Below are 72089 nucleotides of genomic sequence, written 5' to 3'. Positions count from 1 at the left end.
ACATGATTAGCGTCCGGGTCCCCACAACAGGTGGTATCAGAGCGATAGATCCTTGAGACTGAGATAGGAGCTAGTGAGCGGAGTAGATTGAGGTTTTCTTTCCTGCTTTTGATTGCTAGCATGATTTACTGCTTTATAATGCATGTTTATCTGTTTATCTGACTTGATTTGAAAATATGTGTTATTAAGAATGGATCAGCACCGATTCTGGATCAGCAGTAAGATGATCGGAGGAGGACTGAAACATATTTGTGTATTGGGATTACTAATCCTTTTGATTATCAGATATGCCTCCGAGAAGAGTACCTGAACAGGGTAGTACTTCAAATCCTCCAATTGACGTTACAGCCACTCCAATGGAGACCTTGTTAAAGAGATTTCAGTCGTTCCATCCACCCACTCTGAAGGGTACGGAGAATTCAGTGGAATGCGAGAGTTGGTTAGATGATATCGAGATGTTGTTTGAGTCCTTGGACTATACTGATGAGAAAAGGGTGAAACTGATAGGGCACCAGTTACACGATGTGGCAAAGAACTGGTGGATCACAACGAAACGGGAATTGGAACAACGAGGTACGGCCATTACCTGGAATGTGTTTAAGGCTGAATTTTATCAACGGTTCTTTCCAGTTTCATATAGGAAGGACAAGGGAGCCGAGTTCGCCAACTTGAGACAGGGCCAACTAAATATCGAGGAATACGTGGCCAAGTTCTCTACTCTGCTCCGATTTGCTCCTCATGTGGCTGAACATGATGAGGCCGTTGCGGACCAGTTCATAAATGGCCTAAATCCTGAAATCTTTACCTTGGTGAATATCGGGAGGCCAAACAATTTCACCGATGCCTTGAACCGAGCCAAGGGAGCCGAAGCCGGTTTAATGAGACAGAGAGAGGCTTCGTTTGTGCTTTCAGCACCGAGATCACAGATGCCTCCACCAGCTCCCCGATTTGAGAGCGGCAGTGGTAGTGGGAAGAAAGACTTCTTGAAAGCTAAGGGGGAAGAAATTCAAGAAAGCTGGAAGTAGCTCAACCAGTTCGAGTGGCTCTAGACAGACTGGTCAGGGCCAGAGTTATACAGGACCATACTGTAGCACTTGTGGAGGGAAGCATTCCACCGAGCAGTGCCGAGGAGTGTTCGGCAACTGCCGCATTTGTAAGCAGCAGGGACACTTCGCCCGAGTGTGTCCCCAGAGAGGTGCCCAGGGATCCCAGGCCGCTGAGTCGTCTGGATCAGTGGCTCCAACAGGAAGACGATCTTCTTCCGTTCATTCCTTCCAGCCAGCACCGCCTACTCAGTCACAACCAAGGACAGGAGGGAGCCAGACAGCGAGCCAGCCTCCTAGACAGCAGGCCCGACTATTTGCTTTGACTGAGGAGCAGGCACAGGATGCACCTGATGATGTCGTGGCAGGTAACTGTTTTATTTCTAGTTATCCTGCATACGTATTGATTGATACTGGTGCATCACATACTTTTATTTCTGAAAGGTTTGCATTGAGTCATGCGTTACCTATTGAGTCATTGTCTGCGGTAGTGTCTGTCTCTTCTCCGTTAGGGACGGGTTTGATATCAGTGAAATCTGTTAGATCGTGTATACTGCAGTATGATGGGCATGAAATTGAGTTAGACTGTATTGTGCTTGGGATATCTGACTTTGATTGTATTATCGGTATCGATACGTTGACCAAGTACAGGGCTACAGTCGATTGTTTCCACAAGATTGTTAGATTTAGACCTGAAATGGCTGAGGAGTGAAAATTTTACGGTAAGGGTTCTCGAGCTAGAATTCCTTTGATATCTGCGATAAATATGACTCGATTATTGCAGAAAGGAGCGGATGGATTCCTGGTATATGCAGTGGATTTACTGAAGTCGAGCCCATCATTGGCGGACTTGCCAGTGGTGTGTGAGTTTGCTGATGTCTTTCTAGATGAGATTCCTGGATTGCCTCCGATTCGAGAGATAGACTTCAGCATTGAGTTGATGCCAGGAACAGTTCCGATTTCGAGGACTCCGTACTGGATGGCACCTATCGAGTTGATAGAATTGAAAGAACAGCTGGAGGATTTACTGGCCAAGGGATATATCAGACCGAGTATTTCTCCTTGGGGCGCTCCAGTACTGTTCGTGAGGAAGAAGGATGGGTCGATGAGACTTTGTATTGCCTACCGGCAACTGAACAAGGCAACGATAAAGAATAAATATCCATTGCCTCGTATTGATGATTTATTTGATCAGTTGCAGGGTTCTTCGGTGTATTCCAAGATCGATCTGAGATCTGGATATCATCAACTGAGAGTCAGGGATTCTGATATCTCAAAGACCGCATTCAGAACAAGGTATGGACACTATGAATTTATTGTCACGCCTTTTGGGTTAACGAATGCACCGGCGGTATTTATGGGATTAATGAACCGCGTCTTTCAGAAATATTTGGATAATTTTGTTATCATATTCATTGAAGATATATTGATTTATTCAAAGAATATGATTGAGCATGCTGATCATCTGAGGACTGTGTTAAGAATTTTGAGGGCGGAGAAACTGTATGCCAAATTGTCGAAATGCGAGTTCTGGTTGAAACAGGTAGTATTTCTGGGGCATATTATATCTGGAGACGGGATATCAGTTGATCCCAGTAAGGTTGAGGCAGTGATTTCGTGGCCGAGACCGACATCTGTACCAGAGATACGCAGTTTTATGGGTTTGGCAGGATATTATCGCCGATTTATTAAAGATTTTTCGAGTATTGCCAAACCGATTACACAGTTGACTCAGAAAAATGCTCCGTTTGTTTGGTCTGAGGAATGTGAGACCAGTTTTCTCGAACTGAAGAAGAGATTGACCAGTGCTCCTGTGTTGACAATTCCTTCAGGTACTGGTGGATTTGTTGTTTACTGTGATGCATCTCACCGAGGATTGGGTTGTGTTTTGATGCAGCAAGGGCATGTGATCGCCTATGCTTCAAGACAACTGAAGCCCCACGAATCTCGTTACCCAATTCATGATCTTGAATTGGCAGCAATAGTCTTTGCCTTGAAGATATGGCGACATTACCTCTACGGTGAGAAATTCGAAATCTATTCTGATCACAAAAGCTTGAAATATCTCTTTTCACCGTCAGAATTGAATATGAGACAGCGGAGATGGCTGGATTTATTGAAAGATTTTGATTGTGAAATCAAATACTACCCAGGGAAATCTAATGCAGCAGCTGATGCATTGAGTCGAAAGGTATGTTCTCTATCCTTATCGACTATGGGCGTTTCAAATTTAATAGAAGACTGCTGTTTGTCTGGATTAGTAATTGAGACAGATCGAAGACCTATGAGATTATATACTATGCAAGCTGAACCAGAGCTGATTTTGAAAATTAAAACAACTCAGAAATTTGATCAGAATATACAGAAGTCGATTGCTATGGTTAAAGCTGGACATGGATCGGAATATCAGGTTCAAAATGGTATTTTGTATGTGAATAATCGCCTTGTTGTGCCGAATGTTTCGGATTTAAGACAACGAATACTGTCAGAAGCGCACAACAGTCGTTTTAGCATTCATCCTGGTGGCAGGAAAATGTGTAATGATTTAAAGACACAATATTGGTGGAAACAAATGAAATCTGATGTTACTGAATTTGTAGCCAAGTGTCTAAATTGCCAACAGGTGAAAGCTGAAAGAAAGAAACTAGGAGGACTGTTACAGAGTTTGTCAATTCCTGAATGGAAATGGGATCACATTTCCATGGATTTTGTGACACAGTTGCCACGTTCCTCCCGAGGTTGTGATGCGATTTGGGTCGTGATTGATCCATTGACCAAATCAGCATGCTTTATTCCATACAAAATGACGTATAGATATGATCAGATGGCTGATATCTATGTCAAGGAAGTGGTCAGACTGCACGGAGTGCCGAAGTCGATTGTGTCAGACCGTGATCCTCGGTTTACTTCGCACTTCTGGCAGAGTTTGCAGCAAGCTCTCGGTACTAAGTTACATTTGAGTACCGCATATCATCCACAGACTGACGGACAGTCAGAGCGTACGATCCAGACATTGGAAGATATGCTGAGAGCTGTAGTGCTGGATTTTAGCACTAATTGGCAAGATGCATTGCCTCTTTGCGAATTTTTGTACAACAATAGCTATCAAACGAGTATTGAGATGGCACCATTCGAAGCGTTGTACGGAAAGAAATGTAGATCCCCATTATATTGGGATGATATCTCTGAAGTTCCTGAGACTGGACCTGACATGATCAGAGATATGACTGAAAAAGTGAAACTGATTCAGAAGAAAATGAAGGCAGCTCAGGACCGACAAGCCAAATATGCCAACCTTCGACGTAGACCGTTGGTATTTGAGGTAGGGGATCGAGTATTCCTAAAGATTTCTCCTTTTAGGGGTGTGGTCAGATTTGGCAAGAAAGGCAAATTGTCTCCACGATATGTTGGGCCGTATGAGATTCTCGAGAAGGTAGGAGACCGTGCCTATCGACTCGCTTTACCGCCTTCATTATCTGGAATACATGATGTCTTTCATGTATCTATGCTGCGGAAGTATCTCCCTGATGATTCTCACATTATTCTGCCAGACGAGGCCGAGCTTGATGAATCACTGAGTTATATCGAGAAATCGATTCTGATTATTGATCGTAAAGAAAAGCAACTCAGAACGAAAACTATCCCACTTCTGAAAGTGCAGTGGACTCGTCATGTTGTTGAAGAAGCCACTTGGGAGACTGAATCGGATATGAGACATGAATTCCCATACTTATTTCTCTGATGTGAGTTTACTATTTAGTTTCTATTATTTCTAATTTGATTACCTGTGATATGATTACTTGAGATTTCGAGGACGAAATCATGTCTCAGAGGGGGAGAATTGTAAGGCCCGAGATTATATCATTTTAATCCGATATTATTTAATTTACGAATTTTGGAATGATGAATTAAATTCCACAAATTTTGTGATTAATTAGGATTGAAATGGAATTAAAAAGAGTTTTGAGGACCAAATTGCAAATAGTGAAGATTTCAGGGGCTAAAGTGCAATTAGCACTTGAGTGACACTTGTCACACCATGCAATTGATATATAAATGGTTATTTTCCCTTGAAATCAGAAGCAAGAAACGAAAAGGGATTTCCAGGAAAGCTTCCAATTTCATTTGATCGTAGATTTATTATTTTGACAATTCCGTCCATTCGATTTTAAATCTTAACACGGTACCGAGCTCTTCTTGACACGAGCTTCAACTGGACGTAAGTTTTATTGATTTCTTGTATCATTTGAAAAGATGATGTTGTAGGAATTTGATATAATTCATATATGATATTCTTGACATGTTAGACATCGTAGAATCGAAGTCAAATCAGGAAACAGATTGATTATGGAATTGTTATGATTTTCTGATTATATTGATTGGGAATCGAATAGATTTGGATTATAGACTGATTACAAATTGTATCGGATATGGGTTATGATTTGTAATTAATATCTGGTGATATGGTATTGACGGGAATACTGAGATTGTGCCGTTATACCGCTGATTTGAATTAATTCAGATTAATCAGATTCAGAGTTGAATTGAGAATGAAATATTGATAGTATGATTCTTGATATATCGTTTCAGATTTACAGAGACAGTCTTGAGTTCAGAACTTCAATTGCTTTAGACCGAGACTACAAACGAAAGGTATAAGTCAATGTGGTACTGGGAGATCGACTTGAGTCGGTTTAGACTTGAGTTTCCCTAAATCACATACTTTATTTTATTGCATTTATATTAGCATTGATTTGATTGATGTACTTGTTCTCTTGATTTATAGATAGCGGGTATTAGACGAGTAATCTTGTGACATAAGTACCTGATAGTGGCGGGATCGCCACGGGCACATTGCACGATGTCACAAGATAGTGTATTGGCGATAGTGCCAAAGTCTGTCACCGGATGATTGGCTATCCATGTGGATAGAATTTGGGTTTCTTCTATTACTGTTGAGCGATGTCGTATCGGTGTGGATAGAATTGGAGCTTCTTCTATTACTGGTAATCGATATTATATCGGTGTGGATAGAATTAGAGTTCCTCCTATTACTGGTGATCGATACCATATCGGTGTGGATAGAATCAGACCTTTTTCTATTTCTGGTGATCGATACCTTATCGACGTGGACAGAACTGGAGTCTTTTCTATTACTGTTGGTCGATATAGGAATGCCAACTTCTGGAAACCGGGATCCCTAGACTAGGATTGAGTCTAGTCTAAATTGTGTAGCTACGAGTATTGTCGACAGTTTGATATTAGTTATGTTTCAGATTTTGATACATATTGCTGTTACCTGTTACATGCTTTATATTTGTTTATATGATTGCATGTTTCGTTGATTTATACTGGGATTATATTCTCACCGGAAATATCCGGCTGTTGTCTTGTCTGTATGTGTACATGACAACAGGTGGGACATGTTTAGGGTCACGGAGATAAAGAGAGAGATCGTGATTAGAGTGGCGGCTCTGGACTTGGATTAGAGATAGGGTTGGACACTTGATATTAGCTGTTAAACCTTAATTAAATAAATGTATGTGGTACAGAATTGGTACTTTTATATACCGAGATGTATATATGTTTTTATGTCACTACGTTCCGCATTATTTTAAAAAAAAAAAAATTTAGACCCTGTTTATTATAATTGAATAATTAGTCCCAATGATGATTAAGAACATGATTAGCGTCCTGGTCCCCACACATATTAACTGGCAAACGGTGTGGAAACACTTACAAAGTCAGTTGGAATGATCAACCTTATGCACCAGTATGTTTTATTGCTTCAAATCTTCTAAAAACTTGTAGAACCCGAAAAATCAGACTACGTATAAGCCATGCATAATTACTATTATTTAAATTAAAATGATTTTCATACATGCATTAGCCTTTAATTCATTTTAAAATTTGTTAAGTCATGATCATTTATTTTAAATTGAGAAGTTTAGTTTTATCTTTTCGGTTAAATACGCGAGGCCGGACTAGAGTTAGAGTATTGAGATAAAATTTAATAATAAGAAAATATTCCTAAATTTAATTTAAGCCAAGGAATAATTTATTTTAAGGTAATGTTTAAGGATTTATTTAATTAATTGGAGTTAAGTAGTAGATAAGTTCTTTTATGCCCAATAATTAATTTAAAAGCCTAAATTAAAATGTGTAACCAATGTGGATAAATTAATCTAGACCTATTTTATTTAAGAAATTGTAACTTAACATGATAGTAATTTATTTTAAGACTTAGCCATGCATGCAAGAAAATTGTTATCCTAACTTAATTTATTAATTCACTAAAATACATAATAAGTGTTTAAAAACATTAAGGAGTTAAAATTCAATAATTAAGCAATATTTTACCTCCATTTATTTAGAAAATTTCGGCCACCCCTTATAGGATTTAACCATGCTTGGCAACTCTCCATTCTTGATCCCTTCCTTATCCTTTCTTGGTATGATAATCCCTCACTTTTAAATCACCAATAATTATTAATTAAGCAATATTCTCGCCTTCATTTTGATGAGGAAAATCGGCATCACACCCACCAAATCACCTCTCAGATTCATCATTATAGCATATCATTTCCTTATCTCCCATAGCAACAAGGATAGAAAGATTGGATTGCCATTCAAACTCCCCATTTAATTGGGAACCTTCCCCTCCAATTCCCTTAGCACTCCTTCACCCCTCACCTTCGAGATTCCAGAGCGTAGCAGCTGCTGAAATCATGAGTTGCACAAGAAAAACAAGAGAGAAAAGTAAGAAAAGAAACTCAGTCTCCGGGCGCCGTGTTCGTCATATTGATTTTTTTCTTTCGAAAACAAATTTCCAGGCATTTTATATTGTTCTTTGCTCTTCAATCAGTCATATAAATATTTTAAAACATTACATGATCATTATTTTAAGGGCAAAACCGAAGTATGACAGCAACTACACAAAAATTCTGCACAGATTTTTCGGCCTTCTCTTGTGCTTCACGGGTTGTCTTGTTTTTGTGATTTCAGGGATTGGCTCGGTTCCAGGCGCACAAAGCTGCATCTAGGCACGTAATATGGTGTGTTAGGATCATGTTGGTCCATCAGTTCAAGCCCCATGCACGCTGGATGAAGATATTTGACAGCAACTCTCCATAGTGCAAGTTTCGAGTCTCGATTTGCATGGTTGGATGTCTAAGGTGAGGGTTCGAATCTTGGTTGGCCCAGGGCCTATATCCATGGTTAGAACTCTTCCTTGACATATCTAAGACATGACCAAGATGGCCTTTCAAGGCTTGGTTCACGGTCCCATCTATTTTTAAACAAAACATGCAAGTGTCCCTCGGTTTCATTTTTCTGTTTTCTTTCGTGTGAGTTGGTTTTGGCCCTTTGAGGTTAGGGTGGATCTTGGTTGGATTTTAGACCTTAGCCATGGTTCATACAATACCTCATGATGTCTAGATTGAGCCATGGTCAATCATATGGCCACTGGAGTGACACAAGACAGTAAGCGATCCACACCATTGCATCGTACAGAATTTTTGGTTGGTGTTCTCGGTTTCAAGTTTCGGTTGTCCTAGGTGTTTTCTTGGATTGTGGTTGGCCTAGGCCCTTAGCAATGGTGCAAGCCACGCCTTAGGGTGTTGGGAAGAGGCTCTAATCTGTTATTCAAGCCCCAATGATCATTAGTCTCGTAAACAAACACAGCAAGCGCAGCTGCTGCCATCGCGCATTTTACAGCAGCATGGCTTCGATTCAGAGGTTGTGTTTGATTTCTTGGTTGGCTTTTAGCCTATGGCCTTGGACTGTAAAATACCTCATTTAGTTAAGAAGGTCATGTTTTTGGCCGTTCCTTAATTGATTAAGTTTAGAGGTCGTACGAGAATTTAAGGTGCAATGTGCCAAAGTGACTCTCGAAAGAGCGTTTTACGATTTTGGCCTCCATTCACATTTTTCGTGTATTACAGCCCTAGGGTCATGTTTTCCAATATTTTTGGTGTATTTTAATCATGGCTAAACGATGGTTCAATGTTGGTTCGGGTTGGTACGAAGCCATGGTTGAATACTAAGTATGTTGGGCGTAATTGCCTCGTTTTTAGTTCGATTATGAAGTGTTGGTCAAGTTAAGATTATTTGCATGTTTCCCACGTTAGAATTAGGTCACAGCGAGCCTGGGAACGATCCAACTCATTCGGTAAAACAGGGTTATAATTATATTACGTGCATAAAATATAAAATATTTATTTTTTAGATATATGTGATATGTCCTGTGGCCACCTTACGCTTATGGGATTGCTTCACCCGGTGACTTACGACCTGTTTACGATTATGTATGGGTACGGATATCCAGTCCAAGGCCTGTGATGATCTCTATTGCCCAGTATACTGTGGTTTAGTCTGATCAGACGTGCATGTTATGTTATGTTATGGGCCACTTGCCTAGAAACATTATCTCTACCAAAAATTACGATATGATATGTTATGACAGAGCTCTATCAAACAAAGCTTTTACGTATGATTTTCAGTTTTGTACGTATTTATAATTACTCATGACATGATTTCCCCTTACGCTTTACGATACGATATTTTAACGTTACACGAAGTTTTATGATATTTTTACTTGTTATTCACGATATATACATGCTGAGTCTTTAGACTCACTAGACTTGATTGTTGTAAGTAATGATGAGGTCGAGACTGAGGGCGGGGACCAGTAAGCTAGCTTGGGTCAGCAGTAGTAGGAACCGGAGGACCTCATGCTTAAGTTTATTTATCTTTTTATGCTCAAAACTCATTTTCATCATGTTGAATTATTTTAAGCTATTGTTTTGAAAACGATAATTTCTTCCGGTGTTACTTTGAATATTAAATCTTTTTATCAGTTCATTTTATGAATGAGGAATGTTATTTATTTAAAGAGAAAAAAAATTTTAAATAATTTCGCAAATTTTCAAATACGAAATATGGGCCTCTACAGTTGGTATCAGAGCCTCTGTTCTTGTAAAGGGTTGTACTACTACTGATCTCGAGAACCTCACGGAGTCACGTCTTCGGTCTGTAAGTTTTACGTTTACGCACTTCGTTTAAAGCATGAAATATTTTTACAGCATGTTTTCATGAAATGTTTTATGTTAGGATTATGATTATGCAGTATTTATTGAAATTTAAAGAAATAATGGAATTATGCATGTTGGTTACGTATGGGTTATATGTATGGAACAGTATGCCTCCTAGACGTATGCCTGAGCGCTTGAGAGATGATGAGCATCGTCATGAGGACGGTGAGGATCATAGGCAGGAGAGAGATTTACCACCACCCCCTCCACCGGACATGAACGCCCAGATGTTAGCTGGAATGACTCAGTTCTTCGCACAGTTTGCGGGGAACAATGCTGGGGTAGCAAGGCAGACGGGGCCTGTAATGCCCGAGATTTTGATTCTGTTAATCTGACATTATTGATTTTGAACTGATGTGATTATAGATGGACCATTCCGAGACCATATTGAGTGAGGCATGTGATTTACGTATATTTTGTACAGAACTGTTGGCGCCCGAGCGGTAGAAAAGGGCCGCCCGAGCGCCAATGCATCACAAGAATGGATTTTGGACAGAGAGTCTAGCGCCCAAGCGGTAGTTTTTGACCGCCCGAGCGCCAGTGTTCAAAAGGATTATGTTCGGGCAGAAGATGCGGCGCCCGAGTGGTAGTTTATGACCGCCCGAGCGCCAGTGCATAATAAAACAAGAGCTTGGGCAGAACATTCCGCGCTTGGGCGGTGATTCCCGACCGCCCAAGCGCCGACCGAAGTTTAAGAAAAAGAGACACATATCTTGGCCATGCATTAGGATATATATATAGTATGTAATCCTTCAGAATTCTTTATAAACGAAGAAAGGAAATCGAGAATCCTTCAGAAAATCCTTACGCCTTTATATTTCATTCCGTCCGTCTTATTTGTAATCCGACTTCAGTACCGTGTTCCTATCAATGAGAACTTCAACTGGGGGTAAGTTTTCTTATGTTCTGATATGATTTGAAATTATGATATAGCCAGAATCAGATATGATTGATATATGCTGTTATTTACATAGTAGACATCGTATAATTGAAACCGGATCGAAGAACAGATACCGTATGTAATTTTTATGAATTTTCAGAGGTGATTTGATTGTGATTAGACCGATTCGATATCAGAATGGTGTTGTTATCGATTATGAGATGTTGGGATTGATATCTGATTAATACTGTATTGCTGGGTATATTGATATTATTCAGATTTGGATCAGATGAGTTGTTGATTGTATATACTGATATTGTATTGCGGGTATTTCGAGATTGTACAGTTATGCCGTTAAAACAGAATTTGATTGAGTTCTGATTATATCCAGTACTGATTTGAGTGAGGAGTATATTGATATCGTGTCTATTCGATATTGTCATTGCCAGATTGATATGGACAGATTTGAATTTGAGACTTCGACTTCGTCAGACCGAGAAGAGAAAGGTATAAATTAATATTGATTCAAGATTGCACAACTCGAGTTTGATTTGACTTGAGTTTCCCAAAATCACATACTTTGTCTTATTGCATTGATATTTGCAATTGATAAGTTTGATATGTCTAGGCTATGGATGTATATTTTAGTATGTGTTGTGATGAGTCAGTGGCAGGACATGCCAGGCGGATAGGCCTAGTCTTTGGCAGGATATGCCCAGACACCGGACGTTTGGTCATATTTATAGTGCGTAGGAGTGGAGCAACTTCTATAGCGAGATTCAATATGGACAGGACCAAAGTCCGTAATAAGAACGTACCGCCACCACGATCAGGAGAGTAGGTGGGAGATTGTTGCGTTCTTATTCAGATCGGGATCCCTAAATTAGGAATGAGTCGAGTCAGAGTCTCAGAGTCACAGAGCGTGATTTACCGCATGATATTGATTCATGTTTTCTGATTTTGATACATGTTTAGAGTGTGATTTACAATTTGATATTGATTTATGTTTCTGATTGTGATACATGTTATAGATATCTGCTTCATATTTTTATATTTGTTTATATGAAATGCATGTATACATGATTTATGCTAGGAATATAATTCTCACCGGAGTTATCCGGATGTTGTCTTGTTTGTATGTGTGCATGACAACAGGTGGGACTGGATCAAGGTCAAGACGAGAACGAGAGAGGACTAGTTTAGCATGGAGATTCGGACCCAGAAGTATATCTGTTTCATCACCGGACATTTAGTGAATGAAAAGTAGTTATTATGATATACTTTTGTACAGGACTTGTACTTAAATCTGGATACTGATTTTGTAAATGAAATAAGATTTATTTCATATGTTTCCGCTTCTGTATTTTAAAAAAAAATTTAGACCCTCTTTATTTAATTATTTTTAATTATTCCCAAAGATGATTAAGAAATGAATTAGCGTCCGGGTCCCCGCAGCAGGTGGTATCAAAGCAGTAGGTACCTTAGACTAAGATAGAAGAGCTAGTGAGCGTGGTAGAATGAGTTTTCTTTCCTTGCTTTTGATTGCTAGCATGATTTACTGAGTTAAAACTACATGTTTACTTGATCATTTGATTTGATTAATGACATGTATTATTTGAGAATGAATTAGAACCGATTCTTGATCAGCAGTAAGATGATCAGAGGAGGAATGAAACAGGTTTGTTGTATTTGGTTACTAATTCTTTTGGTAATCAGATATACCTCCTCGAAGAATTCCAAAATCAGGTGGTACTTCGGTTTATCAGATGGATGTGTCAGAAACCGGATGGAAATAATGTTGAAGAGGTTTCAGTCATTTCAACCGCCGATTTTGAAGGGTACTGAGACATTTGATAACTGTGAGAGTTGGCTGAATGATATTGAAGTGCTGTTTGATTCACTTGATTACCTAGATGAACGCCGAGTTAGATTGATTGGGCACCAGTTACACGAGATCGCAAAGAGTTGGTGGATCGCAACCAAAGAAGCATTAGAACAGCATGGTACCGTGATTACATGGAAAATCTTTAAAGCTGAGTTTCATAAAAGATTTCTCCCAGTATCGTACCGACAAGATAAGAGTACAGAGTTTGCCAACTTGAAACAGGGCCAGCTGAATATTGAAGAATATGTGGCAAAATTCTCTACTTTACTACGTTTTGCTCCTCAAGTGGCTGGGAATGATAAAGTTGTAGTTGATCAGTTCATCAGCGGACTGAATCCTGAAATAGGTGCATTGGTAAATGTGGAGAGACCCCATTATTTTGCTGACGCCTTGAACAGGGCAAAAGGAGCTGAGGCAAGTTTGATTCAACAGCGAGGAATGTCGTATGTTGCTCACCCACAAAACCAACAACCTCCAGCTCAATTCTTTTAATCACTGTCTAGATTTGATAGTGGCAGTAGTAGTGGGGGAAAGAAAGATTTCATGAAAGCTCGCAAGAAACAGTTTAAGAAGTTAGGAAGTGGTTCATCTAGCTCCAGTGGTTCTAGCCAAAGTTATACCGTGGTTTATTGCGGCACTTGTGGAGGGAGACATTCCACAGAGCAATGCCGAGGTGTGTTTGGTAGTTGCAATGTCTGTCGTCAGCCAAGACATTTTGCTAGAGTATGTCCACTGAGAGGTTCCCGAAGATCTCAGGGAGCATAACCATCTGGATCAGTGGCACCGCGTGATAGACAATCACCGGTTGTTCACTCCTTCCAACCACCGACGACTCCTCAATCACAACCAAGGCCAGGACATACCTAACGAGGTAGTGGCAGGTAATTGTTCCTGTATGGTTATTTTGCATATGTATTGATAGATACTAATGCATTCCATATGATTATCTTTGAATGAATTGCATTGATATATGCGTATTCTATTGAGTTATTATCTTGTAAGGCTTGAGATTATTAGTCTTCATTGATGTGAGACTCGGAAAATATGAGTATGCATGACATGCAACGGGAAGTATTAAGTGAGATGAGATGAGGAAATATTCAAAATAGGACAGAACAGATGGCGCACATGCGCGAAGAAATGCGCGCACATGCGCGACAATTCCAGAAGCATCGGCGCACATGCGCGAGATAAGGCGCGCATATGCGCGACACGTCCAGAAACATTGGCGCACATGCGCGAGATAGGGCGCGCATATGCGCGACACCTCCAGGGACTTTGGCGCACATGCGCGAGATGAAGCGCTCATATACGCAAGGAGTTGGGATTTTCATTGCCGAGACCCGTAGGTCTCGCGCATATGCGCGAGTGATGTCGCGCATATGCGCGAGACGTGTAATACAAAGAATGAGACACTTGCCTCAGCCATGCAATTTAATGTGTATGTGTCTTCTTTCCTTCCCATTTCAGCTGAGGAATACCGAGAAGCTCCAGAGAAACCCCTCAAAGCTTCAACCCTTTTAGCACTTTGATTTTACAAGATTCAATCATCCAAACGTTAATCTGATTTCGGTTTTGAGCTCCTCTCTTCAAAAGCTTCAAGAGGATGTAAGTTTCATTCATTTCCTGCATGATTTGAGATATTGATGTTGGGGAAATTTTGAATTTCACTAGATTACGTGTTCTTGAGATTATTGATATCGTAGAAACGCAACCGGATCAAAGAACGGACATTGTATGCTATCGTTACTGTTTCCAGCATGTTTAGTGTTAAATAATATAGATTTTGAGTACTATCATGTGTTTATGATGAAGATTATGAATTGTGGTTACTGATTATTGAAGTTTGGGTTGACCGGTATCGCGAGTTTACGCCGTTATGCCATCGAAATATACCGAGATTAAGTATTGATCCGTATGTGTATCCTTTGAGTTAGAAGTTGATATGGTGCATTATATATATGTCATTTCAGATTTGGTTTGACAGATTCGTCTTCGAGACTTCGACTACAACATCGATAAAGGTTCAACAAGAAAGGTATAATGCATGTTTTGTTTGGGGAAGACACAACTCAAATGAGATTCAGTTTGAGTTTCCCAACAAAATCACATACTAGAATTATTGTTTATCTTTTGATATGATTGTGATTTGTTTATAGATTTATATTCAAATCTCTTGATATGATGATGTCTTGTTTATAGATTTATATTCAAGCCTTTGAGATAGGAGAGTCATTGGCAGACTTGCCAAACTAGATGTTCGGTGGTATCGACGCTTCGGATTAGATTTACTCTGATTGTAGATATTCGATACAGACATGACCGAAGTCTAGGAATAAGACGTACAGTTACCCCGATTGGGAGGGTAGGTGACAGACAGTGACGTCTTATTCACACTGGGATCCCTAGAGTAGAGTCGATTCGAGTCAAGACATGATTTGAGTTGAATTGCATGTTTAGATAGATCGGTTTCATAGACTATGGAGCCAATTTTATTGCTTTCATGCATGATTTATGATTTCGTATCAGCATGTATACATGTGTTATACTGGGACTTGTTCTCACCAGAGTTTCCTGCTGTTGTTATGTCTGTATGTGTGCATAACAACAGGTGGGGCAGGATCTGGGTCACGTCAGAGATGAGATAAAGATAGCGTGGTGACTACGGGCGCAGAAGATCACTAGTGATGTTGTATTAGATTGTACTACTCGTAGTTTATGGTTTGTATTAAACACTAGTGATGTGTTTGTAGTAAAACATGACATGTATATTATATGTGTTGTAATTAAATAAAGAAAGATATTATGCTTAGTATTTACATTTGAATTAATGTTAAAAAGCGAAAAATTGACCCACATTTTGAATAAAGATCCAATTAATCCCGAAAAGAATTGAGTTAGAGCCCGGGTCCCCACATATCTGTTGTAGTATTGATCTCTTGTCTGTTGGGGAGAGTTCTGATATCAGTGAATTTTGTGAAACATCGTATACTACAGTAAGATGAGAATAAAATTGAGGTAACTTGTATTGTACTTGTTTTGTCTTATTCGGACCGCATTAGTGATATTGATATGCTGAACAAAGTACAGAGCTACCGTAGACTGTTTCCAGAAGATGGAAAGATTCGGACCTGAAATGGCCGAAGAATGAACATTGTACGGTAAGGATTCTAGATTTAGAATTCCTTTGATATTCGTATCATTTATGACTTGATGACTATTGAAAGGAACAAAAAAAAAAGGATTCCTTATGCATTCAGTTGATTTACTGAAATTGAGCTTATCCTCAGCTGATTTGCCAGTGATATGAGAGTTGCTACTATTTCCCAGCTGAGATTCCAAGTTTGCCTTCAGTCAGGAAGATTGAATTCAGCATTGAATGAATGCCAGGTATTGTTCTTATTTTTAGAACTTCGTACAGAATGGCACTGACTGAATTGAAAGAATTGAAAGATCAGTTAGAAGATTTCTGGCTGAGAGCTACATCTGATTGAGTGTTTCTCTTTGGGATGTTTCATCTATATTTGTGAGTTGAGAAACCGCATGTTCGGGAATATTATGATGAATTTTTGATTGTGTTATCTGTGATATTCTAAGATATTCGAAGCATATGATTGATTGAATCGAACAGTTGAAGATGGTATTGAATATTCTGAAACTGAGATGTTATATACAGAAACTGTCGAGAAGTGAATCGTGGCTAAGACAGATTGTATTCGGGGCATGTTATATCCGAAAATGGTATATCAGTTGATCTGAGCCCAGTTGAGAAGTAATCAGTTGGCCGAGACCGACATCAGTTTCAGAAATTCGTAGTTGCATGAGTTTAGCAGGCTATGATATATGACAGTTGTTTTGAATTTGATTGAAGATTGTGATTCTTATAGATCAGTATTTGAGACAGATTGTAGACTGTTGAGATTTAATATTACGCCGGTTGAACCCGAGCTAATTTTGAGAATTAAAGCAGCTCAGAAAGTTTATCAGAATGTACAGAATTTGATATCGATAGTTAGAGCAGGGTATCGATCAGAAAATCAGGTATGTGATACTGTATTGTATGTTAATAACCGATTTGTTGTGCCAGATGTTTTGGGTTTGAAACGATAGGTATTGTCAGAAGTGCACAATAATTGATTCAACATTTATTCTGATGATAGAAAGATGCATGATGATTGAAAAGACAGATTTTTGGGGGAAACAGATGAGATAAGATATAGCAGAATTTGTACTGAAATGTCTGAATTGACGACAGATAAAGACAGAAAGAAAGAAACCAGGAAATTGGTTATATAGCTTATCGATTCCTGAATGGAAATGGGATTACATTTCCAGGGATATCGTGATGAAGCTACCGCATTCCTCCCGAAATTGAGCATTGATGGAGTTAGGAGTGCCAGACTGACCAAGTCTGCAGGTTCTAGTTCGTACATGAAGACGTACAGATATGACTAGATTACTGAGATTTCGGCCAAATAAATGATCGGATTGCAAGAAGTGCCGAAATTTAATTATATCAGACCATGATTTCGGTTGACTTTGCACGTTTGGCAGAATGTACAGGAAGATTTGGGTACGAAGTTATATCTGAGTACCATATATCATCCACAGACTGATAAATAGTTGGAGTGGACTATTCAGACACTGGAAGATATGCTTAGAGCGGTAATGCTTGATTTAGCACTAGTTGACAGGATTCATTGTCACCCCGTGAGTTTCGTACAACAATAGCTATAAAAGGAGTATTAAGATGACACCTGTCGAAGCGTTGTACGGTAAGAAATGCATATTCTCTCTATATTAGGATGATATATCTGAAATTCCTGAGATTAGACCTGATATGATCAAAGATATGACAAAAAAAGTGAAGCTGATTCAGAAGAAAATGAAGGCAGCTCAAGATAGACAGGCCAACTATGCCAATGTTCGACGTAGGCCATTGGTATTTGAGGCAGGAGACCGAGTATTCTTGAAAATTTCACCTTTCAGAGGAGTTGTCAGATTTGGCAAGAAAGGGAAGTTGTCTCCACATTATAATGGGCCGTACGAGATTCTCCAGAAGATAGGAGATCGTATCTATCGACTCGTATTTTCGCCTTCTTTATCGGAGATACCTGATATTTTTATGTATTGTTACTGAGGAAATTTCTTTCTGATGCTTCACATATTATTCAATTAGACGAGGCCGAGCTTGACGAGTCACTGAGTTACTTCGAGAAAACGATCCAGATTCTCGATCGAAAAGAAAAGCAGCTCGGAACGAAGACTATTTTGTTATGAAAGATCAGTGGAGTCGTCATGGCATTGAAGAAGATACCGGGAGACTGAGTCTGATATGAGGCAGAGAATCCCAGAATTATTTTATTGATGTGAGTATTCTTATTTTGCTTCTATTCTCCATTCTTTATAGTATCTGATGGATATTTGATTTGATATCTGATTGAATTGCCTGTGATTTCGGGGACGAAATCAAATCTTAGGGGGGGAGAAATGTAATGCTCGAGATTTTGATTCTGTTAATATGAGATTATTGATTTTGAACTGATGTGATTTTAGATGGACCATTCCGAGACCAGATTGAGTGAGGCATGTGATTTACGTATATTTTGTACAGAACTGTTGGCGCCCGAGCGGTAGAAAAGGGCCGCCAGAGCGCCAATGCATCTCAAGAATGGATTTTGGACAGAGAGTTTGGCGCCCAAGCGGTAGTTTTTGACCGCTCGAGCGCCAGTGTTCAACAGGATTATGTTCGGGCAGAAGATGCGGCGCCCGGGCGGTAGTTTATGACCACCCGAGCGCCAGTGCATAATAAAACAAGAGCTTGGGCAGAACATTCCACGCCCAGGCAGGTGATTCTCGACCGCCCGAGCGCCGACCGAAGTTTAAGAAAAAGAGACACGTATCTTGGCCATGCATTAGGATATATATATAGTATGTAATCCTTCAGAATTCATTATAAACGAAGAAAGGAAATCGAGAATCCTTCAGAAAATCCTTACACCTTTATATTTCAATCCGTCCGTCTGATTTGTAATCCGACTTCAGTACCCTGTTCCTATCAACGAGAACTTCAACTGGGCGTAAGTTTTCTTATGTTCTGATATGATTTGAAATTATGATATTGCCAGAATTAGATATGATTGATATATGTTGTTATTGACATAGTAGATATCGTATAATTGAAACCGGATCTAAGAATAGATGCCGTATTTAATTGTTATGAATTTTCAGAGTTGATTTGATTGTGATTAGACCGATTCGATATCAGAATGGTGTTGTTATCGATTATGAGATGTTGGGATTGATATCTGATTAATACTGTATTGCTGGGTATGTTGATATTATTCAGATTTGGATCAGATGAGTTGTTGATTGTATATACTGATATTGTATTGCGGGTATTTCGAGATTGTACAGTTATGCCGTTAAAACAGAATTTGATTGAGTTCTGATTATATCTTGTACTGATTTGATTGAGGAGTATATTGATATCGTGTCTATTCGATGTTGTCATTGCCAGATTGATATGGACAGATTTGAATTTGAGACTTCGACTTCGTTAGACCGAGAAGAGAAATGTATAAATTAATGTTGATTCGGGATTGCACAACTCGAGTTTGATTTGACTTGAGTGTCCCAAAATCACATACTTTATATTATTGCATTGATATTTGCAACTGATAAGTTTGATATGTCTAGGCTATGGATGTATAGTCTAGTATGTGTTGTGATGAGTCAGTGGCAGGACATGCCAGTGCGGATAGGCCTAGTCTTTGGCAGGATATGCCAAGACACCGGACGTTTGGTCATATTGATAGTGCGTAGGAGTGGAGCAACTTGTATAGCGAGATTCAATATGGACAAGACCAAAGTCAGTAATAAGAACGTACCGCCACCAAGATCGGGAGAGTAGGTGGAAGATTGTTGCGTTCTTATTCAGATCGGGATCCCAAAATTAGGAATGAGTCGAGTCAGAGTCTCAGAGTCACAGAGCGTGATTTACCGCTTGATATTGATTCATGTTTTCTGATTTTGATACATGTTCAGAGTGTGATTTACAGTTTGATATTGATTCATGTTTCTGACTGTGATACATGAAATAGATATCTGCTTCATATTTTTATATCTGTTTATATGAAATGCATGTATACATGATTTATACTGGGAATATAATTCTCACCGGAGTTATCCGGCTGTTGTCTTGTTTGTATGTGTGCATGACAACAGGTGGGACTGGATCAGGGTCAAGACGAGAACATGAGAGGACTAGTTTAGCGTTGAGATTCGGACCCAGAAGTAGATCTGTTTCATCGACGGACAGGGCCTGAGGCTACCTATGAGCGGTTCATGAAGATGAGGCCAAAGGAATTCTCAGGGACGACCGATCCTATGATTGTCGAGGGCTGGATTAAGTCCCTCGAGGTTATCTTCGAGTTCATGGAGCTTGGAGATGAGGATAGGGTCCGTTGTGCGACCTATTTGTTTGGAGGAGACACCCTCTTGTGGTGGGAAGGAGCATCCGTAGCCTTGAATTTGGCAACTCTGAACTGGAGGCACTTTACAGAGGTATTCTACTCTAAATATTTTACTGACTAGGTGCGTTCCAGGTTGACCAGGGAGTTTATGACCCTGAGGCAGGGAGACATGACTGTTATGGAGTTTATCCGTAAATTTGAGAAGGGTTTCCATTTCGTACCACTGATTGCGAATGATGCTGGAGTCAAGTTTAGGCAGTTTATGGATGGTCTGCGGCCGATCTTGCGCCGTGATGTTAGGGTGGCTGGCCCTACTACTTATGATGTCGCCTTCTCCAGAGCTCTAGCTGCATAGCAGGATCTGAATGATATTGAGAGAGACCGCTAGGGCAAGCGACCAGTACAAGCGCCGCACCGTCCTCCCCATCAGCAGCATCAGAGTAAGAGGCCTTTCCACGGCCCATCCAAGAATAGAGGACAGCAGCAGCAGGGACGTGTAGTCCTAAGGGCCACGGATTATCCAGTCTGTGCTAAGTGCACACGCCGTCACGCTGGAGCTTGTATGTATGGCTCAGGGAAGTGCTACAAGTTTGGGAGTCCTGACCACCTAATGAAGAATTGCCCTTAGGGGAGTTTGCCTACCCAAGGCAGAGTTTTTGCCCTTCATGCAGCGGAGACGAACCCGGAGACTATGCTCTTGAACAGGTATCTTAAAGCTTTAAGTTTATATTTGAAAGTTATTGTTTTGAGGGTTTGGGTTAAGATTTTGAACATATAGTTGATGATAGGATTGCATGCTCTAATCAGTGTTACTTTCGGGAATTTAGGTTAGAAGAACTTGGACCTTCGCATGTGTATAAGTTTAGTTCTTGTAATTATTGGTTTAGCATGATGTTTCAACCTTTCAGGAAGAATTTTTATAGCTGGTTCAGCTACGAATGCCTTGATAGATCCAGGGGCTACTCATTCGTTCATTTCGGAGACCTTTAAAAATTTCCTCTAGATCAAGACCATTGGGCTAGATGTAGCGTATTCAGTAGTGTTGCCTTCTGGAGAGGAGCTGGCAGCTACGAATGTGATCCGAGACATAGACCTCGAGCTTCATGGTAATCTTGTTTATGCGGATCTTATCGTACTGCCGATGCCAGAGTTTGATATCATTCTGGGTATAGACTGGCTATTAAGGAACAGAGTTTTGATCGACTTTCAGAGGAGATCTGTTCTAGTCCGACCGCTTGGGAGAGAGCAGTTCTTATTCGAACCAGACAGGTACTTTCTTTACCGCGTATAATACTTTGTGTCCAGGCTAGGAAGCTTATGCGTAGAGGGTGTCGAGCATTTTTAGCGACTTTTGTATCTGTTCCCGAGACACCCAGTCAGTCAGCCTCCGATGTCCCAATTGTTAGGGACTTCCTAGACGTGTTTCCTGATGACGTCTCTAGTATGCCACCTGTGCGGGAAGTGGAGTTTTCTATTGATCTTATGCCAGGTACCGCACCGATCTCAAAAGCACCGTACCGATTAGCACTGACAGAGATGGCAGAACTCAAGAAGCAGATTCAGGAACTTCTTGACAAGGAGTTCATTCGCTCGAGTTTTTCACCATGGGGCGCGCCAGTCTTATTTGTGAAGAAGAATGATGGTTCGATGAGGCTCTGTATTGATTACCGGGAGTTGAATAGAGTTACAGAGAAAAACAAATACCCACTTCCGTGGATTGAAGATTTATTTGACCAGTTTCCGGGAGCCTCAGTATTCTCAAAGATTGATCTGCGTTCTGGTTACCACCAGTTGAGGGTGAAAGATGCCGATGTTCTCAAGACTGCTTTTAGGACTCGTTATGGCCACTTCGAGTTCCTTCTGATTCCATTCGGTTTGACGAATGCGTTAGCGATCTTCATGGATCTCATGAATCGCGTATTTCAGCCGTATCTTGATCAGTTCGTGATAGTATTCATAGACGACATTCTCGTCTACTCAAAGAATCATGAGGAGCACAGCAGACATCTGACCGCAGTTTTGCAGACCTTACAGAAGCACAAGTTATTCGCAAAGTTCAGTAAGTGCGAGTTCTGGTTAGAGAAGGTGGCGTTCTTAGGCCAGATTGTTTCTAGCAGCGGTATTGAGGTAGACCCAGCGAAAGTTGCAGCAGTCAGAGATTGGGTGTGCCACAGAATGCATCAGAGATCCGTAGTCTCCTTGGGCTAGCAGGATATTATCGGAAGTTTATTCAGGGATTCTCCTCTATCTCAGTTCCACTCACATCGTTGACAAAGAAGAATGCAAAATTTGTGTGGAGCGAGGAGTGTCAGAGGAGCTTCGATACTTTGAAGCAATCTCTTATCTCAACACCAGTACTGACCATGCCGTCAGGGCCCGGAGACTTTGTCTTGTATACCGATGCTTCGAAGCTCGGTTTAGGCGCAGTGTTGATGCAGCATGGGAAGGTAATAGCATATGTTTCTCGTCAGTTGAAAATCCATTAGAAAAATTACCCTACCCACGATCTAGATTTGTCAGCCGTAGTTTTTGCCTTGAAGATTTGGAGGCATTATTTGTACGGATAGAAGTGCCAAATATTTACCGACCATAAGAGCCTCAAGTACTTCTTTACGCAGAAAGAGCTGAATATGCGTCAGAGGCGTTGGTTGAGGCTAGTGAAGGACTATGACTGTGGTGACATTAGCTACCACCCGGGCAAAGCTAATGTAGTTGCGGATGCACTAAGCAGAAAAGTCGCAGTGATGGCTCATATGACGATTCTGAGACCCCTTGAGTTTGAGATGCAGATGTTTGATCTAGAGACATATCCTCGAGGTAGAGTTCCCCGTCTATCTACTTTGGCGATTCACTACTCTTCTAGACCGTATTCACAGTGGGCAGTCAACAGTTGAGCAGTTGGCAAAGTGGAAGCAGAGAAATGAGGCAAAGGGCAGTATCTTGTATACAGTTAGCGAAGGCATTGTGAGATATCGAGACAGAATGTGGGTTCCTAGCAGTGATTCTATTCGATCAGATATTTTATCCGAGGCCCCCATGTCGCCGTACTCTATTCATCCTGGGAGTACGAAGATATACAAAGATCTGCAGTTGTATTGGTGGCCCGGGATGAAGAAAGATATCAGACGCTTTGTATCCGAATGTCTGACGTGTCAGCTAGTGAAAGCGGAGCATCAGAGACCAGCAGGTATGCTCAAGCCTCTTCCTATTTCCGAGTGGAAGTGGGAGAATGTTACCATGGACTTCGTTGTCGGTTTGCCAAAGTGAGTCAGAGGATCGAATGCTATCTGGGTGATTGTTGATCGTCTTACCAAATCAGCGTACTTCTTGCTTATTAAGACGACTTTCACCATGATTCAGTATGCTGAGTTGTATATCCGAGAGATAGTCAGACTTCATGGTATCCCCGTTTTTATATTGTCTGACCGAGATCCTAGATTCACTTTCTCATTTTGGAAGAGTTTGCATTCGGCTATGGGTACGAAGTTGTTGTTTAGCACAGCTTTGCACCCTCAGACAGATGGGCAGTCAGAGAGAGTTATCCAGATTTTGGAGGATCTTCTCCGTGCAAGTGTCATCGATTTCTCAGGAAGTTGGGAGTCGAAGTTGTCATTGGTATAGTTCACCTATAACAACAATTTTCAGTCGTCTATAGGTATGGTTCCATATGAAGCACTGTACGGTCATAAGTGCAGATCGTCCATCCATTGGGATGAAGTAGGGGAAAGAGCAGAATTGGGTCCGGAGATTATTCAACAGACTGCCGATATAGTAGTCAAGATCCGTGATAGGTTGAGGACTGCTCAGAGTCGACAGAAGAGTTATGCGGATCAGAGGAGAAGAGATCTAGAGTTTGCCGTTGGCGACCATGTTTTCGTGAAGATAGCATCTATGAAAGGTGCATGCGGTTCGGAAAGAAAGGAAAGCTTAGTCCGAGATTCATCGGACCATTTGAGATCCTCGACAGGGTTGGGACGTTAGCTTATCGTGTTGCTCTTCTGCCGAATCTGGCCGGAGTACACAATGTGTTCCACGTCTCTATGCTGAAGAAGTATATGGCGAATCTTTCGCATGTCTTGAACTTCGAACCGTTGTAGCTCACTCCGAACCCGTCTTATGAAGAGAGACTATTGCAAATCTTAGACAGACAGGAGAATAAGCTTCGGAACAAACTGATGAAACTAGTGAAGGTCAAATGGCTTAATCATTCGGAGGAGGAAGCCACGTGGGAATCTGAGCAAGAAATGAGGAGTCGGTATCCCGAGTTATTCGGTAAGATTTAATTTCGAGGACGAAATTTCTTTAAGGGGGGGAGGAGAGTTGTAGAACCCGAAAAATTAGACTACGTATAAGCCAAGCATATTTACTATTATTTAAATTAAAATGATTTTCATACATGCATGAGCGTTTAATTCATTTTAAAATTTGTGAAATCATGATCATTTATTTTAAATCGCAGAAGTTTAGTTTTATCTTTTCGGGTTAAATACGCGAGGCCGGACATGAGTTGGAGTATTGAGATAAAATTTAATAATAAGAAAATATTCTTAAATTTAATTTAAACCAAGAAATAATTTATTTTAAGGTAAAAGAATGTTTAAGGATTTATTAATTAATTGGAATTTAGTAGTAAGTAAGTTTTTTATGCCCAATAATTAATTTAAAAGCCTAAATTAAAATGTGTAACCAATGGGGATAAATGAATCTAGACCTATTTTCTTTAAGAAATTGTAACTTAACATGATGATAATTTATTTTAAGACTTAGCCATGCATGCAAGAAAATTGCTATCCTAACTTAATTTATTAATTCACTAAAATACATTAAGTGTTTAAAAACTTTAAGGAGTTAAAATTTAATAATTAAGCAACATTTTACCTCCATTTATTTAGAAAATTTCGGCCACCCCTTATAGGATTTAACCATGCTTGGCAACTCTCCATTCTTGATTTCTTCCTTATCCTTTCTTGGTATGATAATCCCTCACTTTTAAATCACCAATAATTATTAATTAAGCAATATTATTGCCTTCATTTTGATGAGGAAAATCGGCCATCACACCCACCAAATCACCTCTAAATCCATCATTATAGCATATCATTTCCTTATCTCCCATAGCAACAAGGATAGAAAGATTGGATTGCCATTCAAACTCCCGATTTAATAGGGAACCTTCCCCTCCATTCCCTTGGCACTCCTTCACCCCTCACCTTCGAGATTTCAGAGCATAGCAGCTGCTGAAATCGTGAGTTGCACAAGAAAAACAAGAGAGAAAAGTAAGAAAAGAAACTCCGTTTCCGCCGCGCCGTGTTCGTCATATTGATTTGCTTCTTTCGAAAACAAATTTCCAGGCATGTTTATATTGTTCTTTGCTCTTCAATCAAGTCATATAAATATTTTAAAACATTACATGATCATGATTTTAAGGGAAAAACCGAAATATGACAGCAACTACACAAAAAATTCTGCACAGATTTTTCGGCCTTCTCTTGTGCTTCACGGGTTGTCTTGTTTTTGTGAATTCAGGGATTGGCTCTGTTCCAGGCACTCAAGGCTGCATCTAGGCACGTACTAGGGTGTGTTAGGATCATGTTGGTCCATTAGTTCAAGCCCCATGCACGCTGGATGAAGAGACTTGACAGCAACTCTCCATAGTGCAAGTTTCAAGTCTCGATTTGTATGGTTGGATGTCTAAGGTGAGGGTTCGAATCTTGGTTGGCCCAGGGCCTATAACCATGGTTATAACTCTTCCTTGACATGTCTAAGACGTGACCAAGATGTCCTTTCAAGGCTTGGTTCACGGTCCCATTGACTTTTAAACAAAACATGCAAGTGTCCCTCGGTTTCATTTTTCTGTTTTCTTTCGTGTGAGTTGGTTTCCGCCCTTTGAGGTTAGGGTGGATCTTGGTTGGATTTTAGCCCTTAGCCATGGTTCATATAATACCTCATGATGTATAGATTGAGCCATGGTCAATCATATGGCCACTGGAGCGACACAAGACAGTAAGCGATCCACACCATTGCATCGTACAGAATTTTTGGTTGGTGTTCTCGGTTTCAAGTTTCGGTTGTCCTAGGTGTTTGCTTGGATTGTGGTTGGCTTAGGGCCCTTAGCCATGGTTTAAGCCATGCCTTAGGGTGATGGGAAGAGGCTCTAGTCAGTGGTTCAAGCCCCAATGATCATTAGTCTCGTAAACGAACACATCAAACGCAGCTGCTGCCATCGCGCATTTGACAGCAGCATGGCTTCGGTTCAGAGGTGGTGTTTGAGTTCTTGGTTGGCTTTTAGACTATGGCCTTGGACTGGACAGTACCTCATTGAGTTAAGAAGGTCATTTTTTTGGCCGTTTCTGAATTGGTTAAGTTTAGAGGTCGTACGAGAATTTACGGTGCAATGTGCCAAAGTGACTCTCGAAAGAGCATTTTACGATTTTGGCCTCCATTCACATTTTTCGTTTATTACAGCCCTAGGGTCATGTTTTCCACTATTTTTGGTGTATTTTAATCATTGCTAAACGATGGTTCAATGTTGGTTCGGGTTGGTACGAAGCTATGGTTGAATACTAAGTATGTTGGGCGTAATTGCCTCGTTTTTAGTTCGATTATGAAGTGTTGGTCAAGTTAAGATTATTTGCATATTTCCCACGTTAGAATTAGGTCGCAGCAAGCCTAGGAACGATCCAACTCATTCGGTAAAACAGGGTTATAATTATATTACGTGCATAAAATATAAAATGTTTATTTTTGAGATATATGCGATATATCTTGTGGTCACCTTACGCTTATGGGATTGCTTCACCCAGTGACTTACGACCGGTTTACGATTATGTATGGGTATGGATATCCAGTCCAAGGGCTGTGATGATCTCTACCGTCCAGTATACTGTGGTTTAGTCTGATCAGACGTGCATGTTATGTTATGGGCCACTTGCGTAGAAACATTATCTCTACCAAAAATTACGATATGATATGTTATGACAGAGCTCTATCGAGCAAAGCTTTTATGTATAATTTTCAGTTATGCACGTATTTATAATAACTCATGACATGATTTCCCCCTTACGCTTTACGATACGACATTTTTATGTTACATGAAATTTTATGATATTTTTACTTGTTATTCACGATATATGCATGCTGAGTCTTTAGACTCACTAGACTTAATTGTTGTAGGTACTGATGAGGTCAAGACTGAGGGCGGGGACCTGTGAGCTAGCTTGGGTCATCAGTAGTAGGAACCCGAGGACCTCATGCTTAAGTTTATTTATCTTTTTATGCTCAAAACTCATTTTCATCATGTTGAATTATTTTAAGCTGTTGTTTTGAAAACGATAATTTCTTCCGCTGTTAATTTGAATATTAAATCTTTTTATCAGTTTATTTTATGAATGAGGCATGTTAATTATTTAAAGAGAAAAAAAATTTAAATAATTCCGCAAATTTTCAAATACGAAATAGGGGCCTCTACAAAACTGGTTGTGGCATAAGGGATTAAACCACCTGAACTTTAAATCTATTGCATATCTGAGTAATCATGATCTTGTCACTGGTTTGCCCAAAATGGATTTTACCAAAGATAAAATTTGTTCAGCATGTCAGTTTGGTAAACAAGTAAAATCTTCTTTTAAAAACAAGGACAGTAAATCTTCTTCCCGATACTTAGAGCTGTTACATATGGATCTATTTGGTCCAATACCAGTCATGAGCTTAGGGGGAATGAAATACACATTGGTGGTTGTGGATGATTTTTAAAAATTTACTTGGGTTATTTTTCTAAAATCCAAAGATCAAACTGCTGCACAACTGATCAAGCTTTTCAAAAGACTATTAAATGAGAAATCAGTTAGAAATGATAGAATCAGATCCGATCGAGGAACTGAATTCATCAATCAAATTCTTTCAAATTTTTTAGAAAATGCTGGAATTAAGCATGAGCTCTCAGCAGCTAGAACTCCTCAGCAAAATGGTGTAGTTGAAAGGAGAAATCGAACCCTTAAAGAAGCTGCTAGAACAATGGTTGCTGATTCTGGTATTTCTCAGAGGTTTTGGGTAGAGGCAGTAAACACTGCGTGTTATACTCAGAACAGATCAATGATTAATAAAAGTTATTTGAAAACACCTTATAAGTTCTGGCATGGACGAAAAAATGTGGTTTCTTACTTCAAAATATTCGGCTGCAGATGTTTTATTCTTGACAATGGCAAAAATCATTTAAAAGCCTTTGATGCTAAATCTGCAGAGGGAATATTTCTGGGATATTCATCAGTCAGCAAAGCTTATAGAGTGTTTAACAAGAGCACACTAAATGTTGAAGAGTCTATACATGTTTTTGATGAAACTGTACTAACAAATAAGCCAACTGATCCAGTTGAACTAGTTGACAGATTTACAGATATCAGTTTGGAGGATGGTCATGAAGAAGAAAATCACATCAATCGAAACATCCTTCAAACACCAGAACCTGAAATTTTGGATCAATCAGTTGAACAGGAAGTATTTCCTGAAAATCAGTCGGCGGAGCCTATTGAGGATACTTAATTACCAACTGATGCAACAGCAACTGAAACTGAAGAAAACACCCGGTTGCAAACTGAAGCAGTTGCTGACCTGGATACAACAAATGCTGAATACAGATGGAAGAAGTCACATCCTCCAGAATTGGTAATAGGTAACCCATCTGATCCGGTGAGAACTAGAAATCAGATGCTCAATTTATTTATTCATTCAGCTTTCTTATCGCAATTGGAACCAAAGAAAACTGATGAAGCTCTTGCTGATCCTAACTGGACAAATGCAATGCAAGAAGAGCTGAATCAGTTTACCCATAACAATGTCTAGAACCTAGTTCCAAGACCAATTTCAAAAAGTGTTATAGGTACAAAATGGGAGTACAGGAATAAACTGAATGAAGATGGTTCAGCTGTGCGCAACAAGGCGAGACTGGTAGCACAAGGATACAGGCAAGAAGAAGAAATTGATTATGATGAAACATATGCACCAGTTGCAAGACTGGAAGCTATCAGAATATTTCTTGCATATTCATCATTCAAGAATTTCAAAGTCTACTAGATGGATGTAAAGAGTGCTTTCCTAAATGGTCAGTTGCAAGAGGAAGTCTACGTTGAACAACCTCCAGGTTTTATCAATCATCTCTTTCCTGATCATGTCTACCATTTGAACAAAGCCTTATATAGCCTTAAACAAGCTCCAAGAGCTTGGTATGAAACTCTTTCAAAATTTCTAATTGATCACGATTTTTTTGTTGGATCAGTTGATAAAACATTGTTCAAATTTTCCAAGAATGATCACATTTTACTCGTTCAAATTTATGTTGATGACATTATATTTGGGTCAACTAACCCCAAACTATACGAGAAATTTGCTAAGTTGGTGCAGGATAAATTTGAAATGAGCATGATGGGTGAACTGACATTTTTTCTTGGACTACAAGTGAAGCAACTGGAGACAGGAATTTTTATCAGTCAGACTAAATACACAAAGGAGTTGCTGAAAAAATTTGGCATGGAATCATGTTCAGCTGCAAGTACTCCCATGAGCTCATCAGTTAAACTAGACACTGATCAAGGGGGAATATCAATTGAGGCGACACTTTATAGAGGTTTAATAGGTTCATTATTATACCTAATTGCTAGTCGTCCTGATATTGTATTTGTTGTCTGTATGTGTGCCAGATTTCAAGCAAACCCTAAGCAATCATATTTTTCAGCTGCCAAACGTATTTTAAAATATGTGAAAGGCACTCAAAATGTTGGGTTATGGTATTCTAAAGACTCCCTTATCAATCTAGTTGGCTATTCAGATGCAGATTATGCAGGATGTAAGCTTGATCGAAAAAGTACAAGTGGATCATGTCAGTTTCTAGGAGACAGACTGATCTCTTGGTTCAGCAAGAAGCAGACATCCATCGCTACTTCCACAACTGAAGCAGAATATCTTTCTGCTGGAAGTTGCTGTGGTCAACTGCTATGGATTCAGCAACAACTAAGAGACTATGGAGTTATTGCCATAGAATCACCAATATTTTGTGACAATACCAGCACGATTGCTATTACCTACAATCCAGTTCTTCACTCTAGGACCAAGCACATAGATGTCAAGCATCACTTTATCAGAGATCATGCCTTGAAGAAGGACATAAGACTGAAATATGTCTCAACTGAACAACAAGCAGCTGACATCTTTACCAAACCGTTGCCCGAGACTAAGTTTTCTCACTTTCGCAATATACTTGGATTAATTGATTTATCATAATCAGTTTTACTGCTAATATGTCAGTTGTCGATAAACTTGTGTTATATATCAGTTCTTAATTTCTAACTGATGTCAGTTTGTTATTTGTCAGTTATTATGTTCAGTTCGTGATTTATTTATCAACTGTTGAGATTAACTTTTGCAGGAAGATAAAAGGCAAAGATAAATTGATAAACATTTTATTCATTGAAAGAAATTAGCACGGAGTACATCGAAATATTCTTCTTCAACAGAAGAACTCCACTTGGTCAACCAACGGGTTAAATCTCCGGTGGAAGTCTTAAGGAAGCTATCTGAGTCATCTATACGCTCTAGGATCTTCCTTTCCTTCTGGAGCATTAGCTGGTAGATATATTCATCTTCGAAGATGTCCACCGTATCAGCAACGCGCAAGCGCTGTCGATACTTCTTTATTTTTGCCAACAGCTTGGGGGTGGTAGCCTCTCGACACTCATAGAGGAACTGGAGCCCTTGAAGCTCCTCCCAGTATCGAAGGATTTTGTGGAAGACTTCATCTTCCATAGCAGTTTTTCTTTTCTCCAGAGCCGAGTCCATAAACGCTTTGGCCATATCTGGAGTCTTCGAACTACTTGCATCTGTCATTATAGCTTCTGAATATTATTCGCTGATATAATTGAAACTAACCGAGTTATTCTTATTTATAGCTGAGGGTCAAAGAAGCTGAAAGGACGAAATCATTACGACAGAAGATTAAGCATAAGATTTACTTTAATTCGCATTGCTTAATTTATTGTAATTTATATATGCATTTATTGAGGGATAATGACGATTAAAAAGTTAACTGAGAAGACAATAGTCAGTGGTTTTCAACTGAACTGACTAAGTTCTCAACTGGTCAGTCAGGAGCTAATTTATCTGATCTTCTCCGATACGTTAACAAATAAAATCAAAAAATATTCTATATTAAGTGACGTGGCTGATTATCAAAGCATTAAATGCTATTTTTCAACAAATAGTAGGTTGAAACGTGGACCCTTATAATCCATGTATTTTCAACACACGCTTTTACCACACGTACACACGTCTTTTAAATCAAAATTTTCTGGACTAACACGTGTCCAAGAATTTAAACAGTCACGTACATAAGTACTTTTCCCGCAACATTTCAGTTCTTCTTCCTTACGCTTACCTAAGATTCTCAGAGCAAAAGTAAATTCAAGCTTTCTTTTTCGCAGGAAATCACTCAGTTCTAATGGCAAATCAAATTCCCACTCACATGTTGAATGCTATGGCTATAAATTTTGAATCAGTTCTATCAGTCAGAGATGCCGATGTCAAGAACGTCTTTCTGAAGCTAGAATCAAATAGGCTGAGGACATTTTTGGGGCAATCTTCATAGGAGATCTACCTGAAGGAACTTCAGGATTTCTACTCTAATGGGAATATCAATTCTGATGGAAGCATCATCACTACTGTCCATGGTCAGTTGTTGACCATTTCTGAAGAATCGTTTGGAGAAATATTCTTTTTGCCTTCTGATGGGCTGGCAAACCTTGCTGACGTTAAGGCATCTGATGTCGAAGAGATGCGCAAACTCTAATTTCTGCTGATGGACGGAAAATCAAAGTTTCCGATCCAAAGAAGGAACTGAAGCACGAAGTTCAGTTGCTGGTTGATATTGTAGCCAAGGGGCTATTAGCAAAGGCAGGATCATTTGCTGCACTAACCTTGGAGAAATTTCAAGCCATCACTGTTATTATGGCTGGTCGAAGATTGAACTGGAAGCACCTTATCTTCAATATCTTGAAGAATATGTTTCAATCCACCAAGCAGTCCAAAGGATTCGCAGTACAGCAAAGTTATTTGATGAAAGTCAAAGGACTGGTGGCTGATGATTCAGAGAGATCATCAAAATTCAAAATCTTCAACGCCAAGAATGTTCAGCCACCCAAAATTAAATTGGAAATCTCTCCTGATCAGTTTGTGAAGATAAAAAAGGAGATTGGGACGCAGCAGGATGCTCCCAAGTCAGTAAAGAAGGGAAGAACTTTGGCTCAACTGAAAACAATCAAGAGAAAATTGATTGTCAGTGAATCAGATTCTGAGGAAACACCTTTTCAGATGATTACAAAGAAACAAAGGACACAGAAAACCAAGCCAGTAGCAATGTTGGCATCTCTTCCAGCTGATAGATTGAAGCAATCAGACGCTCAACAGCCTATTCAGGCTATTCATTTAAAAGCCATTCCAGCTGATGTTTCAGCTAAAGATCAATTACCTCCACCAACTGATCCATCCAAAAAGGTCATCAGTACAACTGGTTAAAAGAAGGAATCAGCAAAATTTTCAGCTCCTTTGATCAATATCAATCGACCTACAATTCTTGCTCCTGCTCGACCCAAAGGAATCAAAATTCAAGAACAAGTGGACGCTACTCATTCTGGACTGAACATTCCACACATTCTTTTTTATGAGAAAGGCAAGGGCAAGTTGATAGAGGATCCCAGGCCATCAAATGCAATTCAGACTCACATTGACCTTATATGGGAACAGTTCAACGCCTTTGGTGAATCCAAAGTGAAAGTTTATAATGCTTGGACGAGTTTCAGAACTCACACGTTTGCCAAACAGTTGAGAAAAAAGTCTAAACTGAATAAATTCATCAAATTGGAAACAACTGTTCTCAAAATGGTCAAAGCTGCTACCATTGTTTAGGCATTGGGGAGAAAGAACTATTTCTTTGATCAAATAAGAGCCAAAAATTCGGGTCAACTGATTGAGAATCTCAAAAGCAACTACACTCCTACAAGTCCAACTGCTTATAATGATCGAGCTGTGCTAACTCAGTTAGACACAGATCTTATTGCCCTGCAATCACAGATAAAGTTTTGGGAAATAGATCAGGAATTAGTCATTTATGAAGACTTTTTCGAAGATGAAGAAGATGAATCGACATCTCAGCACAAAGAGCCATCCCCAAAACAAGCTGCTGCTACAACAGTATAGCCAATTCAGGATGTGCAACCATTTTCTTCTGTTGCTGATCCTCAACCTTACTCGGACGCTGACTTGACACTTGCTGATATCAATGAAATCATTCAGCCATTAGCCCAAGAACTTCAAACAAATGTGCCTTCAACTGAATCAGTTGATCTCCCAACAGATCAAGCAGCTACAGATGCTCATGTCTCTGTCTCTGCTGAACAAGATGATCAAACTTATGTGCCCATTCACTCAACTGTGGAACCAAATGTAGAAAATGTTGTCACTGAGGAGGCTCAGTTGCATGTTGACGAACCGCAACAAGTTTCAGTTGACCAATAATCAGAACCACCAGTCACTGACCCTCCAACTGAAACTACCACAAATCATCAAATTAATCAGCAGGACAGTCCATCTGCTGCTCCAAATCAATCTTCTTCTTATCCTATTCAACAAGAAATCAGTATGCAAGACGTTCCAGAGCTGACACATGCTGAGACTGTAGTACATGACAGTACTATGGTGATTTTTGATCAATCTACCACAGAACAAGAACCAGGACCATCTGGACCTGTATCTCCTCATCCATCCTCAGACATGGATTTAGTCCTTGAAGAGATTCAGGACATTCAGCTCAATATGTCAAAGATAATGCAAGATATAAAGGAGATTCAAAGCACTCAACTTGCTCACTCTCTGAAGCTGAACTCCTCCAGTGAATTCACTCAGGGAAACTGAAATCTATTCAAACAGCTGTGACCTCCATCTCTTTTGCGATCGATGAGCTTAAAAAGAACAGAGGCTTAGCTGAGAGTCTCTCCCTTACTCAAGACTCAATCAGCAAACGAGTAGAATCTATGGAGGCATCTGTCTCAAAGAAAATCGACTTGCTGCAAACCATTGTGTTGACTGCTGTCAAAGATATTGCAGCTTATGTTAGGATTTTATCTCTCAAAGTCGACGTGCTTGACAAAAAGGGGGAAGCAGATAGATTGATGAAGGAATAAGAGAGGATACAACTGAAGAGACAACTGGTGTCAGTTATTAGTTGAAGATTATTTGTTTTCTTTGTACGAATCTGTACACTAGAAAAATTACTTTATCTACAATGATTTAAAGCATTCATTTACTTCAGCTGATCAGTTTATTAAATTCCAAGTTTTGTCAATCACCAAAAAGGGAGAATTGTTGGAAACTAAATTTCAGTGATTTGACAAACTAAGCATCGAAATTGTTGGAACAACTGATCAAAGGCAAATGAGCTTAACTGACTAAAATCTTACAACTGTTAGTTGTCATTAAATGAAGATTAATGCGTACCAGCTAAATCTTATCTACGTCAGTTGAAGCAGAATCTAACCGACTGATCAGTTGGGAACTGATCAGTTGGGAACTGATCAGTTGAAACAATCAGTTAAGAGTTTTCCAGCAGAGTTTCCTTCAGCTGATCTCTCAGTTGTACACGTCATCAGTTGAGAACGACAACTGACAAATAGTACAACAGACTGCAACTAGTAGTGAAACGCCGCATTTCAGAGATTGCACTGTACGAATGTCAGAGAATACTTACGTGGCAATCAACGGATATATGGATTCAAATGTTATTTAATATTACCGTTGAGAGAGAAGCCTATAAATAGGCGAGAAGAGCAGTCGAAGCATATAACACGAACTACTATTCTATTCAAGCTTGCTGTTACTCTGCTAAAATCACAACTCGTATTCAAATATCGAAAGCTCACTCTTATCAGATATATCAGTAGCAATCAAGGCTACATTTACGAGCTTGTTAGCACTTTGAAATCTTTGTTAGATTCATTCAGTTGTGTTATATTCAGTCACGCACGGTAAAAGTTTTTCTGAACTAAGAGTTTCAGTTTTGGCAGTGTTAAGCCCAAACTGAAGTGGGTCAGTACAACATTTCGATCAAAGTCTTTTAGTGAAAATCCTATCTTCGTGATAGAAGGGGTGACGTAGGAGTTATTCTATTCTCCGAACATCCAGAAACAAATCGTGTGCATTTTATTTCAGTTACTATCAATTATTCTATCTTTCAGTCAGTTTACTTCCGCAACTGTTTTTCAGTTAAACTGATTGTTATCGACTGACGAGATACCGAGAATCAGTTTTTCACTAAATTGAACTCAATATTCGAAAAGTATACATAATCCGTGAGTGTTTATTCAACCCCCCTTCTAAACACTTATCATCTTCTAACCGATCATTTCACTGATTATTTATAACATATCACATACATCATAAATAATAAAGGATGATCGATAATCGAGAGCTAATTGATCCGTACGAGCAACATACGGATCCATGTCCATAACCTAAGTAAATGCAGGGATGCAAATGCAATATTACATAAGCTTCCAATATTTTAAATGTCTTCGATCTTCAAAATTTTTTCCGAGGATCAGGTCCACCGTCTTCAAATCTTGATCTCCCACTAATTCTAATATTTACATTAAATATCCATGACACATTGGGATACAAATTTTGGGGGTGGGTAAGGACCATAAACCAGGTCTACTTTTAATTATCAAATAATCAAAAAATTACAACACGTAAAATATCCTCCTAACATACAACTAGCACATTGGTCATGGCTCTCGATCATCTTTTTAACATATAATATCATATATTATATAAATCCGATAATATCACATATTATCAATAAATCGTGTATCTTGTAAATTATCACTAACCGCCATAATTATCAAATTAAATAAAAGCTTTTATTTAATTTCAAATAATTAAATTTCTTATAAAACACCTTTTACCAAAAATAATTAAAATCACATTTCAATTATTTATTTTGTAAGAAATTGATTTTATAAAAATTATTGTAGGGGTAAAATCGTCCGTATTTTCATAAAATACCAATTTAACCCAAAATTTTAAAAAATCAAAAAATCACCCCGGACCCGAACTTTTTGGATCCCTCTCGGACTGGGCTGCCCGAAATTTATTTTTATTTTTTTAAAAATCTGACCTGCCCGTGGTACTGTTCACCCGCTGCCCGTGAACAGTAATTTGCGGGCACTGTTCATGTTGCCGTGAACATTATTTTTTTTTTTTCAAAAAACAGATTTTTCAAAAATAATTTTTAGAGGCGTTTTTATAAAAATTCTTACGCGGTTTGAAATAATAAACTCAACACAATTTAATTAAAACACACGATTGAGAATAACCGGCTCTGATACCACTGTTGGTACATCGATTTCTCGCACCCAAAACGCAGCGTAAGTTTAAAAATTTTGTTCTTGGATGTCGTGTGTTTAAAACCATTCATAGGGTGTTTAGAATTATACTTTTGTATTCTTAACGCTAGGACTCCAAACTATTCCGATTTTTAAATGGATATAGCCCTTCTTGTAAATCCCTACGAATGGCTCTTCAAATTTGATCGTCTAATTAGGTCCATGATCGAAAGCTTTGTTCCTCGCTTGGATTGCACTAGAAATTACAAACGATTTATGCGTTGAGACTTTAGCCTTCGAATTTCCAAAAATCGGAGACGAGACAATGACGGCGGCACGACGGTGGAAGGACACAAGACGGCCGAAACTTCACAAAGCTTTTGAATTGGCCGTGACTTGCAATTCAAAGGTTGGAAAATTAATTGATTCTTAATCAATTATTATTGAAGCTAATTAAGTCATTAATCTTAAATAAATTACATGACTTAATTAATTTCCAACCACACATCCGTAACTTTTATTTCACCAAGGAAGGGAGAATTTTGTGTTCATCTTTTCATCATTCAACAATGAGCTCTAATGATGTATTTATAGAGTGAGACTCCTAATCTAATTAGGAGTCCATCTCCAACAAGGACTCTAATAATTTCATTATATTTAAACTCCCACATAAATAATATATAATGTATTTATTAACATTTAATAATAAAATATATAATAATATCATATACACATATTTTATATCACCATATAAAATATATACATGTATATGTATATTAAATTAAATAACCATTATTTAATTTATAAACTAACTTCTTGATTAATTTAATTCTAGACTCTTCTTGAAATTTATGGGAATTTGTGCATATTAGTAGTCACCACTAATAGCACAATCATTTAATTAGTAAATTTCAAATTCACAAAAAAAAATGATTCTGAACTCATTATAACCCCGATCGACGATCCGAAAGCGCCGATGTGTCAAGGATACAAATCTTGTTCAAATAATGAAAATCGAAAACTTCGAAAATCAAAATTTTCATTTGCCAAATTTAGAACTTACCATATATATCAGTTAACATATTTGGCAGCTGCCAGTTTTAGTGAACTCCTTCACAAAACAGGCAGTTCCACTCTTCTTCCTTATTTAGCAATCATGCCAACTTTCATTTCTTCCATCCTATGGAATCAGCTCATAAACTCATTTATAAGCTTCCTGTTTGATCTCCATCAAACTTTAGTCGCCAAATTCCAACTCCTTGAAATTTGACTATCTCAACGGGAACACAGAATCCGATACTTGTGTGACCCTCAATGGTTCAGGGATACAGCTAGCCGTGGGTTCACATCTCCATGTGATTCAGAATAACATTTATTTTTATTCCGGTTTACCCTAGTTATCCCCATTCTTTTCATCAACTCCTTGATCAAGAATGTCAGAACTCATTTCTGATTGCACCCATCGGATCATGGTAAGAGCGTCTAGTAGCATTTCTCCATGATCCCCTAAGTATCACTAATATTGTCTGCAAGAACCTTTCAGTCATGGTTAGCGTACAGTATGGTCCTTTCAACACATATATCCCAATCGAATCTGCAACCATTGGTATATCGAGAGTTGCATATGAATTCGATAACGATGTGATTTATCTTTGAGTACTAATAGTGGCATGGTATGAGCAACAAGGAAAACACATTTCCCTAAAGCACATTTCTTGCTCTGGCCAGAGACTCCTTGCACTATTAACTCATCAGATCACATAGGATATCTTCACCCGTAAGCGAACGGTGAATCCCCGACTACAATGCATTTGCTACTACGTAATCGAAACTACACCCAACATCGTCACCTGATGACCCTCGATGGAGTCGGTAAACGAATCAAAGTGCATGCTAGTACGTATAGCCTCTACATTGTCCCGGGTCAAAGGACTAATGGTGTACAACCATAACTGTGGACTATTTCACTCGATAAGTGAGAACCACTTGGACAGTCCGAGGAAGGGTTGTTCATTGCATCATCTTATGATCACCCATCTGCGTGAATGGACATCTCCATGCCCTTGCCAATGAAACATGGCATTTACACCACAAATGCTAGTCTCAAGTTCGAGCGACCTTTATCCTTGTTTTAGGCGGATGAATCGGCTAGGAATCTGTTTAGAATATACGGTACACTTCCTAATGAGTTCCATGATCTTACGTTGCGACGCAGACCTCATGGTACCTATTGTATATTCAAGGACTTTATCTATGCAGCTTGCATTTGTATACAGATAAAGTATAATACCATAATCGAATAAAATCGTAAAATATCATTAAAATAAAGATTGTTTTACATTAGAGTCAATAAAGTCCGAGCCACAGGTTGGCTTGCCGGGCACCTACTCTAACAATTATCATGTGGGAGATTTGCTAATGAAGAAAGTCAATCCAGCTAGGGATGTTGGAAAGCTGGAAAGTCAATCCGGCATTTCTCAAAACCGGTCTTGAATAGAGGATAAGCTAGATCTTCGACTGCCGTGTTGTACTCTTGGGATGAGAGGAAGGAGGTCTGAAGTTGCTCCCTATTTTTTTCAGCTAGAGCCAGGGCTTTCTCAGCACTGTCTGCCCGGGACATCTGCATCTCCATGCCATCCATCAGAGATTTGTTCTTTCCTTCAAGAACGGAAAAGTGTCCTTGAAGGGTCTCCTCCCTGATGAGGCCCTCGTTAATGTCGTCTCGGGCTTTGGCCAGATCCGCCTGGGCTGAGTCCAAAGAGGCACGAAGGGTGGCCACTTCCTCTTCGTGAGGTCTCTGAGCGCGGGCAAGCTCTCCTTGCAATTGGTCGTGAAGTTCTTGAGCAGCCCAGGCTTGCTATCCTTTCTTAGTAGCCACCGCAGCCACCTCCTCGAAAGCCGAGATCATCATCTGAGCAGCCTGTACAAAGGAAGTTTAAAAAAAAAACAGAGAGAGAGAAAGGGGGAGGAAGAAGAAAGAGGAAACTTACAGATAAGATCCGGTTCGAGCCCTCAGTAATCTGGCACCTGGCCGGGAACTTTTAAAAAACGCCTCCTCAGCAGGAATGAGCATCTGCTTGAAGAGTTGAATGTCGGTCGAAGTAGCCCCCTCCAAAAATATATTAGCCCGGGTGGGCGGTTCAGTCAGGAGAGGCCCTTCGAGGGGCCCTTGAGTATTCTGCTGGCGGGGAGGGGTGGTTGATTGGCTTGCCCGGGAGGAACCTTGGCTTCCTGTTTGAACGCCTTTGACCAGAATTAGCTCCGAGCTTGTGACAGTCTTTCGCTTCCTCTGACGAAGGGGGATGTTGTCTTCCTCATCCTCCCGGGAGCCAGGCGCCTCCCTCTCTTGTTCAGTATTTACCAGGCTGTTTCCTTTGCCCGGACCGCCGCCTCCTCAGCTGCCTGCTTCTTCTTTTCAGCTGCAGCCTTCTTTTTTTCAGCTGCAGCCTTCTGGGCTGCTATTTTCCTCTCCTTAGCGACTCTTTCCTCTTCCCACTTCTTTGCGAAGGCCTCTTGCATCTTATCTGCACAGAAAGAAAAAAGAAAGGTTAGTACAATATTAACAAGTGTAAATGAGATATAAAATGAATACAAGACAAGGAGATCAAGAATAACCGGTTTGAGCGCCCGATCCAGCCACATCATTAATCACCCGATCTATCGGATCTTCAGCCCGAGCACTCAACCTGTAGGTAACAAGATTCTCATGGGCAATGAGGGTGGAGTAGGAGTATTTTTGACCCTCCACCACGGCTTGGCTTCGGGTATAAAACTCTTCAAATTTATAGGCTCGGGGAAGGGCAGGTTGAGGAGGAAGAGAAGGAAGGAAACCGGTTTGGCAAGAAAGATGGGCCGGGAGTTGAATGAAAAAATATCTTCCTCTCCATCCCTTCTGGGAAGAAAGGATATCATCAAGGAATCGGGCATTAAGCCGGGCAGATAGGGAGAAGGCATTGTCTCCCAGTCTGCAAACAAAATAGTAATGGAGTTCCTCATCTGCCCCCGAGCGCAAAGTGCTGCTCATTGAGGAGAACCAAGAAACTCCTGGGGCCTCAGTAGAAAGAGGGTCAGAAGCCCGGGCTTTGCCCTTACCCTTGTCCATGTTAAGAACCCGGGAAGTGCCAGAGGAAGAAGGTTTTGAAGAAGAAGGCTTGGACTGGTGAGCTTTTTGTTTTTTGGAAGAATGGCTAGAAGTGTGACGGCGAGGGGGAGAAGAGGGTGAATCGGAGCGCAGCGCGGTGGACTCATAACCAGATGAGCATCTCGCATTGGCTCCTGAGGTGGAGGTAGTGGAGTTAGACATTTTTTAAGAAGATTGGAGAAGAAAACTTACGAATTTGGGGGAGGAAAGCGGTGGAAGTTCGCCGGAGGTGGATGATTTTGCGTGACGGAGCTTCGAGGAGAAAATTTGCAAGATTTTGGCCACAAGTTTGAATTTGAGAATGATTTTTGAAAAACTAGTGAGCTACTATATATAAGGGGAGGGAGTTAATTTTCACCGTTGATCTGAATGAATCAGACGGTCGATATGGATCTTGGAAGTTGTACAGGAAGGCGAAAGGGCACGCACAAATATAAAGGTGTCAGACTTATCGGCTTCTCGGAATACGAAACATATTTCGGCGGGATTTAATGCTAGGGTACACGTCATCATGACAATAACCCTATTGCCCGAGAATACTAAACAACAAAATATCTTATGTCCGGGAGACACGAGGCCCCGGTATCTAGAATTAAGTCCGATAGACATAAGGCCCCGGCATTTTATTCTAAGCCCGGGAAATATCAGGCCCGGCATATCATCCCATATCTGGAAAGCTGGGTGATGTAGTATAAACTGAGACAAGAGCCCCGAATTCATACCAGACTTTGACCTCCTTGGGATATGAATTAGGTTTCATCTATACCCTAGGATATTTCCTTGAAACATCAACCCTATTGGTAGCTGGGTTAATGCCAACTCTTGTTTTTAATTTCTCCCAGTTTTGATGGTAAACCTGAAATGGAGAAATTGCAATTTCATTAGTACCAACCTTAGATTTGCCCTTGTCAGTACGAGGCCTAAGGTTGATCTCTCCATCTTTAATCACCGAGGTGGAGGGTTGACTTGAGGACTCAAGATAAGGATCAGGAGTCTCAATTTTTGTTTCAGCCGACTCATCTAGAGATGATCCCGGCTTAACACTTGTGCTAGGGGTATTTGAATCCCCTGCTCCAGGTATAGAGTCCTGTACTCGAAAACTCTCCATTTGGGAAACCAATGGCTTCTCAATGCCTTGGAGGATAGGCCTCTGTGTTACAGACCATAACTCAGTATAAGCCTGTAAACATCCTGTAATTCGATCAGAGACAACTCTCTTATCGGCTTGTTGTAGTCTTCCCGCAACTTCTGCATTTGAGACCAGCTTGTTAACTCGTTTTGAAGTATTTCAAGGTGTTCCCTCAAACGCCTCTGCATCTTGATGATTGCATCGATATCACCGCTGTCCATCTCTTATTAAAAAATCTACAAGAATATTTTCATGAGATTTTATTATCACAATATCAAAAATATAATTCAGACACAGAGCTTGCCATCTTAATAATCTTGCCTTCTCAGGTTTGGATTCTATTTTATTCCTTAAGAATGCTTTTACATGTGTGTTATAAACTTTCAAAGTAAATTTCTTTGCAAGTAAAAATAATGGCCATTTTTCAAAAGCCTTTTTTACTGCATAAAATTCCTTTTCGTTGATATGCCATCTGATGTCTTCTGCATCTGAGAATAAACCACTACAATATCTGCATGGTTGTTCTCCGTCTGGTGTGAGCTTAGTAATAACTGCTGCCCACCAATAATCACTGGCATCTGTGTATAATATCAGATCGTCTTCATCTTGAGGAATCGCCATTTTTGAAAGATCTTTACACATCTTCTTCAATTGGGCTAGTCCTTCTGTGTGTTCTTTTGTCCATATAAATCTTGCATCTTTTTTCAATAATGGACTACACACTTTCCGGTGTTTTGCTAGGTTTTTAATAAACATCCCAGCAAAATTAATAACTCCCAGAAAACTTTGAAGTTGTTTCTTTTCTTTTAACTCGTTTGGAAAATTTTGCACTTTTTCTACAATATGATTTTGCAAAATTATTCCAGACTCATCGATTTCTATTCCTAGAAATTCGATCTTTCTTGTGGCAATGATAGGACTCGTTTTTACGTGTTTTTAGTGTTGGTTTTGAGTCGCATTCATGCATCATATTAGTTTGTTTTAGTCGAATTTTGCAATTTTTTAGCATTATTGAGCATTTGACTAATCTCATGTATTCTATGGTTATTTTGTAGGAATTGAACCAAAAAGTGAGAGAAACTTTGGCATAATATCGAAGAGGTCTCGCTAGGGCGGGCAAAAGTGACCGCCCCAGCGAGCATTGTGGTCTGGCCGAGGATTATTTTGCGCAAGTGTCTCGCTAGGGCGGTCAAAAGTGACCGCCCCGGCGAAACCAGGGACATGCTCGAGGAAGCTTATTCGAGGACCTCTCGCTAGGGCGGTCAAAATATACCGCCCTAGCGAGAAACGAGATTGAGAAAGATTTGTTTCCAAATTTCTAGGGACTCTATCCTACACTATAACCTAACACACGAGAGCAGTGGCCGTTTTTTGATCTTTATCAGACTTTTCATCATTTTTCTTGGAGAGGAGGCTAGGAGCAAAGGAGATTTCGAAGACCTCGAGATTTCCACGCGTCGTGGCCGTCATCCATCGTCATCTTTAGTATTTTCATTATTCAGTATTTTATTTCTTACATTGATTGTTGGTTTTTATCATGAATTTCAGTAGCTAAACTCTAGATTTGTTGGGATTTGAGGGGATCCTACCCCGTACTCGGTGTTGAACATTATTTCTCGACGTTTTTATTAGTGATTTGTTTATGCTATTGTTCTTTCGTGTTTCAATCGAAGCCTAGCTAACTTCCTTTGATTATTTCATGTTATTGATGAGTTCGATAGAATAGTTAACAATACGATCAAATAGTATAAACCAGGGATTTACAATTTTAGTAGATATACGGAATTGTGTACGTGTCGATAGTGATAGTTCACCCGAATGAAAGCTAGTGGATTCCATAGAATGTAATGCAACCTTGAACTGTTAAATATTTGAGGACACTTGAGTACTGCATGTTTTTGATTAGTATTAATATAGCTCGACAGAGTATATTAATTAGTCTAGGGAATTCCGTCGAACGCACGAGTAAAAGTCGAGTGTAATTAGTTAAACACGAGCGGCAGGTGAACTGATAATTCCTAACAAATTCATTTCTCATTTGATTTAATCCAAATTAATCATTGCGTTCTTGAAAACGTTTTCTTTGCATTTTAATTATTTTAATTGTTTACTTTACATTAGTTTAATCATCAACTCAATTTATCGTTGCTAAAGAAATTTTAATTGAAAATAAAAATAGTGTAACGCAGTCCTTGTGGAACGATACTCGTATTTACTTACGTTTATTATAACTTGACTATCGTGCACTTGCGATATTTAAATCGAGCTTTCATTTATAAAATAAATTTTGGGATTATTCACTGTGCAAGTTTTACTCGATCAAGTTTTTTGGCGCCGTTGCCGGGGACTGTTGATTCACAATTTTTCATTTTTCAGTTAAATTCTTTAGTATTATTTATTTTATTGTTATTTGATACTCTCATTGTGTTGCAGATTTTTCTTGTGGTGCATGCGAAGATCACTCGAGTTTTAGCTTGAGCCTTTTGACCCCGAGATCGAACGCACAGCTAGACGTCGACTACAGCAGCAAAGAGCGAAGGAAAGAATGGAAGGCGATCAACAAAGAGAGGAGCCAAGGCGTATACCGATGTTGGATTATGCACAGCCGTCTCTTGTTGGAGCACGTCCAAGCATCGTAAGACCAGTCATCCGAGCTAATCAGTTTGAGATCAAGCCAGCTATCATTCAGATGATTCAGAACACTGTCCAATTTGGGGGAAGTGCACTTGACGACCCTAATTCTCATATAGCTGACTTTCTTGAAATTTGTGATACTTTTAAGTTTAATGGCGTGTCTGATGACGCTATTCGTTTGCGTTTATTTTCATTTTCATTGAGAGATAAAGCTAAGTCGTGGTTAAACTGTTTGCCTGTAGGGTCTATTACTACATGGGAAGATATGGCAAAGGCGTTCCTGATCAAGTACTTTCCTCCGTCGAAGACTATGAAGCTCAGAGCCGACATTACTACTTTTGCTCAATATGAGCAAGAGTCACTTTACGAGGCATGGGAGCGCTACAAGGACTTGTTGAGGAGATGTCCACACCATGAGCTGCCTCTCGGGTTAGTTGTTCAAACTTTCTACTACGGTATGCTTACTCCTAACCGTACTATGATAGATGCTGCTGCCTGTGGTAACTTATTGAGAAAGACGGCGGAGGAAGGATATGAGTTATTGGAGGAGATGGCTGCTAGTAGCTATCATATCAGTCTGATAGGCAGAGACGAGGTGCTGGAGTTAATCAAGTTAATGATTTGTCGGCGGTTTCAGCACAGTTAGAGGCTTTGAATAGAAAGATTGATGGGATGAGCATGAGTGGGTCGGCTATGCGTCTGCAAGAAATTTTCTGTGATAAGTGTGGGGGTGAGCATGATATGCAGGATTGCCAAGATGGCAATCCATTCTATGTGCCTGAGGGAGCACCGGTAAAACAAGTGGGATTCCAGAACCGTCCTAGAAATGACCCTTACTCGAACACATATAATCCGGGATGGAGGAATCACCCAAACTTTTCATGGGTAGGTCAAAACAACCAACATCGCCAACAAAGAGGTCCACCATATGTGATGCACCAAGGATTCAAGCCAGAACCGTCTCGGGAGAAGAAGTCCAATTTAGAGCAAATGATGACTAAATTTATTTCTGCAACAGAGACGAGATTTCAGAACCAAGATGCATCCATAAAGGGGTTAGAGAATCAAATTGGACAATTGGCTAAGTTGATTGCTAATAGGGAGCAAGGAACTTTACCAAGCAACACGGAAACTAACCCAAGAGAACATGTGAAGGCTGTGGAATTGCGTAGTGGAAAAACACTCGGGTCTAATGAGGAAAAGACCAAGCACGGTGAGGATGAGGTGAAAAATCGAGGAGGTAAGTCTTCTAACTCTACATCTACACCTATTGCACAGAATAAAATTGTTATCCCTCCACCTTTTCCTGCAGCAATGAAGAAAGCTAAATTAGATGCACAATTTGGTAAATTTCTTGAGATATTTAAAAAATTGCATATTAACATTCCTTTTGCTGATGCTTTATTGAATATGCCAAGTTATGCAAAATTCTTGAAAGATATCTTAGCAAAGAAGCGGAAGCTAGAAGATCATATGACGGTGAATTTGACCGAAAATTGCTCCGCTTTAGTTCAAAACAAGATGCCTCCGAAGCAAAAAGATCCAGGGAGTTTCTCGATACCTTGCATTATTGGTGACATTAATTTTCATAAAGCTTTATGTGATCTTGGTGCGAGTATTAATCTGATGCCTTTTTCTGTGTTTAGGAGACTGGGATTAGGTGAACCCAAGCCAACTAGGATGTCGTTGCAGCTGGCTGACAGATCTGTCAAGTATCCACGTGGGATTATCGAAGATGTTCTGGTGAAAGTGGATAAGTTTATTTTTCCTGCAGACTTTGTGGTACTTGACATGGAGGAAGATTTAGAGATGCCTTTAATCCTAAGGAGACCTTTTCTGGCTACAGGGAAAGCACTGATTGATGTTGAGGAAGGGAAATTGAGACTGAGAGTTGGAGAAGAAGAAATTATTTTTGATGTTTTCAATACTCTCAAGCACACAATGCACAATGATAGTTGCTTTCGTATTGATGTCTTGGATTCGCTTGTTTGTGATTTTGTGCAGGATGGATTGAAAGAACCATTGGAGGCCACTCTCACTACTGAAAAGCAGAAGGACGAGCTAGACGAGGAAAAGATGGAGATGGTAGCTCATTTGAATGCCATTCCACCTTGGAGAAAGCAAGTGAGGCTTAGACTAGAGGAATTGGGAGACAGAAAAGATTTAATGCCTCAAAAGTCAAGCCTAGAGGAGCCACCTACTTTGGAGCTCAAACCATTACCTCCACATCTCAAGTACGTATATCTAGGAGAAAATAATAAATTGCCTGTTATTATTTCCTCTTCTTTGACAGATGATATGGAGAGTAAACTCTTGGGAGTTCTCAAGGAGCATAAAGGAGCGTTCTCTTGGAAGGTTTCGGACATAAAAGGGATAAGTCCTTCGATCTGCATGTACAAAATTCTGATGGAAGATAAATACTCACCTCTAGCACAACCACAAAGAAGACTCAATCCAAAGATGCAAGAGGAAAGCTTGGTGACAGCACCTGTTCTGACTGTCCCTGATTGGGAGCTACCGTTTGAGGTGATGTGCGATGCTAGTGATACAGCTGTTGGTGCGGTGCTGGGTCAAAGGAAGAACAAGAGAAGGGTGTCGATAGTGACTGAGCTGTGTGCCCGAGCGGGGGTGATATTTGCAGATGATGATGAGTGATTACCGCCGATGAGAGCCATTGATTAGGCTCTTTATAGATCCAAGAAGGAGAAAAGACAGGCTGAGCTGCCCGAGGAGGTATTTTTCGATTATGGGGGAGCAGCTCAACCACCTCCGGCCTTAGGACATGCACCACCACCTCCGCAGCCACGCCGCCGTGCCATGCGAGATCGCCTCGACGAATTGGGCGCTTGGGCCACTTATTAGACTGAGTACCAGGCCGTTAATCAAGCCCACATTCAGAACATCGAATACTTGGTGCAGGGGATCTCAACTCATTTGGGCATCGACACGTCCGGCCGGCCACCTACACCAGCACACCCGCCACCCTTCCAGTTTCAATACCATTATCCTATGCCCCCAGCGGCTGAAGAGGGAGTCCCACCGCCTGAGAATGAGGAGGAGGACGATTTCTGATTAGGGGAGTTCACTGTTTCCCCTTGCCTTTTATTTTGCATATTCTTTCTTTGCATTTACATTCATGAGTTTTTTTTTGTTTTTAGTGTTTGTTTCGTTTTGTGCACTGAGGGCATTGCACAACTCTTGTATGAAGGGGGTAGATTGTTTTGTTTGCTTAGTTAATTGGTTTTAAATTGTTGCATTTCTTTTATTTGGTGTTGTTTATGGTGAGAAGACATAGTGTATGAGCCAATGATGATGTTGAATTGATAATATACAAAAGTATTGATTGGGTCACCTCATGAATGGTACTCTTGATTGTTAAAGCATGAATTTTGGCACAAAGTTGAACTTTTTGAGCACATATGTGTGGGGACTAGAATTTTGTAGGAATAATGGTGAAATTTGAAGGTTTTGTGTGGTTAACTTGAAAGGCATCATTTAAGAGTTGATTTAGCATGTAAACCCGTGAAAATAAGTCACTAATTGGGACCTTGAATGAGAACATGTGATTTGCCTTGAACTTTACATATACCCCCTTTTTCAATGCACTGAATTAAAATATCATACTCCTAACCAGCTGTAATCCAAAGTATATATTCTTAGCCTAGGGAGTACACGTGTGAAAATTGTGCATAAAATGAAAATATATATATATATATATATATATCGAAAAAGAAAAAATTGGTGGAGATGTAAGGTGAGGGGGAGCCGAAATAAAAGGAATGGAATTCTATTCCTGGGCTAAAAGTGGGAGATGTAAGGAGACGAGGAAAGTCAGACGAAAAGTCTTGACGATTGTACAATGAAAATTATCGGTGTACTCCCGACTGTTAGCCACTTGAGCTTATTTTCCTTCTTTTCGACACCCTTCTCTGCACTTAAGAATCGAATAAAGTTCAAATTATGGTTAGTGATAAATGGACACGGGGGTGCATGCTAGTGATACTTGTATTGAAGTGCTAATTGAGTGACTCGCATGATCGGATGATTGATCTATTTGAAGTACGAATGACTAGACCCATCATGACACACACACACGTTCAAATTAGTGTCGAGATTTATGTGTAGATGAGAATGAGTATTCGTTTGTGATTCGACTTGATTATGAATTTGTGTGTGGGAAAGTTCACTGAGGCATGAGCATAACAGTTGTTAACTCACCATTGACATTTACTTGAGTTGGTTATTTCTTGTTTGAGTATTTTGTGTTTGTTTTGTTTGTTTAGAATCTCGTGCTTTAACCTATTTTGCTCGAGGGCGAGCAAAATGTTAGTATGATGGGGTTGATAGGACTCGTTTTTACGTGTTTTTAGTGTTGGTTTTGAGTCGCGTTCATGCATCATATTAGTTTGTTTTAGTTGAATTTTGCAATTTTTTAGCATTATTGAGCATTTGACTAATCTCGTGTATTCTGTGGTTATTTTGTAGGAATTGAACAAAAAAGTGGGAGAAACTTTGGCATAATATCGAAGAGGTCTCGCTAGAGCGGGCAAAAGTGACCGCCCCAGCGAGCATTGTGGTCTGGCCGAGGATTATTTTGCGCAAGTGTCTCGCTAGGGCGGTCAAAAGTGACCGCCCCAGCGTAACCAGGGACATGCTCGAGGAAGCTTATTCGAGGACCTCTCGCTAGGGCGGTCAAAATATACCGTCCTAGCGAGAAGCGAGATTGAGAATGATTTGTTTCCAAATTTCTAGGGACTCTATCCTACACTATAAACTAACACACGAGAGCAGCGGCCGTTTTTTGATCTTTATCAGACTTTTCATCATTTTTCTTGGAGAGGAGGCTAGGAGCAAAGGAGATTTCGAAGACCTCGAGATTTCCACGCGTCGTGGCCGTCATCCATCGTCATCTTTAGTATTTTCATTATTCAGTATTTTATTTCTTACATTGATTGTTGGTTTTTATCATGAATTTCAGTAGCTAAACTCTAGATTTGTTGGGATTTGAGGGGATCCTACCCCGTACTCGGTGTTGAACATTATTTCTCGACGTTTTTATTAGTGATTTGTTTATGCTATTGTTCTTTCGTGTTTCAATCGAAGCCTAGCTAACTTCCTTTGATTATTTCATGTTGTTGATGAGTTCGATAGAATAGTTAACAATACGATCAAATAGTATAAACCACGGATTTACAATTTTAGTAGATATACGAAATTGGGTACGTGTCGATAGTGATAGTACACCCGAATGAAAGCTAGTGGATTCCATAGAATGTAATGCAATCTTGAACTGTTAAATATTTGAGGACACTTGAGTACTGCATGTTTTTTATTAGTTTTAATATAGCTCGACAGAGTATATTAATTAGTCTAGGGAATTCCGTCGAACGCAAGAGTAAAAGTCGAGTGTAATTAGTTAAACACGAGCGGCAGGTGAACTGATAATTCCCAACAAATTCATTTCTCATTTGATTTAATCCAAATTAATCATTGCGTTCTTGAAAATGTTTTCTTTGCATTTTAATTATTTTAATTGTTTACTTTACATTAGTTTAATCATCAACTCAATTTATCGTTGCTAAAGAAATTTTAATTGAAAATAAAAATAGTGTAACGCAGTCCTTGTGGAACGATACTCGTATTTACTTACGTTTATTATAACTTGACTATCGTGCACTTGCGATATTTAAATCGAGCTTTCATTTATAAAATAAATTTTGGGATTATTCACTGTGCAAGTTTTGCTCGATCAGGCAATTACTGCTTTCTTTCACATAAAACCAGTCCTTCTTGTTTGTAAACATTAGATAAAATCTCTAAATGTTTGACATGTTCTTCCATATTTTTAGATGCTATTAAAATATCATCAATATAGACAAACATAAATTTAAAATAATCTTTAAAAAGATTATCCATTTTCTTTGAAATATCTGAGGTGAATTAGCCAATACCATTGGTAAAACTTCCCAGATATAATGTCCTTGCGGTGTGAAGAAAGCAGTAAATTTCTTGCTTTCTTCATGCATTTGAATTTGATAAAATCCAGACTTACAGTCGAACTTAGACAATATCTTGGGATTGTGTATGCAACTAATCAGATGTTCTCTGCTAGGTATAAAATATCCATCAAACTCCAAAATTTTATTAATTTCTTGATAATTAATAACCAATATGGGTTTTCCTGGTTTTATTTCACCATAATTTCTTACCAGGAAACCTGGACTGCTATATGGTGACATTCATGCTTTGATTAACCCAAGGTCCAAGTGTTCCTTGATTATAATCTGCATATCCCTTTGATCAATTATGTTCATTGGGATAGGCTTGCAATGGACAAATTCATACTCTTTGCCCTCCTTAATTTTAAGGCAAGCTTTGAGTTTATTTCTGTCCCACCATGCCAAGGGATCTTCATTGTAATTTTCTTTGATCCTCTTCTTGACATCTTCCAATGATACCTTAGATTCAAACTCTACTTCATTCTTATGTAGAGTTATCTTAAGGCATTCTATATCTTCTGGTTGGAGTTCTTGATCTGCTCTCAACTGGAGCATTGTTTCTCCAAACCATCTAGAATCCTTCATTTTTGGGTTCAGAAGTTTTCCTTCATCACCACGCTTGCTGCGAAACTGGATTGGCAATTTTCTGTAAAATGCCTCTCGTAGTCTCTGGACTATGATTTTGTGATCACAGGGTGTTGTGAACACTAACCCTTGTCTCATTTTCTTGAGTACAGGACTTGAACATTTGTAGGAAATTATTTCCTAACAATATGTCAGCTCTTGTATCATGAAAATAAATTGGTGGTGTTTTTACCTTATACCAAGGTGTTTGTCCAGCACCGCCAATCATGATTTCCGTCATCTTAATTCCTTCACATAAGATTAAGATTCTTCTGGAAAAATATCTTCCAGCTATCTTTGGTAATTCTTCTTCCAAATTATTTGGAAAAACTCTTCGTTTTGCTGTACATATTCCAGCACCTGAATCAATATAAGCAGCAAAATATTCTGCCTTATATTGTTCATACAACATTCCTACTGGAATGTATATGGAGAATGGGCTTGTTGTCATTGAATTTTCCACATTCTATCCTCTACCATAAACTCCATTCCATAATCTAGACGTTTCCAAGGTTTGTATTTTTCGAGAAACTCTAGTCCAAGAATCAGTCGATCTGATTCTTTCCCTGGAATTCCTTGAATATTAACTTCCAATTCTCCGATATTAATCAGTCCTTGGTAAGTTCCTATCATAGGTTGTTCCAAATAGTATATTTTATTACAAGAAAATTGATTTCTTTGCTTCGTAATATCAAATACTATTTCCACTTCCTTCCACCCTTCTGGGCATCTACGCTTTCCCATGGTTGAAAAGCTTTTCGGCTCCTGTTGGGTTTCTTGGATAGGTGTTTTCCCCCACCTATAACTTGTTATTCTATCTCCTTGAAAAGATAGTCTTCTTGATTCTAATCTAAGACTTTGATTTCTTATTAAAATCGGTTTGTCTTGTATTTGGATATCTGTTTCCTGTATTAAAGGAAACTCAACTTGTTCTGCATAAATTTCCTGTGCAAATTTTCCAAATATCTCAGGTATTTTAATAAACTCATTTCTAATAAACAACTCAGAATGATGTCTATTAGATAGAGCATATGAAATCTGATAAATAATAGAATATGATCTATTACCTTCCTTCATCAGCCTTTTTTCCTTGAAATTTTGATGTAATGTCAAGGCTCGAATAAAATCTCGATCTGCCAGGTTGTAGGCTATCCTTGGATAGATTACTCCTACAATCTTTCCTGCACATAGATTTCCTGAGATTGTTCCCAGTACTGAATCTTGTAGATTCCCCATTCTTTTATCTCATATAGCAATATCAAATAGGTGAATCTATCCCTTCTTTGAGAGTAGCCTTTATCATAATCTGGATTGCTCCGATATGAATCCAGGACATAGTCCTTGCTACTTCTATCTTGGGTTTTTGTAATTCCTCCTTAATTTCTTCGGAAGGAATTAACTGCATCTCCATTTTATTTCCTGTAAGTTCCATAGGGATTGCCATTTCCCTTCTAGAAACTTTATAGATTAGATGATGCTTTCTGTTTCTTAGTCCAAAACTTCCTAAGAACTTTTCTACTTCTCCTGCAGAGAATCCTTGATATCTCTGTAGACTAGGATTTTCTCTCATGATCCTTTGGATCATGTTATGAGATATTGTTTTCTGGCTGAAAAACCTAGACAAATCTTCATGTGTTTCGTGTCGAAACACCTCGTCTTCAGTCAGATTCTGATTCTGTTCCATCAGATTCTTCCTGACTTAAGACTTCTTCTTCTTCATATATACTCTGATATGAGACAATATCCTCAAATCATTATACCTGAATAAGATCTTGGTAATAAACTGCTTCTTCAATATCTGGGGTTGGATCGAAACGTTTAATACCTCTTTTTTCATTTTCTGGACAATTGGTCGAGATATGACCTCTTGCTCCACATGTCCAGCAATTACAATCTTTGAAATTTTCATTGGCTCGGGTATGAGCTCTTCTGAAATTTTTCTTGGTAGGTGTTCTTCCTGTGCTTCGAGATGTACTCGATGCTTGGGATGATATCCTACTCCTTGATGATCCACTTCTCTGTCCAGATTTTTAAGATCTGGCCTTCTGTCTAGACCAAACAGTTCTTGGTTTCCAAGAACTTCTTCCATTCCGAGCATAAGGGTGAGTCCCAAAACTTTTCCTCTTATGCTTCTGTGGTTTACTTCCAATAATTGTTGGAAAATCATTTTCTTTACAACACAAATGAGTTCTTTTGTTGATATCCCTTAATCGTTTGTAATTCTTTTGTAATGCTGCCATATGACACCATTCTGCCAATTTTCCTTTAAGAAAATAGGCTCTTCGTGCCATTGTATCTGGATTTTCAGGTACGTATTCCCTTATGAGCATTTCTCTCCAGGGACTTGGCATTTTTGCGAAGAAAAGCTGCATAGATATATCTTCTTCGACTCCTGAATTCCATCTATATTTAGTGAATAACATAATGTATTCATCCACTAAACATATATCATGTAATTCAAGACTATACAGAGCTTGAGTGTATTTCTTCCTCTTCTTTGTATCTTGACTGTTAAAATAGTCTACCCCTATAAATTGTGCTTTAAATAGGGTAGCCATTTTTTCAGCAATATCATTAAGAGATTCACCAGCTAGGACTGACTCTTTCATTTCTAATGAAATCATGCCCCAAGCAATTTTCACTGATCCTATAAGACTCATCTCTAAAAGTTTAATGAATCCTTCTTTGTTGAGATCAAGTGTTCCTGCTGCGATTCTCATAGCAGATGTTCAGTCACCTATGAGATCTTCTCTGTTTTTGAATTCTAATACATCAAGGTTAAGCATAACCTCATAAGGATGTATAAGATCTAAAACAGTTTTCCCATAGGGTGCTTGGTGCAAGGGAATTTGATTTCTCCTTGTCCTTGTTCCCGCTGGGTGTGATCCTCCACCAGTATGGAAGTCAGATTGAGATTCTCTCATGTTAACATTCTGAGATCCCACACTTTCCCTCGGTGGTTCCTGAGTAGTAGATAACCAAGTTATAACAGGTGGTTCTCCTCCTACTGTGTTCATCTTCAAATCTACAACTTTGAGATTTGCGAAAGATTTCGCAAGTTCTTGTAGATCCTCCATACCAATCTTTTCTAAGGTTGTCATCAGATTAATTTCTTTTCTGAGACAGATTTAATTAGATTGATCATCTTTTCTTCTTCAGTCAACGGTTTAGACATTACTCTGGCCTTTCCTTGTTGATGTAACAAGGGTTTCGTACCAAATGATAGTGGTAACCATCCTCCTGAAGTTCTTTTACTAGAACTTGGTTGTTTTTCTAGTTTTTGAATTCTTGTTTGAATATCATTTAATATTCCAAGAATTTCTTCCTGGTTTTTAAGGATTTCTTCAACTCGTTGGGGTACAAAGTATAGCATATTGCCATAATTTTGTACGATTTTCTGGATTTTCCTAAGATTTAAAGAGAGCTTAGAGGAGTCTGGTACTATCTCCAAAAACTTATTTGCTTGAATCATAAGTTTACCTTAGAGTTCACGTGAGGGTGCTGTAGCTTCCCTTTTTGTTCTTGATATCTAACCAAGGTTAGATGCACTTGTGTATATTCCAAAGTTTTGGAATAGTTCTTGTAAATTATTTTTCTCGAACCAAAGTTTGGATTCATATTTTTTTCGAAATTCTCCTCCTCAAATATTTTGTTTCTTTATAATAATAAATCATGTGTTTGAAATAAATCAACCTAAAGCTCTGATACCATTTTGAAAGCGCGTGGATCAATTAAAATTAAAATAGGGAACAAGGGTGATTTTGTCAATTTTAAAAATCTTTTCTCTTATCAGGGAGTTGGAGCAAAGATTCCTTTGAATTGAGGACTGAAATCCAAATTACTCTCAGCTAATTTTATGTATATAAATCGCCTAGTCAATAACATATTATTTGACCACGTTTTACTCCAGAGTCCAGTTCACAAATTGACGTGTGCCAACCCCAAATCTCATCCTTTAGTGATTGTCACATCATCACTTATCCATATCCCACTCATCCCAAAATTGCAGTCCTATGTGACACCGGGTGAATATTGGATAACCCATCGGATGAAATTGACTCGTTGTAGAATATAACCCACGGTATGATTTAAAGATATCGATGACTGAGTGTGAATTGACAGTTTGAGTTTCCAGTGTCTTGCAATACTTAAACACATTAAAAAAAAAAGTTTAAAATATCGACTTATGAGCTTTTTACACAAGAGGAGTTAATCCCATTAACATGACTCGTTTGAGGTAAGGAGAAATAGTACACTCTTTCGTTTCAAATATCGACTTATGAGCTTTTTACACAAATTAATTAAGAACGTCATTGGAAAAATCAATTAACGAAACAAATTTCTTATTAGTAAAAGAATATAAAAACTACTACTAAGATTTGCTTATACATTTCAAATAAATGGAAAAAAAAATATGTTATCTATATAGTTGGGACTAAGTAAATATTGGATATTATATTAATTCTCCGAGTGGATAGAATTCGGGATAAGGTAAAAATAAAATTTCACACATGGCAAAAGCTGTTCCATTGGCGGCTCGCATGCTTAGTTCATAACATCGTGTTCGAATTTGTTTTCTTTTCCTTCTCAATTATTATATTTTATACCGCCGTTTTTTGAAAATTAATCCGTTTATATATTTGTTAGTCGATTGGTTGCTTATTTTATTCGAGATTTTGGACAGATCAGTTCTCTGCAGTGGCGAAATATATTAATTGTAGAAAAGATCAAAAGGGTGTGCTAATTAATCTAAATAAATATTGGGTTCCATCTGAAAATCAGTTCTCGCCTAGGACCATGCAGCAACCACTGCCGCCTCCACAACCACCATTTCAGGCTTCCCAATTTTCAGATGTGGCGGTGCCGCTGGTAATTCCAGGGTACAATAACGACGTGTCGGGAGATATCTCCGAGATAGTGCAGCAACAGGGCGGCGAACGGGGCCTACGCTCCAACTACGTGATCGGTAGCGGTGCTGTGTCTCCGTTAATCGGAGGTAGCCACTGCGGGAATATCGTCGAATCTGCCATGGTTTCATGTTCTTGTTCAAGTTGTGGCTTTTGGGCTGGCCAGAAGAGAAGAAGAGATGAAGCCAAAGTTTGGGAGGAGAGCCTGAGTTTTGGAGAATTGGTTTCATTTGGTCAACCAGGTTAGACTTTTTAATTATCTTATGCTATATATTTATTTTAATTTGTTAAAAAATATATATTTATTTTAATTGAATTAATTAACAATGCTATGATGTATAAATACAGGTCGAGAAATATAAATTTAAATATAGCAAATTTCTGTGTAAAGTATAATTATATTTTAATAAAATTTTCTCATGTTGTGTTTCAGTTTTATTTCATCACATCATATTTTTTTTTAATCAAAGTAAAGAAATAAGAGTATTATGATGAATAGTATTTCGAGAAAAAACATTTATTATGTTTAAGAGAGTAAAAATTGTTACTGACTAATTACATATATATATTTATCAGTGACTCGCAAAAAGCATGTGGTCCTGGTAATCGGATAATATTCAATATTAAGTTATATTAAAACACATATTCTACGTAGCAGTGTCAATTCGGGTTGGATCATATTGGTGCACAATATTATTTAAATATTGCTCAATCCGAACCCGATCCAACTCGAAAACCCCCAACCCGAACACGAATCTGACTAACATGTTCAACCTGACTAACTTGATTTTTTTAAAAAATTAAATAAAATTAAAAATAATAATAATAATAATATTTTAATCTAAACACATAATAACAAAATTTCTCATATATATGATTTAAATTTAAAAGTCTAACGGTAGAAAAATAAAGTATATTTACTAAATTAAATTAATAATTGTTTAAAAAATAAAAAATGTAATATTAAATTATGAAAATTTATGATATATATACCATAAATATTTTTCAGACATACAATATATAAAAATATAGACAATATTTATTAATTATATTTTTTAAAAAATAATTAAAATTTTCGGTCAACCCGAACCTGACGCAACCCGATCATTTTTTTCGGGTTAGCTATCGGGTCCAACCCGAACTGACCCGAAGTCGAAAACCTCAAATCCAAACTTGATTTTCTTTCGGGTTGAACCGTGTCGAGTTGGTGGGTCGAGTCTGATTTTTACACCCCTACTTCTATACATGGTCAATAGGCTAATTGACATTTAGCAGAAAGAATTGGGTTATTGTAAGACGATAACAAAGAACTATATCTGTTAAATAAGTCAAGTTGATTTTATAATAATATTTTTGATATAAAAAATATTATTTTTTCGTATATATGAAATAATCTTACAATAATTTTGTGTCTTTTGAAGCCTGAAAACGCATATATTGTCATTTATAATAGATTAAGTAATATTTTGAAACCAATGTTTTAAAAAATAGACGTAAAACTCTTTAACAAATGTCTAAAGACCTTCAAGTTTCGAGGGAGTTTCACATGTTGGCATATGATATACAAATATATTTTAAGAAATATATTTTTTTTTTATTGTTGGTCCAAACTACTCACATTAAAGCTTGCCATTGTTAAACTTCAGGCACAGGCCCGGAAACGCACACCACCACCGTCCAACCTCCCACCGACATCGCCGTCGAGCCACAACCGGAAACCTCCGCCACTTCGCACCAGGGAGAAGAAAGGAAAAAATACAGAGGAGTGCGGCAGCGTACGTGGGGCAAATGGGCCGCAGAGATAAGAGATCCGCACAAAGCCGCCAGAGTATGGCTTGTCACCTTCGACACCGTCGAAGCCGCCGCCAAGGCCTACGACGAAGCGGCGCTGAGATTCAGAGGCCATCGCGCCAAAATCAATTTCCCAGAAAAAATCAGGATCTCGCCACCATCCAAAGCCTCTCCACCACCGTCCACCCCCGTGCTCCCTGTGAAGTTCTTTAATGCTCAGTCGGCCCAACTCTCGAGCGATGACTTTGCCGGAGATTATTGGGAGTACGCTCGGTTACTTAGAAGCACCGGCGAAATATAACAAAATTCAAGGTTGTTTGAGCATGGTGATACCCCCATTAGAATCCGGGTCAGAATTAACCCGGTTTGTTATTTGGATAGCCAAGATTATGACCCATGTGTATGATAGGTTTCCTAAAGTCCCGGACAATTCTTCTCTTCCCGGGCATTTTGGCTTTACCCGAGCTCTTTGCCAAATAGCTCGGGCCCTCACGGAGCCATCCGGACGCTTCTCGCCTTTTCGGGAAAAGTTCCCAGGTACATCACCACTTGGGCAACCTCGAGAACTGCATTACCTCGAGAAATGAACCATACTCAAGTGTGATTGATACAGACAATCCAATCTGTCAGAACATGCAAAGGGCCCTTGAACTTCTTGCTTGAAAATTTGCGAAAAATTAAAAATTTTCTTTTAAAAAGAACTTAAATGGCCTCATTCATAAAATCACTGGTGAATCAAGTTCAATATTTCAAAATATTGCAGCGGAAGAAAATAAAGTTTGCCAAAAATCACAATTTAAAAATATCCAACGACTGATAAAATGTTTGCGGAATAAAATAACAACTGCTGCTCTGAGGTCCTCGGGTGCCACTACTGCCGACCCAAGCTGGCTCACTGGTCCCCGCCCTCGGCCCTGGCCTCATCAGTACCTACAACAATCAAGTCTAGTGAGCCTAAAGACTCAACATGCATATATCGCAGGTAACAAGTAAAAATCTGAATTAAAATATGCATGAGTTAACATATCCTGTCCTGAGGCATGCTGAAAATAATCTGTACTGAGCAATTATAATACGTGCATAACTGAACTGATAACCACAGAAAAAAAAATGTTTGCTCCTTGGAGCCTGTACTGAAATAACTGATAAAATTTTCTGTTGAGATTATGTTTTACGCCTGTGGCCCCTGCACTAAGTTGAACTGATCGGTAACTGGCTACCGGGGAGGCTGAAACTGAACTGAGCTGGCCGGTCACTGGCGATCGGGTGGTACCATACTGAACTGATCGGTCACTGGCGACCGTATAAAATAACACTCCCACATAGTGAATGAAGCACAAGCCATATCGCATAAATCTCAAAAATAATCATTTTCTATTTAATGCACGTAAAATAATTAACTGGCATAATGAAAATGTCTCGTAATTTTACCAACTGGATTGGATTGGATCGTCCCCAGGCTCGCTGCAACCTAACTGTGCCATGAAAAATATGCAATAGCTTAAACTTGACCAACTATGCAATTTAGTTCAAAAGATGCGACTATGACGCCTAATGACTTCGCATTTAATCATGCCTCCGAGCCAACCTGAACCGACACCGAACCGACGTATAGTCATGATTAAAATACGCTGAAAAATCATAAAATAATGCTCCTAAAATGATAGGGTCGAAATCTAGGTGGAATGGAGGCCAAAACACGAAACGCTCTTTCGAGAGTCAATTTGGCACATCGCACCGTAAATTCTCGTACGACCTCAAAAATGATCCAAATGACGAACGGTCGAAAACATGACCTTCCTAACTCAATGAGACACTGTCCAGTCCAAGGCCATGGGCTAAAAGCCAACCAAGAACTTGAACGAGCCATCGAACCGACACAGCAACTTGCTGAAATTTTCCAGCAGCTGCAACCTTGCTTGCATCGCGTCGTTTGCGAGACTTTTGGCCATTGGGGCTTGAACCACCGACCAAATCCTCTCCACAACGTCCCAAGGAATGATTCGAACCATGGCTAAGGGCTTTTGGCCAGCCATAGTTCGCACCATTCCAGCAACAACCGAAAACGCATACCGAGAATGCTTTTGTATGCGTGTGTAGTGTGTTGCTTCGATTGATGTCTTGTGTCGTTCCAGTGGCCATTTGATTGACCATGGCACAATCTAGACATCTAGGGGCATGGTATGAACCGTGGCTAAGGGCCATAGGCCAAACAAGATCCACATCAAACCACACAATTCGAAAAACATGATGCTGTCAAAAGAAGGGAAATCGAGAGGGGAGGGGCTGTTCTTGTTGTTTATTTAAAAACCGATGAGCCATGGACCAAGCCACCAAAAGGGCGACTTAGTCACGTCTTAGACATGCTAGGGGAGTGATCCAACCATGGCTAAGAGCCCTTAGGGCAGCCAAGATCAGATCCAACCCCTTGACATAAAAATTGAAATTTTCGAACACATGAGACACAATGGGAAAGTTGCTGTCATTCTGAATTTCCAGCGAGCATGGGGTTAAACAAATGGACAAACGTGGTCCTAATGCATCCTATTACATGTATATAGGTTGCCTTGGGAGCCTGGAATCAAACCAATCACCTGAAACAACAAAACTCAGAAAAACGTGAAGCTTGTCATGAAAGGGCCGAAATCTGCATGCATTATTTTCTGAAAATTCTATGATGTATTTCGGTTTTTGCATGATAAAACATGATCATGTACTGAAAAATAATTGATAATATGACTTGATTGAGGTTTGAAAGAAATCTATACATGCCTGGTTTCGTTTCGAAAGAAAACGAACGAAACGACGACGACGCGGCACGGAGGAGATGGAGCGCTTCTTTCCTTTCCTCTTCTACTCGATTTTTCTCCCTTCGCTTGGCTATGAGTCCCACGGTTTTCCTCTCTCAAAAACACTCTGAATTTCGTGACTAAGGGAGGGGATATGATGGTTAGGGGAGTGAGGGAGATGGGTACAAAATATAGGGAAAGAATCAAGACCAAGTCTCCATTTTTTTGAATTTTGAATTGTGGTTTGCTATCAATTCTACTTGGAGGGATTATGGTGGTGCAATGACCGATTCTACATGCTCATCTAGACTAGGATAATGTTCTAACATTAATTAATTACATGGTGCTCCCAAAAATCCTAGATTTATCCTACTAATTACATGCAAAGAAATGGTCAAAGTTGATGAGTTGGCAATTGAATCCTCTAGTAACCAAGGGGTGGCCGAAATCTACTAATAAAATGAATGTGGAGTGTTGTTTATTTACTAAATTAATAACTCTAAAAAGCCTCACTAATCTTTTAATTAATTTATTGAATAAATCCTTAATTAAGTAACTCAAATGAGCTTATTTTCTATTCACCTCAAGTTGCATAAATAAATCCCCAAATCTCCAAACTCCGACTCCAGTCCGGCCTCACTGAAAATAACTGAAATGCTAAAAATCAAACTACTGAACTGAGATAATAAAATAATTAACTTCAAAGAAATGCATTTAAAATAATCATGCAATGAAGTCAAATTAAATTTAAAAAAAATCTAGAATTATGCATGGCTTATACGTCTACTGATTTACGGGTTCTACAATCCTTCCCCCCTTAAAATAAATTTCGTCCTCGAAATTAGAACTCACCGAATAACTCGGGGTAACGCTCCCTCATCTCTGACTCAGACTCCCACGTAGCTTCCTCCTCAGAATGGTTAAGCCATTTGACTTTGACTCGCTTAACCAGCTTGTTCCGAAGCTTCTTCTCCTGCCTGTCTAAGATCTGCAAGGGTCTCTCCTCATAAGATAAGTTCGGAGTAAGCTGCAACGGCTCGAAATTCAGCACATGCGAAGGATTTGCCGTATACTTCCTCGGCATGGAGACGTGGAACACATTGTGTACTCCGGCCAGATTCGGTGGAAGAGCCACACGATAAGCTCGCGTCCCAACTCTGTCAAGGATCTCAAAGGGTCCAATGAATCTCGGACTGAGCTTCCCTTTCTTGCCAAATCTCATGACACCCTTCATAGGTGCCACTTTCACAAAGGCATGATCGCCCACTGCAAACTCTAAGTCTCTCCTCCGCTTATCGGCATAACTCTTCTGTCGGCTCTGAGCAGTCCTCATCCTATCACGGATCCTGAATACTACATCTGCTGCCTGCTGAACAATCTCTGGACCCAACTCTGCTCTCTCTCCTACTTCATCCCAATGAACGGGAGATCTGCACTTGCGGCCACACAGTGCTTCATACGGAGCCATACCAATAGAAGACTGGAAGCTGTTGTTATAGGTGAACTCAACCAGTGGCAAGTTCGTCTCCCAACTCCATGAGAAATCGATGACGCAAGCGCGAAGAAGATCCTCCAAAATCTGAATAACTCGCTCCGACTGCCCATCTGTCTGCGGATGGAAAGCTGTGCTAAACAGCAACTTCGTACCCAAAGTCGAATGCAAGCTCTTCCAAAATGAGGAAGTGAATCTGGGATCTCTGTCGGATACGATCGAAACTGGAATACCATGGAGTCGGACTATCTCTCGGATATACAGCTCTGCATACTGAATCATGGTGAAAGTCGTCTTAATAGGCAAGAAGTGCGCTGATTTTGTAAGACGATCTACAATCACCCAAATAGCATTCGATTCCCTGGCTAACTTCGGCAATCTGGTCACAAAATCCATGGTAATGTTCTCCCACTTCCACTCAGGAATAGGAAGAGGCTTGAGCAAACCTGCTGGTCTCTGATGCTCGGCCTTCACTAACTGACAGGTCAGACACTCGGACACAAACCGTCTGATTTCCTTCTTCATCCCTGGCCACCAATACAATAGCTGCAGATCTTTGTACATCTTCGTACTCCCAGGGTGAATGGACTACGGGGACGTATGGACCTCTGATAAGATGTCTGCTCGGATAGAATCACTGCTAGGAACCCATATCCTATCTCGGTATCTCACAATACCGTCGCTGACTGAATACGAAACACTGCCCTTGGCTTCATCTCTCTTCTTCCACTGTGCCAACTGCTCATCTGCGGCCTGACCACTGCGAATACGGTCCAAAAGGGAAGACTGAATGGTCAAGGTAGATAGACGAGGAACTCTACCTCGAGGGTAAGTCTCAAGATCAAACCTCTGCATCTCGATCTGAAGAGGTTTCTGAATCGTCAAGTGAGCCATCACTGCGACTTTCCTGCTCAAAGCATCCGCAACTACATTAGCTTTACCCGGGTGGTAGCTAATGTCACAATCGTAGTCTTTCACAAGCTCCAACCAACGCCTCTGACGCATGTTCAGCTCCTTCTGCGTGAAGAAATACTTGAGGCTCTTGTGGTCGGTAAAGATCTGACACTTCTCTCCATACAGATAGTGCCTCCAAATCTTCAAAGCAAAAACCACGGCCGCTAACTCCAGATCATGGGTAGGGTAATTCTTCTCGTGGATTTTCAGTTGTCGAGAAGCATACGCTATCACTCTCCCATGATGCATCAGAACTGCACCTAAACCAAGCTTCGAAGCATCGGTATACAGAACAAACTCACCGGACCCTGACGGCACGGCCAAAACTGGTGCTGAGATAAGAGCTTGCTTCAAAGTATCGAAGCTCTTCTGACACTCCTCGCTCCAAACAAATTTCACATTTTTCTTGGTCAGTGCTGTGAGTGGAACGGCAATGGGTGAGAATCCCTGAATGAACTTCCTGTAATATCCTGCCAACCCAAGAAAACTGCGGATCTCGGATTCATTCTGAGGCACAACCCAATCTCTGACTGCTGCAACTTTTGCTGGGTCTACCTCAATACCACTGCTAGAAACAATGTGGCCTAAGAACGCCACCTTCTCTAACCAGAATTCGCATTTACTGAACTTTGCGAATAATTTGTGCTTCTGCAATGTCTGCAACACTGTGGTCAGATGTCTGCTGTGCTCCTCCCGACTCTTGGAGTAGACGAGAATGTCATCTATGAACACTATCACAAACTGGTCCAGATACGGCTGGAATACGCGATTCATGAGATCCATGAAAATCGCTGGCGCATTCGTCAATCCGAACGGCATCACAAGGAACTCGTAGTGGCCATAACGAGTCCTAAAAGCAGTCGTCGAGACATCAGCATCTCTCACCCTCAACTGGTGATAACCGGAACGCAGATCTATCTTGGAGAAAATCGAAGCTCCCTGCAACTGGTCAAACAGATCCTCAATCCTCGGCAGTGGGTATTTATTCTTCACTGTAACCCTGTTCAACTCCCGGTAGTCAATGCAAAGCCTCATCGTGCCATCCTTCTTTTTCACAAATAAGACTGGCGCGCCCCATGGAGAAAAGCTCGGGCGAATGAACTCCTTGTCAAGAAGTTCCTGAATCTACTTCTTAAGCTCTGCCATCTCTGTCGGTGCTAATCGGTACGGCGCTTTGGATATCGGAGCCGTACCTGGCATAAGCTCAATGGAAAACTCCACCTCTCTCTCGGGTGGCATACCAGAGACGTCTTCGGGAAAAACGTCTAAGAAATCTCTGACAATCGGAACATCTGAGGCTGACTGGCTGGATTCCTCGGGGACAGATAAAAAGGTCGCTAGAAATGCCCGACACCCTCTATGCATGAGTTTCCTGGCCTGAACATAAGGAATAATGCGCGGTAAAGGAAAGTACCTGTCCGGCTCAAATAAGAACTGCTCCATTCCAGGCGGTCGGACAAGAACGGATCTCCGCTGGAAGTCTATCAACACTCTGTTCCTCAATAGCCAGTCCATCCCTAGGATGATGTCAAATTCCGGCATCGGTAGCACAATCAGATCCGCATAAACAAGATTACCGTGCAGCTCAAGGTCTATATCTCGTATAACATTGGTGGCTGCCATCTCCTCGCCTGACGGCAACACTATTGAAAAGGCTGTATCTAGCCCAATGGTCTGGATCTTGAGAATGTTTGCAAAGACCTCCGAAATAAACGAGTGAGTGGCCCCTGAATCTATCAAGGTCTTGGTAGCGGAACCACATATAAAAATTCTCCCTGAAAGAGCGGAGCTCTAAGTTGAATACAGTAGTTACAAGAACTAAACTTATATACATGCAATGGTCAAAGTTCTTCTAACTTAAATCTCCAAAATACTACTGAGTAGAGCATGCAATCCTATAACAGTTCTAGGTTCAAATCTAAATCCCGATTCCCAAAACACGAAAATTCAAATAATAACTTAAAGTTTAAAGGTACCTGTCAACAACATAGTCTCCGGGTTGGTTTACGCGGCATGGAGAGCAAAAACTCTACCTTGGGTAGGCATATTCCTTTGAGGACATTGCAGCAACATGTGGTCTGGACTGCCACACTTAAAACACTTTCCTGAGCCAGCCATACATGCTCCAGGATGGCGACGTGAGCACCTGGGACAGACTGGGTGCTCCTGAGTCCTCGGGGCTGGGCGTCCCCGCTGCTGCTGCTACTGCTGCTTCTGGCCTCGGTTCCTGGGCGGTCCATGAAAAGGCCTCTTATTCTGCTGCTGATGCTGATGAGGAGGAGGGCGGTGCGGTGCCTGGACTGGCGCTTGCCCTGGCGATCCCTCTCGATATCCCGCAGATCCTGCTTTGCGGCTAAGGCCTTGGAGACGGCAATCTCATAAGTAGCAAGGTCAGATACCCTAACATCCCGGCGCAAGATCGGCCGTAAACCCACCAGGAAGTGCATCAGCTTGGCTCTGGCATCATTCGCGATCAGGGACACAAAGTGACAGCCCCTCTCGAACTTACGGATGAACTCCGTAACCGTCATATCCCCCTGCCTCAGACTCATGAACTCGGTGGTCAGCCTGGTGCGAACCTCCTCAGCAAAATACTTGGAGTAGAAAACTTCCGTAAAGCGGGTCCATGAAAGTGTAGCCAAAGTCAAGGCTACCGAAGCTCCTTCCCACCATAAGCGGGCGTCTCCAGTGAACAGGTAGGTGGCACATCGGACTCGATCTGCGTCTCCCAGCTCCATAAACTTGAAGATAACCTCGAGGGATTTGATCCATCCCTCGGCAACCATGGGGTCAGATGTCCCAGAGAATTCCTTCGGGCGCATCTTCATGAATCGCTCGTAAACGGCCTCTGGCCCTGTCGGCCTAGTCACCACCGCATTGTTCTCCGCAAACTGTGCGAAGAACTGTGCCATCCCAGCTAACATCTGGGCACTCATGCCCGGTGGGGGCGATGGAGGAGGTGGTAGGTCTCCCTCCGGTCTACGCTCCTCCCTGTCCTCTCAGCGAGGCTCCTCCTCTCTGTTGCGCTCTAAAATGCATCTAGGGGGCATACTGTTCCAACATAACCCATACGTAACTAACATGCATAATTCCATAATTTATTTTAAATGAACACTGAAATACTGAAAATCTGGAAGCATGCTGACAAAATAATTCATGCTTTAACTAAAATGCTGAACAAAATGCTGAACTGAAAAACTAACAGACCGAAGACGTGGCTTCGTGAGGTTCTCGCGGTCAGTAGTAGTGAAACCCTATACAGAACCACCGCTCTGATACCAATTGCAAAGGGCCCTTGAACTTCTTGCTTGAAAATTTGCGGAAAATTAAAAATTTTCTTTTAAAAGAACTTAAATGGCCTCATTCATAAAATCACTGGTGAATCAAGTTCAATATTTCAAAATATTGCAGCGGAAGAAAATAAAGTTTGCCAAAAATCACAATTTAAAAATATCCAACGACTGATAAAATGTTTGCGGAATAAAATAACAACTGCTGCTCTGAGGTCCTCGGGTGCCACTACTGCCGACCCAAGCTGGCTCACTGGTCCCCGCCCTCGGCCCTGGCCTCATCAGTACCTACAACAATCAAGTCTAGTGAGCCTAAAGACTCAACATGCATATATCGCAGGTAACGAGTAAAAATCTGAATTAAAATATGCATGAGTTAACATATCCTGTCCTGAGGCATGCTGAAAATAATCTGTACTGAGCAATTATAATACGTGCATAACTGAACTGATAATCACAGAAAAAAAATGTTTGCTCCTTGGAGCCTGTACTGAAATAACTGATAAAATTTTCTGTTGAGATTATGTTTTACGCCTGTGGCCCCTGCACTAAGCTGAACTGATCGGTAACTGGCTACCGGGGAGGCTGAAACAGAACTGAGCTGGCCGGTCACTGGCGACCGGGTGGTACCATACTGAACTGATCGGTCACTGGCGACCGTATAAAATAACGCTCCCACATAGTGAATGAACCACAAGCCATATCGCATAAATCTCAAAAATAATCATTTTCTATTTAATGCACGTAAAATAATTAACTGGCATAATGAAAATGTCCCGTAATTTTACCAACTGGATTGGATTGGATCGTCCCCAGGCTCGCTGCAACCTAACTGTGCCATGAAAAATATGCAATAGCTTAAACTTGACCAACTATGCAATTTAGTTCAAAAGATGCGACTATGACGCCTAATGACTTCGCATTTAATCATGCCTCCGAGCCAACCTGAACCGACACCGAACCGACGTATAGTCATGATTAAAATACGCTGAAAAATCATAAAATAATGCTCCTAAAATGATAGGGTCGAAATCTAGGTGGAATGGAGGCCAAAACACAAAACGCTCTTTCGAGAGTCAATTTGGCACATCGCACCGTAAATTCTCGTACGACCTCAAAAATGATCCAAATGACGAACGGTCGAAAACATGACCTTCCTAACTCAATGAGGCACTGTCCAGTCCAAGGCCATGGGCTAAAAGCCAACCAAGACTTCTCCCTTCGCTTAGCTATGAGTCCCACGGTTTTCCTCTCTCAAAAACACTCTGAATTTCGTGACTAAGGGAGGGGATATGATGGTTAGGGGAGTGAGGGAGATGGGTGCAAAATATAGGGAAAGAATCAAGACCAAGTCTCCATTTTTTTGAATTTTGAATTGTGGTTTGCTATCAATTCTACTTGGAGGGATTATGGTGGTGCAATGACCGATTCTACATGCTCATCTAGACTAGGATAATGTTCTAACATTAATTAATTACATGGTGCTCCCAAAAATCCTAGATTTATCCTACTAATTACATGCAAAGAAATGGTCAAAGTTGATGAGTTGGCAATTGAATCCTCTAGTAACCAAGGGGTGGCCGAAATCTACTAATAAAATGAATGTGGAGTGTTGTTTATTTACTAAATTAATAACTCTAAAAAGCCTCACTAATCCTTTAATTAATTTATTGAATAAATCCTTAATTAAGTAACTCAAATGAGCTTATTTTCTATTCACCTCAAGTTGCATAAATAAATCCCCAAATCTCCTTATTAACTTAAATTAACTTACTTGCTAGCTAAATTAACTTCTGGAAATATTTCTCGAATCTTAAATTCTATCTCCAAACTCCGACTCCAGTCCGGCCTCACTGAAAATAACTGAAATGCTAAAAATCAAACTACTGAACTGAGATAATAAAATAATTAACTTCAAAGAAATGTATTTAAAATAATCATGCAATGAAGTCAATTAAATTTTAAAAAAATCTAGAATTATGCATGGCTTATACGTCTACTGATTTACGGGTTCTACAGAACAACTTGGGTTTGGAGTGTCTGAGAAGTCATCAGAAGCTAGTTTGGTAAACCGACTTAGTAGATGGCACGGAAATCGAGGTAACTACCCATTCCTCTACTATAAATAGCAGGTATGAATCTCATTTAAAATATTCTGAAATCTTTGAACTCTGAGCATTATACATATTTTCTCTCAAATATTGCTTGTGTTCATCTTCAACCTGCTAACTTTAGCATCGGAGTGGCCATGTCGGACACCCCTCCGGCGCCCATTCACGAGTTACTTTCTTGTTTGCAGGTGTTAATCTCAACCATTATCTTCACTCAAATTTCCCAAACACCATAAATTGTTGGTTTGATCCGTTGGAGCTCCTTACCCGGCTCATCCATTTCAACGAGATCGCATCATTGGCGCCGTCTGAGGGAAATACTGAGTTCGAGACGTTGATATGGCTCGTACGAGAAGAACCAACCCGGATAATTCTCACGCCCAGGGTGATGGAGGACAGACTTCAAGACAAGCTGATGTTAATAATACCGGCCCAAATCTCATTACCATGACCCCTGAAGAGTTAAAGAAAATGATGGCCGATGCCATCTTGCAAGCTGTGGCCAGAAAGGAAGTCTCTCAGCCTGTCATCCCATCCGAGCGAGAACAAGAGCAGGAGCAGGAGCAAGAGCGGGAGTTGGGGAGGCAGGAGGAGGCGGGAGGAGAGAATGAAGAGTACAGTGTTGGGTCGAAATCTCCGACTACGGTAGAAGAGTTGCGGGAGTTGAGGAAGAAGATGAAGGTCCTGGAAGGACAGTTGGAAAGTCGGAGCGTTGCTCGGGCAACCCCGAGAGGATGCCCGTTTACTGATATCATTGTCCGGGAGACTCTGCCCGGAAATTTCAAATCTGCGGAGGTGAAGGACTATGATGGCAATGCCGACCCGGAGGAGCACCTGGCCAGGTTTGAAAATATGGCCATGTTGGACTGTTACACTGATCGAATCAAGTGTAAAGTGTTCCTTACAAGACTGGTGGATTCAGCTCAGAGGTGGTTCGAGGGCTTGACTTCCCAAAGAATTAGTTCCGTTGAAGGCTTTCAGAAGGTGTGTTTTTACACCATTTCAGCAGCAGTAAAAAGTACAAAAAGACAACTTTTAGTCTTTTTGAAGTTAGGCAGAGCCCAGAAGAGAGTTTAAGGGCCTATATAAGAAGGTTCAACAGAGTGGCCTTAAACGTCCCTACCTGTGCCGCTGAAACAAAGACTACGACTTTCACCTAGGGTTTGAGAGAGGGTGAATTCTTTAAGTCACTAACCAAGAAGGTGCCTGGGGATTTCGAGGATCTGTTGTCACGAGCAGAAAAGTACATCAATATGGTGGAGGCCCGGAAACAGAAGAGGGAAGTGGTGAGGAAGGAAAGAGGAGACCGGGTGTCTAAGCCCGAGGAGAGGGGACAGAAGAGAGGCAATACAGGGCACTTTTCTCATTACGTGCCTCTGAAAATTACCCGGGAAAGGGAAGTGCAGGAGTGCAGTAGAGATTTGGCCCCGGATCATCAGTTCTCCCGGCCAGAGAAGAACGGATTTTGCTCTTTTCACAAAGTGTGCCACCATAACACGGAAGACTGCAAAGCAATGAAGGGGAATTTTGTCTCACCTTCCATCCCGTGACCCAGCAACAATAGTCAGAGGCCGAGAATGCAACCTTGGACATCTCGGCAACTAGGATCCAGCGCCCGAGGAGGAAGTATGAGGAATATTCCCAGGATTGAGCCCAGTAGAAGAAGGGAGCCTGAACCCGAGGGAAAAAAGAGCTTGCCCTCTGCCACGGGATTGATTAAAATGATATTAGGAGGCTCTACTGATGGAGACTCCAACCGGGCAAGGAAGTCGAGAAGTAGGAGGGAGTGTTTGGAGGTGGAGGGAGCGAGAAGAATTGAAGCGTTCATCAGTTTTGGCCCGGAAGATTTGAGAGGGGTGAATCTGCCCCACAACGATGCCCTAGTGATCCAAGCCCGAGTGGCAAATTATGATATTTTACGAGTCTTCGTGGACTCGGGCAGTTCTATAAATGTAATTTTTAAAGATGCCTTTATGCAGATGGATTTGCAGGGCTATCACTTGGAAGCTGTGGAAACTGCTCTCTTTGGTTTTGCTGGCCATGTGGTTTACCCGGAGGGGTAATTGTTTTGCCATTAACCCTGGGTTCTCAGGATCTCAAGAAGACAGTGATGACTTCTTTCACTGTGGTGGATTCCCCATCATCTTATAACATCATTCTAGGGAGGCCGGCTATGAACGAGCTCAGAGCTGTAGCATCCACCTACCACCAAAAAATAAAGTTTCCGGTGGGAGCCCGGGTAGGAGAAGTCCGTGGAGATCAGCCATCTTCTCAGAAATGCTATGTGGAGGCAATCCGGGCTGATCAGAGGAAAACGAGGAGGGAAGGGAAGAAGGCAAGGGTGGATGGATTAGAAGGAGGAGTAATGGAAAGAGGAGAGGTGCACTTTGTGGCAGAAGAGGAGCAGGAAGTGGTAGAAATCGGACCAGGTCAACAAATCCGGGTTGCTCGGGATCTTAGCATATCCACCCGGGTTAGTCTGGTTGACTGTTTAAAAGCTAATATTCATGTGTTTGCCTGGTCCCAACAGGAGTTGACAGGGATTTCTTCCCTGATAGCGGAGCACCAATTGAACATTCTCCCAGGATCTCACCCGGTGAAGCAAAAAAAGAGACACTTTGGTCCTGAGAAGGACAAAGTTATTGATGAACAAGTAAAAGAGCTCCTGAAGGCTGGCCACATTCGAGAGATTCAATTCCCTTCATGGCTCTCGAATGTGGTCTTGGTGCCCAAGTCCACTGGGAAGTGGCGCATGTGTGTAGATTTCCGCGATCTTAATAAAGCCTGCCCCAAAGATCATTATCCTCTGCCCCGCATTGATCAACTGGTGGATTCCACATCGGGTTTCGAATTACTAAGCTTCATGGATGCGTACCAGGGATATCATCAAATCCCTCTGGCCAAGAGTGATCAAGATAAAGCCAGCTTCATCACCTCGGGAGGTACATTTTGTTATATTGTAATGCCTTTCGGGTTGAAAAATGCAGGGGCAACTTACCAGCATCTGATGAACAAAGTCTTCGAGAAGCAGTTGGGGCGGAATGTGGAAGTCTATGTGGATGATATTCTGGGCAAAACCCGGGAAGTGGCAAGGAAGAAACTTTTGCCACTCTTATGCGGTACGGGATCAAGCTTAACCCTGCCAAGTGTATTTTTGGCGTAAAGAGTGGCAAATTCCTAGGATTCATAGTGACAGATCGGGGGATCGTGGTGAATCAGGAAAAAGTCAAGTCTGTGCAATGCATGCCATCTCCCCGATCTGTCAAGGAAGTGCAGAAGTTGACCGGGAGAATTGCTTCCCTGTCTCGATTTATTTCCCGGTCAGCGCATCGGAGTTATCCATTCTTTCAAGTCTTGAGGAAGGCCCAGCAATTTGGATGGGATGATAAATGTGAACAGGCCTTCCAAGACTTGAAGATTCACCTTGCAGAA

General features: G+C 40.2%; 2 protein-coding genes and 1 non-coding gene across 3 annotated transcripts; 2 read left to right on the top strand and 1 right to left on the bottom strand.

Moving 5' to 3' along the window:
• Positions 1-45013: 45013 nt before the first annotated feature.
• LOC142523515 (small nucleolar RNA R71) lies at positions 45014-45120 on the bottom strand. The gene has a single exon (XR_012814705.1). It is a non-coding gene; the product is annotated as a small nucleolar RNA R71 (small nucleolar RNA).
• Positions 45121-55902: 10782 nt separating this feature from the next.
• Positions 55903-58340, top strand: LOC142522579 (uncharacterized). The gene is made up of 2 exons (XM_075626042.1): positions 55903-56472; positions 57877-58340. Exons 1-2 carry the CDS (start codon positions 56121-56123, stop codon positions 58320-58322), a joined length of 798 nt encoding a protein of 265 aa, XP_075482157.1. The 5' UTR covers positions 55903-56120; the 3' UTR covers positions 58323-58340.
• Positions 58341-70285: 11945 nt separating this feature from the next.
• On the top strand, positions 70286-70720 carry LOC142521855 (uncharacterized). Its single transcript, XM_075625028.1, has one exon. The coding sequence runs from the start codon at positions 70286-70288 to the stop codon at positions 70718-70720; it is 435 nt and encodes a 144-aa protein (XP_075481143.1).
• Positions 70721-72089: the final 1369 nt, after the last annotated feature.

Source organism: Primulina tabacum, chromosome 13 (genome assembly GCF_025594145.1).
Source record: "Primulina tabacum isolate GXHZ01 chromosome 13, ASM2559414v2, whole genome shotgun sequence".
Lineage (NCBI taxonomy): Eukaryota > Viridiplantae > Streptophyta > Magnoliopsida > Lamiales > Gesneriaceae > Primulina > Primulina tabacum.
The sequence above is the reverse complement of the archived record's forward strand: the minus strand, read 5'-3'. Positions and strand labels throughout refer to the sequence as shown.

What these genes read in the sequence shown, in the direction of transcription:
- LOC142522579 (XM_075626042.1), top strand. Translation starts at nt 56,121, where the DNA reads ATGCAGCAACCACTGCCGCCTCCACAACCACCATTTCAGGCTTCCCAA. An exon ending in GGTTTCATTTGGTCAACCAG is followed by an intron (nt 56,473 to 57,876) that starts GTTAGACTTTTT and finishes GTTAAACTTCAG; the next exon opens with GCACAGGCCCGGAAACGCAC.
- LOC142521855 (XM_075625028.1), top strand. Translation starts at nt 70,286, where the DNA reads ATGAGGAATATTCCCAGGATTGAGCCCAGTAGAAGAAGGGAGCCTGAA.